The sequence below is a fragment of the Lethenteron reissneri genome, chromosome 33, assembly GCF_015708825.2.
Source record: "Lethenteron reissneri isolate LAM-NWPU_2019-01 chromosome 33, ASM1570882v1, whole genome shotgun sequence".
NCBI lineage: Eukaryota > Metazoa > Chordata > Hyperoartia > Petromyzontiformes > Petromyzontidae > Lethenteron > Lethenteron reissneri.
In genome coordinates, this window is record NC_083811.1 from 6,054,990 (window position 1) to 6,127,078 (window position 72,089).

At 46.6% G+C, this 72,089-nt stretch overlaps 1 protein-coding gene across 1 annotated transcript; it reads left to right on the forward strand.

Annotated features, from left to right (window-relative positions):
- Positions 1-2,993: 2,993 nt before the first annotated feature.
- Positions 2,994-55,038, forward strand: LOC133350425 (polyamine-modulated factor 1-binding protein 1-like). Its single transcript, XM_061564766.1, has 13 exons — positions 2,994-3,019; positions 34,083-34,254; positions 35,942-36,067; positions 37,717-37,851; positions 41,016-41,183; positions 41,779-41,850; positions 42,840-42,926; positions 43,660-43,748; positions 45,933-46,007; positions 47,596-47,689; positions 48,869-48,930; positions 50,690-50,792; positions 52,335-55,038. Exons 1-13 carry the CDS (start codon positions 2,994-2,996, stop codon positions 52,509-52,511), a joined length of 1,386 nt encoding a protein of 461 aa, XP_061420750.1. The 3' UTR covers positions 52,512-55,038.
- The last annotated feature ends 17,051 nt before the right edge of the window (positions 55,039-72,089 follow it).

A 72,089-nucleotide genomic window follows, 5' to 3' on the forward strand; every position in this document is an offset into this window, starting at 1 on the left:
AACCAGGAGATTGTTAATTGTGCTGAAGCTATGTGCAGAAAGCTGACGTGTTATTTTGGGGCGTTAATAATAAGAATGTAACGTGTGCTTCTGAACGCACCACGCAGCGTGAATGCAAAAATATGCATATTCAGTCCAAAGACCAGCATTTTTTCCCCCCATAGAAATGTAAAAAAAAACATTAGCAGTTTTTTTCTCCCGATACCAGGTGTGATCCTATATTTCATTAAGCCGAGTAAATGTACGATTAGTTGAGTACAACAGACAAAATGAATTGAGAAATAATATAATTCGTGAAACCCACGTGTATATTATCCAACGGTGCAATCTCTATGTACTGCTCTATTACAGAATTACTGTTCCTGTATGTGAGATCAAAATTTTGGTCCCCCCCCCCCCCAGAGGTCGCAACAGGGTACCCGATACCCGTACCCTACCCGATACCCGGCTACCTGTACCCGGCCAGGTACGGGTACGGGTACCCGTTTGCGACCCTGGTGCGGCCGGGTACGGATACGGGTGGGCCGTGAGTCACTGATGAGTAACCGTTTGTCACTCATTTCGGGTAGGGTACGGGTACGGGTAGGGAACGGGTACTCATTTGCGACCCTGGTGCGGCCGGGTACGAGTACGGGTAAGGAATCAAAACCCGTTTGCGACCTCTGCCCTCCCCCCACATTTATCATGTATTCAAAACATCGAGTTATATACGTATAGCACGTGTAAGGGAAGTTTTATAACTCGGAACTCTGCGCGTATGTAGTCGAAAACAAAAATCAGCAGGCATGATGTGCGACTTCTGCATACTTCATAACAGGTCTTCAACCAGTCCTTTTGAACTAAATTCAGGCCAACGATTTTTTGTGCTTTTCATTCATTAGGAATGGTTCTAGATTTGAAGCTTTCGTGACTGCAAGGATTCATACTCTTAGTTTTTTCGGTAAAGTCACGTAGGTAAAAAAATGAAATTAAAATTAATAAAAGAAAATAATAAAAATCACATTTTCATACAGCAAATCTGGCTGTGACGGTCCCACCTGATGACGGAGACTTGTGTTGCCTCCGAAACGTCGTGATTTTTATTATTTTATTTTATTAATTTTAATTTTTTTACCTACGTGACTTTACCGAAAAAACTAAGAGTATTAGGAATGGTGTTTAATATACCCCTTTTTCCATGCCTTGTCACCGCTGAAATGGAAATGGTTGATAAGCGTACAAATGAGGACCTTCAGTATGGAAGGAGTGTAACGAGACTATCCACTAAACTCGTATTGCATTACTTCCCTTAAAATTGACAACAATCTTCAGAACCTAACTTTTTGGTACATGTCATGCAGTGTAATGTAGTTCATTTTATTATAATCGTATTAAAGCCCACTACCAATTGAATAGAAGAGAAACGTTTACTGCATATGTTTTAGAAAGTGCATTGAAATTCTCTTCATGTACAGGGGACCCTTGCAGAGCTTTGGAAATTAAGGATTATGTTGAATTGTAAAATGTGGTTGTTTTTACCATATTTATTACCTGCAAATGTGGCCGTCATATTGACACGTTGGCTTATTTGTATTACTTTGGGAAATGTTTGTTGTCTAATGTATTCTGCTCCTGTGGCTATGTGGGCTATGCCTGTTATGCTCAGTGAACACATCTTGTCAAGGGCAACGGACAAAGCAACTTCCATTGCCCTGTATTAATACATCCACACATGGGCAGACATTTCCTACATCCCCCTATCTGCCTCCTGCAGCTTGCATGACCTGTCGCCATTAATAGACCACGCGGTTAAAGTACTCATGGGATTGTGGCATGCGATTTACGCCGGGGCAAAGATGCTGCATATTGTGTGCGGACTGTGTGTGAAGCAGGTGTTGGAAGGCTAACCGGAGTAAAAGTTTGTATTTGGGGTGGGTAGACCATGGCTTTCCGCAAAGACCACCAAACGCTACACAGCATAATCATGGATTTCCAGCGTTTGTGGTATTCCTGATAGTGCCGTTTTATGAACAGCGCGTCAGCGATGGCACTCAATAATAGCACGTGAATGTGTACAAACCAAATTGGGCAATGCTGCCCAATCCACTCACGCACCTTATGCACTCTTATCACCTTTACAATGTAAGGTGGAAAATAAAAACATTTTTTTACGTTCTAAGACTTTGTATTAACTGGTACCAACTAGCCATTCAGTGGCTGTGCGGGCTATCTTAACTATGAAGTTATTTTCACTCAGCTCAATTGAATCAGAAATTCATATTTATGGGTATTTCAAAGTTATTTTTAAAGAGCAATGTATATTTCTAATTCATGATGCAGCAGTAATAATTAAACCGATATTTTATTTCTAAGACGTTCCTATGTTTAATTGATGTGTATACCTTTTTACGCTATTAAAACCCGAAGGTATTCATGATAATTTTATAGAGTCAAAAATATTAACATTTGAAATATATATATTTAAAACTAAATGACATAGTGGGGGGGGGGGAGAATTGAATTTTCTCAATGCAAAGCAATACAACACAATTTTATTTACCGGGTAACGCCCACTGAGCCATTCGCTCTTTTTGCAGGTGACCTGGTCACACATGACAGCTCATCAAAGTGCCATAAATCACGTGGGGATTTCTCGTAGCCAATCATTTAAACGCATGCCTCTAAATGTGGGGGGGGGGACTGGGGAACCCGGAGAAAAATCCACGTGACCACGGGGAGAGAGGAAACGCGAGCTCCAAATATACAACAATTGTCGTCAGGGTTGGAAACGAACCTATGACTTCTTCGTTCCAGGCGAGGGAGATGTTTTTCGCCACTGCAGCGTGCCAGTGTGCAAATAAAAACGTCTAAATGTTAATATATCTCCAAATTTTTCCATAAAAAAAATAATGCTATAATTTGAATTAACTAATTCTACATGGAAATTATGTTTCTATCCTTTGCGTCATTTATGTTTAAACATAATTAAAGATGTGACGCTGAATGGTGTGGGGATGAAGGCCTCGGACATGGCCATTAGGTGAGCTCGTCAGGTTTTATACATGAAGGGGACACACTTTATCCACCCATCATTAGCTTTGATGGGCTGCCAGATATTGACTTCACTATTGTGCTCAAGAACAGGCCTATTTTTCTCTCGATATGTATTGTTGTCGATGTGATAGATGAGAGGCTCTGCATTTAGTGCTAGCCTAAGTGAACGTATACAATATCCATGCATGCATGTTGTTTTTATTTGTATCGCTTCATAATAAATACATACATTTGTAAGGACATGTATTTGAATATCCATTCATGTATATTGGTATACCTATGATATATTATCAAATATATTTTGAATTTGTTTAAAAAATATGTATGCAAAGAACTGCAAATTATAAGAAATGTGAAATTGCCCTTCAAATTCCATGTGCAGTCAACAGCTTAGGATCACGTAAAATGTAAAACATAACATTCTCAATATCCCCAATATTCATACATTACTGTTGTCCAGTTTATATTTATGAAACTGGTCCAGAAAATATCATTATTGTATTTAAAAAATATGTCTTTATTCACGTTTCCCACGCATGGGATATTTCCAACAAGAAACAATGATGCCCGATGTTACTGGTCACAGGCATGCTTATTTACAGCGCCTAGGGTTGGAATCTCACAGAGTTGGCTATTATAATAAACACAACAGTGGTGAGAGGGGGGGGCGAACATATGGGAGAGTAAAGAGCTGTGCATGTTGATTGGGGAGGGGGGGGGGGATCTCATACAATTAATAAGGCGTGTGTCCTGGTATTTTTTAAAAGCATATTATTATTCATCCAGGAATGCTGCACGATTGTCTTTCATTCGGATGTTGGGCCAAAACCGTTGATTAGTGAGAGGCACATGGATGACAAGGAGAAAATTCAAGCATGCAAGAGGACAACGCTCGGCCTTGCCATACTGACGGGCACTTTATAGCTCCACGCCTAAACAACACCTGGTAAGCCGTGGTGGGTCACGCATCCATGTATTAACTAGGCTCAAATGTGCTTATCTTCTGAGATCCGATGAGATTTGATGCATTCATGGTGATTTTATCGGAGGAAATGTGTTTAACAAAATTACTATTCGTCAACATGTCTAACGGGTATTGCATACATTTTGCCTAATAACCTTTCTCATATAACTAGCCTTTTGAGGACCATGCATTTTTTGTTGTTCGATAAATGGTGGAAAAATACTGCCAAGGTCCTGCATGCATAAGCTTCTCTTGTGTTTATACGGCTATTTCGCCCTTATTTTGTCACCTACAATAAACGTCTGTCATTCCATTGTGCCCAAATGTTCTTAGGTTGCAAATTAGATTGTCTTTGTGGAACCTGGTGATTTTGTCAAGCATACATTAGCCACCAGTACACAACGTCCTTGTGACCCAGAAAACACCAACGTGAGCAGCATTCATTTGCTCAGGACTCGGTGCACCTTCGATGTAAAACCACAGTATGCATGTGGCTGCTGTCGCTCGTCATATGCATGTCTCTGCTGAATGCAACCTGCTTTCACTTACGATGGCACCCAATGTTAAAGGCATTACCAGCTTGTACACTTTGGGCAGGCTGCCTGTAACCCTTTGGGCCTTTGGGGGAAGAGGGCAGCCACAGAAAGAAAAGCTGTAAACAAAGCTGAAGAGAAACCAAACACGTCTAAGGATGGGGGGTGGGGGGGGGAGATAGAAAAAACATGATTTTACCAAAAACTCTCCACTTGAATGCTTTTGGCTGAGACTTCCCTGTCATCTGCCAAGTGTTCTGGAAAAAGGGCAATGATGAAACCGGCCATGTTTTTTTTACATATCCCTAATACATAAAAATTAATATTAACATATTCAGCTGTGTAACGATTTAGAGAGTTCATAACACTTCCTTTGTATACATCCATGCGTTTATGCTGCCATACTCCGTATTTTATATTTATAAACATATATAAAACTATCCACATAATGTCAACTGCATAAATGGAACATTTTTGATATACAATATCACTCTTCTTCTTAGTACATCCTTAAACCTTCCATGATTCAGTTGAGGAATCCCGATAAGTATAATGGAAACTAGAACATGTCATCTTTATAACGATTGCATGTCAAAAGAGCTTTTATAGTAATATACATAGCTAGAATAAACTATCAGTAGGACTTATAAAATTACAATTGTAAAGAATACAAACAATTTATACATATTTCTTTTACATTTATTCGTTTTGTATGCACAGCTTTGTAATTAAAATTTTCAACATTGAACAGTTGCTCAGTCGTGATTTTCTTACAAATGAAAAAATAGAACATTGTACAAAATGCCTCTCCAATTTCTCTTTTCGCAGGATTGTCCAAAGGCATTTTGCACTAAGCCAAGGCACGACCCCTTTGTGTAGGCTGCGGATGATGTCGGAGAGTGCGCCATTTCAGGTGATCTGCGACTGCTCTCTGAATTTTAACCTCCCTTAAAGACATGTAAAGGTTATTTGTGGTTGCACCCAAGAGCAATGGTGTGTGAGCCAAGGGTGTTGTTTGCCGAGATACAAAAAAATTAACGTAGAAGGTTAAATGTTTATTGTTTACCGAAAGTTATGTTTGTGTTTCAGCATCCTCGTGAGCCATGATAAATCCACTGCTGGACGAAGGGGTCTCCCCATGTCATCGCCATCTGTCTTGGTCTTGTGATGTCGAAATCGATCTCGCTCCATTTCCTCGTGGACAGCATATTGGGCTTTTTCCCTCCTTTGGCAGCCGTTCTCCCACAAGTCTCGTCCATCCACTATCAATCTTTTCTATCTACGAGTTCTGCCCAAGTCCGCTTACTTTTCCGAACCGACAATATGTCCATCGTTTTTTGTCTCTCCGTGTAGCTTTTTACCATTCATCTCTCCATGCTCCTCTGCACACTGTTCAGTGTTTCTTTACTTTGTCAGTGTTCATGTTTCCCCATCCATATATCACAGCAGGCAGGACTAGAACTAACATCTGAACTGTCTCAGGACACCCATGAAATAAGGCCTCACAGCTGATTGGGTCCTTCCTGCTGAAATAAAATCTCAAATTTAATCAATGCGTTGACTGAGACATCCTTGTTAAGACCAGGATCACTTCTTGAAGTGTGACATCTGGAATATTTCCATCAAAAAAATGATCTTTCTCATGGGGTAATATTTTGCTATGATACTCTTAGGTTTAATATAAATGATTTCTATTATTTTTATTATTTATTTTTATTTTTACCTACGTGACTTTACCGAAAAAAACCTAAGAGTATGAATCCTTGCAGTCACGAAAGCTTCAAATCTAGAATTTTTGCTATGATGTTTGGTATTGAAATCTGGTTAGAGTTCCTGCATTCATGTAATTATTCTCGATCATGCACACATGGTTCCATCTTCACCAGGGCTACAGTTTGTGGTTCACCTATTACCAACTTACTTTTTGCTGCATTCACGCTCTCATAGCTTGACACCATTATTGGTTGTGTTGTTTTCTAAAATCAGTTTAAACCAATTCAAAACTAATTGAAAATACAATATAATTTTCTTCAAATGAAAACTACATTAACAGATTACATTTCGGGCAATAGATTAAGAGTTAGAGACTGCACTATACACTATTGGGCCTGATTAGACTTTCATATTTATTCCGATGAACAGTTTTAAATTGGCGTGCGAATAGTTACCTATTCGAAGATATTGAGTAACAGATTCTCATAGTGCGGTCAATATTTCACTTTTATAGATGAATGTTTCCACAGAGGAATGCTTTGTGTGAATGTTGAACTTCGTTCGCACCATATTCAGCGAACCGTGCTAATCGTAGGTGCTTGGGAAGGACGACAAAATTAAACACAAAAAGCATTTATTGATAAAGGAGTCTTCAATTTAGATTTAAAAGTGCATAGATGTGATTATGGTAATTGATGACAATTGAGAATAAGTGAAGGCATTCCTGGCAGTCATTTTGGCCAGGAATAGTGAAGGCATGATAAATATCACCAGTGACTAAAGCTGACACTATATTTATTGAAATTAGATAAGCTTGCTAAAATAAATTATACCCATTCCTTGAGAGTATTTTTTCGTTTGAAATAATTACTTTAAAGACATTTTTTTGGGGCAATCAAATACAAGCCAATCCCTGTTCGATGTCGACATGTATTCACTTTGTTGGGGGGCAGGTGAGGGGAAGACAAAGGAGAGGGACCTTAATCTGTATTGTGGGATTAGCTATATTAATTATCAGTAACCTGATTCAGGGCTAAATTCACAGAATGTTATGCAAGTCTATTTAACCTTTTCAGAAAAAAAAAATTGTCTTCGTATAAACCTAGATTTTGTGCTTCTGCACTTAATAGACTACACCATTCATACTCATTTCCACACATTGTGTTATAAAAAGGATTATCAGTGTTAACAACATGCCATAGAAAGAGCGTTTTTGCTGTTTGTGCAGTAAATGTCTACCGCTTCTGAGTCACTGGCACTGTGAAAGGATTTCTAAGCAGTGGGAATGTATACACCATGAATTAATTATTCATCCTGTCTGCTTTGTTAGAAAATTTGATTTTGCTTCATGGCCATGTACTCCACACAAAAGGCACTGGCAATATTCCCATGGCATAAATAAACATTTTAAATGTGAAGTCTCTTTTTCTGAAGGTTGCGGTTGAAACAGTATGGATGAAAGGCAGGGTTTGCAAAGTTGGTTCATTTGAAATTGGAAGTCACAAAAGGTGTCCCAGACAAAAAACCCCCCAACATTTTATACTTTGTAGAAGACAGCGTAATACCCTCATGGGGGCATGCTTTATAAAAGACTAGATTGTTTTGCCCATCCAAGGACGGGTGTATATTGCAGTAAATCTGAAATATTAAATAGAAAAAATGTGCAGCTCATGATTATTAATTCATTGCACAATGATCAGATCTGGTAATATTTTGTTGAAATTAAATTTATAATACGATCCTCTTTCAATTTGAACAATGCCTAAATGCAATCGCAAAAATGCATTTCAAGATTCTTCCAACAAATTAAAGGATATGCAGGTGAAGAGGATCTTAACATATATAAAAGCTGCAGTTGGGAAAAAAGAAACGATTTACATAGAAATAAAAATACAGAACGACCGTGTAAGATGTAGAAAGATGACTTACTGCAGATGGCAAGAGAAGTCATCGTCCTTTGGGGACGGACTGCATGACTGGTACGTTCAAAACAAAATCAACTTCATATAAATTCGTAACGAGGGGTGTGTGAGTTAACGTGCCACACACTCCTTTGTTAAGCGGGCATATCACAAGGCTGCTATTTACAGCAACGTTTTAACATACGTACTCTGTGATGCTTGAAACCGACGGCTTAATTTGCCTCAGCTGAGACTTCGAGGTTGGTTTATTTACCAACTCAATAAAAAGGGACGGAGGAACGCAAAGCCACAAAAAAGTGGTTACAATTACTGCGGGACATACCGCTTCAAGGTAAAAGGTGTATGAACTCCAAGTCTGCGTGGAAGTATGCATTCAGGGCAGCGTGATTTTCATATCAAGAAAGTTACGAGCAGTCTTGCTCAAATCTTTGTGAGAGCAGAAAAGCTTATTTTACGAGAAACAGCATTTGGAGCTTGCCTGATGCAAAGCTAATATGTGTGCTCTGGGTTGAAGCTTAAGATGTCCCAACGTACCATAGATATATACTGTGAAATACTCCCAACAGACAACCATCACAATAATAATTTACCGGAAAAAGGCATACCTGTTACAACAAGATATTGACACCATAACCAAATTCAGAACGGATTTTAAACTCTGTTGGTGTGACTTTCTATGTATTATTTTAGGTACTTCCAAATAGAACTAGGCAGGGGAAGTCAGAGCATCTGTAGATTTTTGTTATTGCAATTTGCAACAAGTGTCACGGAGGCCAGCCATGGTGCAGACGATGACCTTTAATTCTCTGCGTGCAGCTCCCCCCGAGGGGGGTGGGGGGGGGGTACAGCAGTGGGTGAGCTGCTTTGTTCATAATAGATCAGGTAATTTTAATTTGCTTAATGTATCAATGTCATTTAAAATCAATGCAATTATATTTGTTTGCCGCTGATACCTTATTTACATTGCATTTGCATCCCCATCGAGAGTTAGCCCCCCCCCCAGAAAAACAGTACAGAATCGGCTCGCATAACTTGTGTTGCATTCACTACGACAATGTTTTGATACATCCGTCTTGTTAATTTGCTTGTGTATTTTGATGTTAATATTTTGTAGCAGAAGAGCAACGGCTTTGCGCACTGCAATTTCGTTTGGTTTGGTTTCAATCACCGCCGGTGTTACTCTGTACGAACTTCAAAGTGGAGGAGGCTCGTGAAGGACGCTACTGGGCAGGTGGAGGCAGTCGCCCTCCAACAACAACGGAGGGCGGAGGAGCGACGCTCACAACAACGAGCGGAGCGCCGGGTGCCTAAAGCACAGCAAGTTGGCACAGTAGGGGGCACAGGTGGTGCATCAGCCAGTCATCTCGGTCATCTCGGTCAGTCGACCCGTGGCACCTGCTGGGTCTGCCCCGTGACCTCCTGCCAGCGGGCGTTCGACACTTCACGTGGTAGCCTCAAGGTGCACATGGCCTGGCACAAGCGTCGTGGTGACGTCACCGCCACTTTGTGGCGAATGGCGATTGTTGTTGTTGAACTTCAAAGTGAGGCATCTCCGATGCTGTACTTCAGTTTGAATACTCACTGATCAGTAAAATATACCAATATAGGCATTATAGCACAGCTTTTTATTTAAATCTGCCTTGGATTTGTCAATACGAGGTTAATTTATAACGCTTACTTTGGCTTCAATAATATTTTAGATTTGAAGTTTTCGTGACTGCAAGGATTCATACTCTTTGGTTTAATTATTTTTTCGGTAAAGTCGGTGTACTTTCGCTAAGTTGTCCCCACCTGAAGAAGGACGCTTGTGTTGCGCCCGAAACGTCGTGATTCAATAATATTACAGTACTCGTTCAGTGACCGATATGAAAAATGCACATTTGTATTTCGTTTGGGATTATATGACGTATGCATATACACTTACTTGTTTTGATGTATAAACCAGACATCTAAATGGAATTGAAATGGTATGGCTCACAATGAGGTTTTTAACATATAAAATCAAATACATTACATTCATGTTTTATGTACAATAATTATACGGATTGTAAACGTCTGAGCGAGCATTAACATCTTTAGCAAACTAGTTTATATTTGGATTTAATTCTGATAATCTCAATAATAGGCAATTTCTTGATATTCTTATGTAACATCGCGTCGTCAATGGCTTTGTTGATTTTATACTTGAAGGTTGTCGGCTCTGCATATATTAAGGCAGTATGTACAGCATTTCATCGATGCTCGCTATACAGTCACCTACAGACAAGGTGAAAGATGTTATAATCAATAGGTTTACTGCGTAGGCTTTAGTGGCAATGTTCTATAGCTCTCCGATTTATTTTGGGTTGTTTCGAGAACTGAACTGTACCTATCTTGATTTGAAGCTTTCGTGACTGCAGGAATCCATACGCTTTGGTTCTTTCGGTAAAGTCACGTGGTTATAAATAAAATAGTATAAATTAATATTTTATATAAAATAATATTATTTTATATTTAATATTATTTAAAAATATATTATTTTATATGATTTTATTTCTAACCACGTGACTTTACCGAAAGAACCAAAGAGTATGAACTGCACCTCTTGGTTTGACGTTTTGAGTTCCCGAAGACACACACGGAATGTGCGTTTGCTGTTGTTTGTTTATTGGATTCGTTTAATTTGCATTTTAGTGCAAGCTCTGGAGTCTAGTTATTTATATGGGAAGTATTACACCTCCATCTGCGATGCATTTCTCTGTTGTCCAATCTCACTGTGTGTGTGTGTGATATTTAGCATCTTGAGGTGTGTAACCTTTCCTCTCAACAACGACACATGCCTGCTAATCTGTTTTCTTTATCATCCGCATCTTTGACCCTGATTTGTAATTGGTGTGACCCGGTCCATTTAGCAAGAATTACTTTATCTGGAACTGAATATAGTGATAATTGTATAATGTATTTAATTACTGTACTGACCTACACACTTCCGCATTACACACGTTGCTGCATGACGGTTGTTGCTGTTAAAGACAATACAATTATTCCCAGCTCTTTGTCTATTCAATTCTGGATTCTGTATTATCCATGGGGGGGAGGGGGGGTATATCACATTCACAATGCGGGTCAATGCTCATGACCCGTTCTGATATTGGTGGCCATTGAGCTCAGCAGTGTTTGTCCTACCAATTGGGGCCCTAACCAGAAATGATGTTTGCCTCTGCCCTCCCCTCGCTCTTCTCGTGCGATGAAAGAAGCATGTACAGTCTCCGTCCTTAACCTCATCTCTTAAAGCTTCCCCTCTTTTCTATTGCCCATTTTATTCATTTTCCCTCTCCTCACCCCTCCACTCATTCCCATCCCCCCACTGCCCTTTTATGATCCCTTAAGTACCCTCGATCGCGGCCACTCATTCCTCAATCCTTTTAACATACCCATAATCTAAATAATTCTATTGCTATTTTTTTTTAACGATGTCAAAGGCCTTGAGTGAAGGCGCTTTATACATATGAAATAAGATATGTAAATGTAATGGATTGAGATGAGCATTGTGGACAAGCGATTAAAATTATACAAATATAGTGAGATAAGGGTGATGGTAGACGTGACAAAGATGTAGTGTGATGAAATAAGAGTACATCAAATCGGTGGCATTGTTACTACTGTAGTGACATCGGGGACGTCACCGTATGGTGCCGGCCCGAGAGGGCCATGGCATGCGATGTCCCTACGTCGCGGACAGCACCGGGTGGGTTGCTGTGTGAGCTTGGCTCTAGCACAGCACGGCGTGCAATGCACCGTCATCGCGTACACCCCGTGGGCGGGTGTAGTACCAGCCCTAGCGGGGCTTGGTGAGCGCTGGGATAGCGCTGGCACCACGCACAGCGTGTGGTGCGGGCTCCTACAAGGGGGAGCAGGAGAGTGTCAGCCCAGGGGCAGGGTTGCCCAGGGCCATGGCACTCTGGTTGACCCCGTAGACACGTGACCCGGAGTGTCCACAGAGAGGCCCCCAGGTGGGGAGGCTAGGGGGTGATCACGTGTCTGGGGAGAGCTCTCGAGAGGGAGCTAGAACGCTCGAGAAGGTGGGCGGGGCCAAGGGCGGAGCGGCCCCGACCCGGGAGGATATAAGGTGGGTCCCTGAGAGGGACCGGGGTCGCTGCATTCTACAAGCTGAAGCTCCACGTCCTGCAAGCTGGAAGCTTTACAGGCATCAACACGTGGCCGGGACCCGAGTGAGGGTCAGACCCTCCGTATAGGGTAGTTAGCTGGGTGGCCACCACCCTAGGCTGTATCTGGTGACGGGGCAGTTACCCCTTTGTGTTAACGGGTTGATGTTACAATGAAAGTGTTGCCTCGAAAGAACGTCTGCGACAGAGTTGGACTCACTACACTACTATAATGAGCCAAGAATTTTTGTTTGTGTGTAACGCACGTGACGTCACTTCACATTCCGCACCTCCCCCCCCCCCGTCATTAATATTCATGAGCGGGTGGATCTTACACTCACGCAGAAGAAGGTCGAGCGGAAATATTTTTTTTCGCAAATTCGTTTTAAGTTTGACGTTTCTTTATTCAAAGTTAATCTAATAAATAATTCTACGCAGCAATAAAGTGGATTTGGTGTCTTTATTTATTTCTTCAACACTTGAGACAAATGGTAAGTCTAATTTATGCTTCTACATTATGGTAAAACTAGCTTTTTTGCCCGTCCAAGGATGGGTGTATATTGCAGTAAATCTGAAATATTCAATAGAAAAATGTTCAGCTCATGATTATGAATGAGGGGGGGGGGGTTGCCCCATGTGGAGTGACGTCATTCGCTAATGATTATTGGGGAGGGGTACGGCATGTGGAGTGACGCCAGCCCCTCATGGTTATTGTGGAGGGGTGCGGCATGTGGAGTGACGTCACCCGCTCATGATTATTAATGAGGGGAGGGGTGCGGCATGTGGAGTGGGCGACCTTCTTGTGCGTTTGTGTAAATTTCCACGCGGGCATGAATATTAATGAAGGGGGGGGGGGGCCTCTTTTACAGTGACATCACGCACGGATGTAGCACTGTGCTGCGTAGATTTATTTTTACCGTCCCTTTCTGTAAAGAAACTTCATATTTGAAGCGATTTTGCGTAATAAATTATTTAATTAGGATCGACCTTCATCTGCGTTTGTGTAAAAATCTACCCACTCATGAATATTAATGAGGGCGGGGGGGTGGGCCTCATGTGGAGTGATGTCGCTCGTGGGACGGACAGACATTTCTGGGTGATTATAGTAGGTAATCGATATTTCTCGGTGATTTTCCAGATATTGTATCGAATTCCTATTTATTTCAACCCCAGCGACCGAAAGCAGAATAAAGTATCAGAGCAGTGAATTTGAACAAATTGAAGGTCAATTATATACAGTGCTACAGTGACATGAAGTGAGGTGTTTTATGTCTTCGTTTTGTGCAAGAATCACTGCCATTAATACAGTGCTACAGCGAAATGCAGTGAAGTGTTTGATGACATACTTTAGTGCAAGATTCACTGCCATTAAATTTACACAAGATACAATTATACTCTGCTCAATTTTTTCGTAAATATTACAGCTTCCGTCCTCGAACAGGCAAACAAGCTAGTTTATAATAAGCAAGTGATATTGGCAAGATAAATATTTAGTGAGATGAGATATGTGGCTAACAGATATCGATAGTATGCTATTATTCTGGCATAGACAATACATATTTTTTTAGACAAGGTATAAGATCAGATAAGGGAATTGCATTTAAACAAGGTATAATAGAGAAATCACAAGAGATCAATTCATATGAGGGAGAAGAGATAACAGCAATGTGCTATACAGAGTCAGGAGAGAGATGATCAGAGAAAGATGCAGTCAAATGAGATAGAAGGGAATAAGCGAGAAATGTATTCAATTGAGATAGAATATTTAGATATAGACATGTTTGTAAGAGACATAGGAAAGAAATAAGCGAAACGTATTTAGACAATATTCAAGTACAAGACGTATTCAGCTAGACGAGAATGCCTTCATAAGATAGACAGGAGAGAGATGCATTTCGATATGTAAGAGAAATTATGTATAAATACGTATATCCAAAAGCACATGCATACACTGATGTTATAATCTGCAGTGTTTTTAAAACTTAGGCTCCAATCCTCACAGTAGCTCACTTCCTGACTGAGGTTATATACTGAGGAAACTCGATAACTTATTTATTGTACAATAAAATACATTTACTGGAATATAGCACAAGATTCATAATAAATTGAGCCAGATAACTGCATTCCAGAGATGAATTTGAAGTTGATATTCAGTCCATCCTATGTTTTCCCATGAGCTGCCAGGGACCCAAAGCATTTTCTTATTTTTCTTAGGTCTCGCACCACCACTCCTGGGGAGTGTGCTATCACTGCGTAAGATAAGGGCCATACGTATATTTTCGACTACAATTAGTAATAATAAAATAGAATATTGGAATATACCGAACTTTCTACTTCAGTCAGAAAAAATAAGTTGGTTTTAAAGGTCAGTCGTTTGTATTTCATTATTTAACAATGTGCTAACATATCACACTACGAGCCTTTTGCCCTTCCAAGGACGGGTGTATTGCAGTAAATCTGGAACTTGCAAGCGAAAAGCGGACCGCGACGTGATATTCGTTGCATCTTCTTGGTTCTTTCGGTAAAGTCGCGTAGAATGGAAATAATAAAATAAGAAAAAGAAAACATAATAACATAATTCTCACGTTTCGGCCACAACGCAAGCAGCTGTCCTCAGGTGGAGAACAGGTCTGTCGAGAAGACAGCGTCTGACTCTGTCTTCTCCACCTGAGGACGGTTGCTTGCGTTGTGGCCGAAACGTCGTGAGAATTATTTTATTATGTTTTATTTTTATTATTTTATTATTTCCATTCTACGTGACTTTACCGAAAGAACCAAGAAGATGAATCCCTGCAGTCACGAAAGCTTTAAATCGAAATTCGTTGCATCATTTTATGTGCAATTTGTAAGTGCGCGGTGACACAGACCTATTTCATTTAAAAGTTATCATCGCTTGTTCATCGTGACGTCCTTTTTACTTCGATGTCTCAACAGCGTGACGGAGATCACGTGATGACGTGAGGGTTCTGCCTTTGTCGTGAGGGTTTTGAGTTGACGCCGAGGAGGAGGAGCCACGTCCCCCCATGTGGAGTGACGTCACCCGCTAATTATTATTAATGGAGGGGGGTTCCATTTGGAAGACGTCACCTCCTCATGATTATTAATGAGGGGGGCTGTTCGATGTGGAGTGACGTCACGTGCTTATGATTATTAATGAGGGGGAGAGTGCTCCATGTGGAGTGACGTCACTCACTCATGATTATTAATGAGGGGGGCCGTTCGATGTGGAGTGACGTCACCTGCTCATGATTATTAATGAGGGGGGCTGGTCGACGTGGAGTGACGTCACGAGCGTTGCACACAGACATTCTTGGCTTATTATAGTAGCTAATAATAATGGGGGGGGGGATCCATTTGGAAGACGTCACCTCCTCATTATTATTAATGAGAGGGGCTGTTCGATGTGGAGTGACGTCACTCGCTCATGATTATTAATGAGGGGGGCTGGCCGACGTGGAGTGACGTCACGCACGGGACACACAGACATTCTTGACTCATTATCGTAATGAATTCCTATGCCCGACTTCATGATCAGCATGCATTCGTTTTTGCAAATGTTTGCACCTTCAGTTAACCGGTGGTGTGCATTATATTATTTAATGAGGTCTAACCGTGTCTAAAGACAGCTGTTTGACATTTTTATGCAAGAGATAAAAAAACAAACCCTGAAATTTTACTTTGAAACTTCTAATTCTCTCTTTGTCCATTGCATGTGAATAGATATCTTTAGATATATATATTTTTTCTTGGATGTGGTACAAAACGTAGCAAATGCTTTTGTTGTCTGTAGGGGGAATTTCTTGAGAGTAAGCGTTCATCTTCTTGGTTCTTTCGGTAAAGTCACGTAGAAGGGAAGTAATAAAATAATAAAATAAAACATAATAAATAATTTTCACGACGTTTCGGCCACAACGCAAGCAGCCGTCTTCAGACGCTGTCGCCTCGACAGACCTGGTTTCACCTGAGGACGGCTACTTGCGTTGTGGCCGAAACGTCGTGAGAATTATTTTATTATGTTTTCTTTTATTATTTTATTACTTCCCTTCTACGTGACTTTATCGAAAGAACCAAGAAGATGAATCCCTGCAGTCACGAAAGCTTTAAATCGAAAAGTACAGCATTCACTTATCAAAAGATTTCGATGCAATGCAATTGCAGTTGTTTTTTTGTTAGTCATGTGGTGCACGTTGAGTCTTGACTTTGTTTACACATAGCAAAACAATGTTGAGCGACTGAGCATCATATTCTTGGTTTTTTCGGTAAAGTCACGTAGATAAAACATTAAACTTAATAAAAGTAAAATAAAATAAAAATCACGACGTTTCGGAGGCAACACAAGCTTCCGTCTTCAGGTGGAACCGTCACAGCCACGACAGCTGTATCAAGTAAATGAGAGATTGCAGGAGCTACCACTCCGTTTATATTTATTTTATTTTACTTTTATTAATTTTAATGTTTTACCTACGTGACTTTACCGAAAAAACCAAGAATATGAATCTTTGCAGTCACGAAAGCTTCAAATCTAGAACGACTGAGCCTCGTCATCCATGGCCAGTTCCATGCTGGATGAAAGCCTCTCCAAGCCGCTACCTGTTGTCACAATCCTGCAAAGGGAACAATCCACCCAGCTCCTGCATGCAAATCGGTATCATAAACACTCCAAAAACACACCACATATATATAGTGCAGTAATTAGCACAGTACTAGTACATCACATTCACAGTGGTCATTGTGATGTTTTATGTTAAAGGTATATGCTAAACGTTTGCAAAAGGCGAGCCTTAAATTAGTACTGTATGATGCTCACCCCCTGCCCGTGCCCTTAGGGGCCGTCCATAAATGACGTCACGCGATTTTTGACGATTTTTGACCCCCCCCCCTTCGTCACACGACGTCACAAAAAGTCAGACCACCCCCTCAAATATGACGTCACAAAGCTCTGCCCCCCCCCAAAAAATATTAAAACATGCTTCAAATAGCTTTAAACTATTGTCATTGTAGTGCGTATTTATTGTGGCGCTGCACTCTGATGTTGTAGGAGAAAACATTTATCAAAAAGTCAATTTAAGCAGAATGTGTTGTCTATATTTATTTAAAGTTTGCACATTTTGATGTGACGTCACATTTCTCACCCCCCCCCCCCTTGTCACACATCGTCACAAATGTCTGACCCCCCCCCCTCCCTTAGGTGCGTGACGTCATTTATGGACGGCCCCTTAATAGGTGCTCGCTAACATCACTTGCCCCAACAGCCTGGGCCATTGTGTGTATGCATGTGTTGGGTTAGCGGCGGTGTCGCTGTTCAGTGTCGCACTACGAACCCGGCGATCCAGAGTTCGATTCCCGTTCACGGCACAACACTGGTGACGATTAAACTGAACCGGTCCTGGGCCTCTCCTAGGTCGACTCAGCCTCAAATGAGTACCCTGGTGCGGTGTCTTAAAATAATCGCCATTGGGGGAGACAAAGGCGGGTGGGCGGGTGTTCGTGCTGCTTGGCCACCCACCCTCGTGTCGTTCCGGCCTTAATAGGTGCTCGCAAACAGCACTTGGCTCCTACGGTCTGTTAAAGGCTACGGCTACGGTGGGCGGGAGGGATGATCTTTGTCTTCGTGTGTTGGAACACGCCGGTGTGATGATTCCTGCTTGTAACTCTAAAACCAGTTCAAGGGATGGGCAATAATATCAATGCGCTGACATCGGTACCGCTCGCGTTTCGGCTCCGATACATCGATGTTTTCGGCGTCGATGATGAGCTCTCCAATAAACACGGAAATATCGATTTTTTTTTTTCCTTTTGATGTTTTGATTTCCACGTTGTTACTCGTGCCTAAATGTAAAACAAATATCCCGGCGTCCGTTGTTGGTAAGGGGCCGTCCATAAATGACGTCACGCGATTTTGGACGATTTTTGATTCCCCACCCCCCCCCCATGATCACACGGCGTCAAAAAAAGTCAGACCCCCCCCTCAAATATGACGTCACAAAGCTTTGCCCCCCCCCCCCCAAAAAAACATACTTCGAATCGCTTTAAACTATTGTCATTGTAGTGCGTATTTAATGTGCCGCTGCACTCTGATGTTGTAGGAGACAATTTATTAAAAAGTATATTTAATTAAGTAGAACGTGTTGTCTATATTTATTTAAAGTTGCGAATTTTGATGTGACGTCACATTTCTCAACCCCCACCCCTCGTCACATATCGTCACAAATGTCTGACCCCCCCCCCCCTCCCTAGGTGCGTGGCGTCATTTATGGACGGCCCCTAATCCTAATATTAAGCCGTTTCATACAAATACAACTAAATCGGTCTCCTTTGGAAAGGATGTTGGCGTGTGTGTAGTCCGGTTAGATACGTTTAAACTGAATACATTTTGAGAGTAGATGTAATTTGCTGAGTGTTGACCCTGAAACAGCCTTTGTATATTTTGTGTAAGATGTTATCGATATTTTTTCCATCCGACAATTTTCAAACGAAAACTGCGATTGAGTGTTGACCCTTCAGCAAATAGCCTTATACACATTGCTCTTTTTTCATGCTTTCATTCTATATTTTATAGTATATGTATCCTGGAAGTTTGTGTTGTTGTTGTTGTTGACCCTGCAAAAAAAAATACAGCCTCGTCTCCTCGTTGGGATTTTTCACAATGTTTTAAATTATTGTCTCGATATTAAACCATGCTTCTGAATATTCAAATTAAATTGCTCTTTCTCTCTCATTAAACAGTTCATAAAAAAAAAACATGTAAAAAATAGAAACAATCGTAGAAAATACATTTCGATGTTTTCATTGCAATATCTTCGTGTCAAAGTCGATGTTTTGATTTAAAACCATCGAGCGTTCATCTCCTAGGGCCTGCCGAGGGTTTGGGTGGGCCTCAGAGCTTCAATTCAAACCTATGAATTATAATTAGTCCAATCTAAATTACTCTAAGTAAGAAATGAATGGAATTATGTTTTTACATATATATATGAACACGTCATCACCATTATTAATGCTATAACATGTTACAAAACAGTTCCTGAGTGCTAGAAATTTACTTAAAAAAGAAAGACATTTACAAAAATAAATGTTAAAAGGATGTTGTTCTTACCTTGACCTTCTTCCGCCCTCTGCTTAAGTGACTTAACCTCTTGAAAATAAAACCCACTAGTTTCGCGGTAGGTAGAAACGTCGCCGTTCAAACGTGTTGTGAGTTGGGTCGTGAATTGAGTTTCTCTCTCGTCCTCGTAACATATACAATTTTCGTGGACTTTAAATCGTCGACATATTTACCTACTCACATTTAAACAACATAGAGTCAATGCTTAATTGAATATTAAGTGCTATGCGCGAAAAAATGGGTTTAAATAAACAAACTTCCGGACAAACAGAGTAACAGACAACCTCATACTTGCTCCATTATAGTAGGAGATGATGATGGTATCAATGTGTTTCTTTTGTTGATCACCCCTATCGAGTCCTACAAAACTATAATCTAATGGGGAGGTGGGGGGGTGATATTTGGATAGAGTTGGACTCGGAATGGTCGTTGGTGATTGGCCACGCTTTTGAATACTTTGTTAATTAAATGTCTTTACAAAAGCAGCTGCCACCATTGAAACAACATCAACAACTGATGCAGAAACGTAGAGGGAGCATGTATGTGGCCGTGGATTGACAGGGTGATATTTAATTTAATTATATTTAACGTCACATGTACGATATTTAGGCCACACAGGATCATGGGGTCATCATCATCAACAGCCATGATCAATCCACTTCTGGATGAAAGTATTCCCAGGTTTTTGCTGTCTCTCACGGTCACAGGATAAATGACCTATAGAACTGACGATATTTTATCCATGCTTTAATAAGTTTCTCTCATGATGCTCTGCTGCCTAAATGTTATTGTAACTTAGCCCGCAATTGTTTGATGATTTTCTTGGCCTGCACGCATTTTCCAGTGTTATGGGAATTGTCATTGATTGGAGAGGAAGTGATTTTTTTTCTTCCTTTGCGACCACACGGTAAAGCCAAATTAGCTACAAATGCCAATGTTTTTTTTCTTTATCCTGTAGCCATTATGATTGAAGCTGGAATGATCGAATTGACTGCAAATGAGATTTTTAGTTGATTGTTTTACTTTGCAGCAGTGCCACATAGAGGAGCAAATTATATATCTTTCTCAAGCATGCCATAAAAATAGGCCGTTTGCTTTTTAAATCCTTTATATTAAGTTCACTTGCTTGCTTGCTTGCTTAGGACCGTGCAAATCTTTCGGTTGTTTTTTAACCCACTTCCCGTGATCCAATCGAGCTGACATTTTCCACACAGACTCGTTGTGCGTGACAATTAATGTTCGTGAAAAATTGTTTCCAAAATTTTACACTTTTTAGGACAAAAATATTATATTTAATTACCAATTGCTTAATGCTGCCATGCAATCATGTGACCCATAGGTGGCAGCCATCTCAAGCCAGAGGACGAGAGGACTCGAGCCGCCATGCATATAAAGGATTTATAGTGAAAAACTTTGTTTTTACGGGTTATACTTGTTCACAAACCTTTTAATGTGGTGGTTTTGGGAGTAGGTATTAAATTGTTGCTTGTACTTACGCTTTGTACTTAATTAAGGCACCTGCGCACATATATTCCAAGTTTAGGCACTGGAATTTGTGCTATTTTACTTGTGATTTCACTTCATTAATGGCGTACGCTGCCCACCAAGCCTTTGAGCATTTTTCAAACAACATTCTCTGCTACTCTACTTTGTAGCACTCTTCTGTAACATTTAAAAGCACCAAGTTTATTCATTATGCAGTTTATTTTCACGTAAAAAAAAATAAACTAACGCAGGAGCATTTTGCAAGCTATGATATAGTACCTGCATTTTTATTTGAAAACTGAAATGCGTTTCCGGCTTTCATATCTCATTTTGAGGGATATATTGACACGATAAAATAAACATACTGAACCTAAATTATCCACGGAATAAAATATTACGTCTTTCACTTAAAGTAATACAGTACAGTTTAAACGCGAAACATTTCAATAAACGCAAAATATGTTTCAGTTAAACAAAACACAGGCATTTTAAATCATCCTGAGGTACAGCATGTTCAGAATGTAAGAGCCTAACCTAAGCTCTTTATGGTGACTGAGAAAACGGGTCACTTTTACAAATTGCATGTTAAAGATCCAAGGACACGTGACATGTTGTGTCCATCAACAGCAGATCGAAAAGTAAAAGATATGTTTGTAAAAAAAATGCACACCCCACCGTAGGAATGTGTAATTTCCACGACTGGCTATTTTTGCAAGTGGAAATATGTTCATGAGCGAAATCACAAAGTCAAGGGCTGCTCGTAATGAAAGGACTTCAGGATAAAGTTTGTGTAGTTTTGATATTCTTCCATTGAAGAAGTGCAGACTACAGTGGTTTCTTATATGGTCCATAGGTTTGGGTTGCGTGACCAGAGCCAGACTGCGGATTGTCTTTAAGTTTCCATTTATGAAGGAGATGTTTAGATTGGAATGTTGATGTTCTAATGCAATTGATGGTACACCAGTGCCTTTAACGAATGTCAAAGCCAGGATGTGTGATGTTCGGTCTCGAATGATGTTCACCAGCGTTTTCTGGATCTGGGTGAGATTCTAGGATAGTGGCACAATCCTAGAAGGAGAGATTGGGACTTGACTAGACGGTGAGGTCGATTGTTCAGGTATTGGTTGATGTATGTCTGCAGATATTTGGCGGCAGAATGTTTACCAGAACAGGGAGCCAGGGGGATTGGTGTCGGTTTCAGTGTTCCGCTTATCATGCGCATTACGTTATTTAATGGTGCATCTGGCAGTGTTGTGTACGAGCTCCTGCAGCAGGCTGGGGCACAATACTTTGCCACTGAATGGATCAGTGAGAGGGCGGCAGTTTGCAGCACATCAGCCGAGGTGCCACAGGTCAATCCTGCAAGTTTCTGTAGCAGGGTGATTCCTGATTTGGTCTTTTTACAGATATGTTTCATGTGGGGCTTGAAGGTCAGGTTTCTGTCCATGATAATCCCTAGATATCTTGGAGTGAGGTAATAACAAACTAGGTTACCACAGAAAGACACATCAAGGGTGGCATCTGCTACACTATTGGTCAAGTGCAATGTCCCTTGTTGTGTTTTGGAACGATTTGGTTCGAGTCTCCATCATCAATGGAAATGTCTCAATAACGTAAAATGAGCTTTCGATTTAAAGCTTTCGTGACTGCAGGGATTCATATTCTTGGTTCTTTCGGTAAAGTCACGTAGAAGGGAAATATTGTTATTATTATTTTATTATTTCCCTTCTACGTGACTTTAGCGAAAAAACAAGAATATGTTAAATGAGCTGTTAGTGTATTGGAAATGTTCTTAAGGTTTGTGGCCTGTGTAGGGCTGTCAGCATGGAATGAGCACCACCTAAATGCTCACATGAGCAAGAAATCATTTTGACTTGACTGACTTCTGCACTTGTTAAAATAGTTGAATCTCCGTGTACACTACCTCAATGTGGCAAAATTGAAAGATGCTTATGAAGGTTATATGTTTGGGATTGTTATTAGCTCTATACGATGTGTATGCCTGATATTTAGCATGCATAACACAAGTGGTGCATTTTTACTTGGATTACGGACAATTTGAGTTTCATAGCTTCCCTATAGGAGTGGTAAACTAATGTGGAAACGTAGCCCTTGCAACTAGCATTGCAGCTTTTTGTAGGTTTATTCTGCAGTGCTATATTTATTCATCATGATATACATCGTATTTTAACACTGGCTTAAAAATGTGAATTGTTTATTATTATTAAAGTGACTATATTATCTTTTATGAATATTAATTTAAAAAAATATCACGTTTAACATCTATTCCTGTGAGATTACCTCTAATCCGGTGTTTACAAATCTCAACCAAGAATCCTAAATGAATTGCGACAAAACATAATTCATGAACGTTCAAAGATTACACCAGTAATCTTTAAACGAAATCCTAAATTAATTCCAAAAAAATGCATGAATAAATATTAACGGAAGTCAGTTTGAGCATTTGTTAAATTAAATAGCCCGACGTGATTTTTTAAAATATCATAACCTTGTGTCCTGACTTTTGGGCCAGATATATTAATGGTCAACACACTTCATAAAATATATTTACAGTTCGTACCATGTTTACATTCAACATAGATTGTGAGGATAACATTCGAATTTTATTTGATAAAACCATAATTTCTCCCCATAACATTCATCGAGATGAATTCCCCACGTCACAAAAAATATAGAAAACAAAGTGACTCCTGCACTAATTAAATCATGCCCGTTTCTCAATACGGCTAATGCATTTTAATGTATTGCATGCCCCAAAAAAATATTTGGCCATAGTTATTTTTGTATCGATGTTTTTGGTGTTTATATTCAGTTGTTCACAATGAACCACTTAAGTTGCCATGTCAAATTAAGCTGAAGTGTGTATTTACATGTATTCATGCGTGCCAAAGGGAAATTGTATATCGACATTCATTTCAAGTCCTATACTACTTAAAACTGGCACAAATTGTGTTTAATCTTCGCCATTTCATCTCTTACCATTTACACACATTTTTGGTTTACATTTCAGTATGTGTAGCAAGAGAAAAATGTGGCCTTTTACAAACTAATGTATGTTTCTCCAGTCTTCTAATTGGGAGGAGAGCTGGAACGAGGGCATGCAAAGGTACCGAATGACTACATTACATTTCTACAGCAGCCATCACACGCCATTTGAAGCACTCTGTTGAGGATGTCTCTCTCGAGGGTTGTTGCCCGGTCATCTTCCTGTAAGTACAAATGTAAAGTTAATGGGCGAGGAACTGCGTTTTTTTTATTTTGAATAAATTGTTCGTTTGGAAGGGTCTGTGATTAATTGGTAACAGAACATTGACTTTGTGTGATTAGAATAAAATGTTAGTACTTTGTTTCGAAAATAGAAATGTCCATTTGTTATTTTCTTAAAACACATTCCTACAACTTATACTAACGTAGTTATTAGATTATGTCTATATTCTTGGTTCTTTCGGTAAAGTCAAGTAGAAAGGAAATAATAAAATAATAAAAATAATAAACAATACAATTCTCACGACGTTTCGATTGCAACACAAGCAATCATCATCAGGTGTGAAATCCACAGCAAGAAAGTTTGAAAAAAGTGGATTTCACACCTGATGATGATTGCTTGTGTTGCAGTCGAAACGTCGTGAGAATGTAATTGTTTAATATTTTTATTATTTTATTATTTCCATTCTACGTGAGTTTACCGAAAGAACCAAGAATATGAATCCCTGCAGTCACGAAAGCTTTAAATCAAAATTTATATTATGTCTGTTTAGTCATTAATTAAATCAAAACATATACGTGATGACTAAACTATCCGATATAGTGTACGGGTGGTAAACATTCCTGGAGGATATACGATTCAACGTTTGCACAGTCTCAGCTGTTTCATTCGTAATGATTAGTGTTTGTGAAGTGTTAAAATATCACAAACAGGCTGATACAACACCAGGTATATCGATTGTGGATGCACCTCTATGCAATATGATAGTTGTGTGCATGCCATTTCAAGTAGGTACAAAGTTAAATGAAATATACAATTATTAATAAGGCTTGAAAATGTTCATAAAAATATGAATGAAGAATACCTTTTCCAGGAAAAATACAGGTGTTAAGATGTTCTAACACAAAAACACACCTTTCACAAGTCATCAAGTCTGCATTAACCACACATGCTTTTGGTAAAATTATCATCTCCGATACTGACAAAAAGGGTCCCATAAATATTACTGGCCATACAAATGTAACTCATTTTTCAGTTTCCAGTAGGCATTTAAAATATAAAGAAGTGTAAAGTCTGACTCTCAAATAATATACTTAAAATGCACTGTTATTTGCAAGTTTAAACTATCCTAGCTTAATATAGTACATTGTACATTTATACGGCAGACAAATGCTATTTCAACTGAAGAAACTTGTTAAAAAATCAGGATGTGTATCGTGGGGACGAAAGAGATGCATTTTTTAAGTTTGGTATAATTGTTTTATATAACAATTATATGTGCGTGTAGTCAGCAGCACAGATGGCAGAGGGAAAAGGAAATCCAGATCTTCCCTTTCGAAAACCTAACAGAGAAGGAGAAATCTCCTACTGAGAGGGGGTTGGTTGAGAGTTTGGCCAGAAGGTCTTGATTGATGGAGCAGAGAGCACAGATAAACTTTTTCACGCGACGATTTAGAACTTGTATGAAGAATAAACCACATTTCTCACATCTATACTCAATAAACCCCATTGCCATGTACTATATAGTAATAAATAATACTATTGCAGTAGACCTATGTAAGCATTAACAATGCAGTCAACCGTGTTAACGTCAACCAATTTCTCTTTCATCCGAGCCTTGTGTTTTTAGATTGATTGCCCACATGTAAAGTTACTATGTTTATACATTTTCAATATTAAGGGAGTGCCTTTATTAGTGCAGTGTGTGGTTGGCAGGCAAATATAATTTGGCCTGACCTGCTACCTCCATGGCTGCCACATTCAGCAGCTCATTAATGAAGAGTAGTTGTGAAGGTGACACAAAGTTAGCAGAGAACTGGTGTTTGCTGAGCTAAGAGGTTTTATTTTGCATTGGCTGAGGGTTAATTAAATTACAGTAGTGTCTAATTAATTTGTGGAGATGGCTGCCAGTGCTGGCATTTTTGGCCCGTCTGACAAATAAGACTGATTAGCTGTAAATAACACCATCTGCCCTAAGTCAGCTTATGAACCTCTATGTCTCAGCATAGCTGAAAGTACTGGGAGCCATTCCACTAATATTCCCATGCAATGTTCAACATATCTATGGGACCTTTTTGCCAGTATCAAAATTACGAATAGAAGAATAGGCATTACCCACATCTGGCAATAAAACAAGTGTTAAGATGTTGAAACACCAAATAGATAGCTATCGCAAGGCATCAAGTGTGCATTGACCACACATGTGGAAAAAACATGCAAACAAACATTCTCTCATAATATTTGCATTGTCTTTAAAACTCATTGGCTTCCACCAGCCTTCTTTATGGTCTTGCCTCGACAGTGTTAGACCAGAGAACGCCAAAAGGCAAACAGGACAAAGGCAATGCAAGTATTAAAAGTATTAATAGTTTTAATAGCTCGGGTTAAGCAGTTAAATCTACGGGACATTTTGTTCAACAGTTTATGACGAAACTAAAAATGAAAGGTACTATGTCGTGTTTATGTAAATATCAAAAGTCGAAAGGAGTGGAGTAGTGGGCGTAGTGGTTGTCACACTGCGACCTGAATTCGATCCCCAGCCATGGCTAAACGTCAGTGGAATGTTATCTCATCTCGTCTTGGGCTCTCTTCACCTTCAACAACCTGCACTGACCAGCGTAGTGAAGTATGGTCAAACAACCCCATGACTGGCAGAGTGTGCAGAGGCCTTCATCCAGCAGTGGATTGATAAAGGGATGTAAATTGTTTTTATTCCTCATTAAAATAATAACATTTGTTTTGTGTTGCACGCAATATAGTAACGTATTTATTAATGTCTGGACGTTGTACTATGGTATTTTGTACAATATAGTGTTATACAAAGGCAATACTTAAACTAGTCTTGAATTATAATCTAGTGTGCTGTAATGCTCTGTTTTCTCTTCTCATAACATTCAGGTCCTTGATGAAATGGAGAAATATGTTTCAGAAATGGGTTTTATATGTAACTAAAATGTTAATTTAAGATCACTCGTCTAGATATGCACTAATAGAACATTCTGTAAAGAAACACATTTTCGTAATTTACTTACACATCAAGATGACAATTTCTTTTTATCGTTTTTCCAGCCTGCTTAGGGGTATGATGTATGTATAATTCCCAGTATCTTAGATATCGAGCAATGTTTACACGCTTCAATACAAGCCCGATTAACAAATGAAAACCACATTGCGATGGGCACATGTGTCCCTTTACCTTGAGCTAAAGCACGAACGCCATATGGCTGTTGTGGTCTTTAATCTGCTTGAGTGCTGTTATGGATCACAATCTACAGTACTTTCTGATAAATAGGACATTTTCACTAATCTAGCAATTTTATTGCACTATTGATCTGGGAACGGTACAGATGTGTAAATCTGCACTGAACTGCGCAGATAAACAGTCGCTCCAGTTCTGGGCTCGCAGATAATGTCAGCGCTGGCTGCAGCAGCAGCTGTAGCAGCCGTCTCGTGCGCTGGTGTTACACGGCTTGCGCGGAGATGTGCAATAGACGAGCCTTGCTACAAAGAAGCGCTTTGGAATCTCAAACGGCCGGCATTTGGTCACGTAAAACGAGGGGACTCACGAGAGTACAAATGAAGTAGCTTGCGTGGGCAAGCCTAGACAAATCATCTAAATTAATAAATCGAGGCATGTTAGTAACGCGCATCAGCGTTATGAGGCTCATGTTTCTATTCAAGCTATTACTATGACATGTGTTCCTTTAAAAAATAATAATAGAGTCGTGGAATCAACATATTATTCTTTGGTTCTTTTGGTTAAGTCACGTCTAAAGATAAAATAATAAATTAAAATAATAGCAAATTACGACGTTTCGATTGCAACACAAGCAATCATCATCAGGCATAAAAGAAATAGCAACAAAAATCTAACTAGAAAACTATAGTTTCTATTTTAATTTATTATTTTATCTTTAGACGTGACTTAACCGAAATAACCAAAGAATAATTCCTGCAGTCACGAAAGCTCCAAAATTAAGAATCAACATATTTTTGCTAAATGTACATTTATTGTTCGATTAAAATTTGAAATCTTTTAATTCTATTTTTCATGACTGCATCGTGTCCATCGTTATATTACTGTTGAAATCATATTTTTTTGGTGACAGAAGCATAACACATGACATATTAGTTATTACATACATGTAAATATATATGCAGTGTAATGTTTAAGCAGTGCCCAGATTGGCCTATTTGTTGTTATGAAATGCTTATTTTGCTCTGCAAAGTTTTCCACGTGAAAAAATATACCCATTGAAAGTACATGCGATGCATATTGAACCTCAGGAAGTCATTTGTCAATAGTGTTTTTGACATAAGCTCATTGGCATTCACAGGCATTAGCAGTCAGTCCATGTTGATGCATTACTCAGAGAGTAAATCAAGTTGAGGAGTCATTCAGCATTCACTACTAATTAGGCAGCCAGCGTTTGAGAAGATAATATGTTGCAAACTACCCTCTCTGCTGAGCGGTTGAGTCACAAAAAATATGGCAGGAAGGATTTCATCTGGGCGTATTCTGTGCATGATAGAAAAGAGATTCCTTAAAAAAACAGCAGGTATTATTCTGACCACTTACAATTCCATGCTCCTTCCAAAACATTCACGTGTGGTCTGCCAGTATATAAATAGCACTGGAGCGTTGTTATTCTAAAGCACATCATTTAAGATAGAAGGATTGTATAGTAAGATTGAAATGTAACCTAAAATCTGAATTATATTAATATAGAATTTCTGTATTAATCAAAGAAAACTTTGATAACTATTGCGATCCATGAAAATAATAGCGTGTCTTTTAAAATAAATCTATGGGATAAATGGCTTTTAAAAATTGTAACAGAAATTACATTAGATCATGACCCATGTCATAAAATGGTGGATTGTGGAAAATTATACAGAGCCTTTAAATGTGTGCGTGGGATTTTTTTTTGTTAAAACGTTTGTTACAAATTTAGAAGATCATTCGTCACTTTCACGGAAAACATCCACATGGCGTTGTATTGTAAAATCATATTTCTGTATAACTACAAAAATATCTTTATTCACACATCATAGTGAAACCTCTGTGTTGTATAACTCCTGTAAAATTACATTTATGGCAGCCAATAGAAATAGGAAATGTGGATTGGAAAATGTTTTAAGATCAGACATTTCTGTGGCAATGAAATAAAATTGTATTTTACATACACCTTGATGACCTTGCTAAGGGTTTCTAGTCATGTTAAATTATTATTGTCTTTTTTAGATTGTATTTTTTACAAATATACAGCGTGTTTCAAAAAGATGGACCCAATTTCAAAAATATAGCGATTTCAAATCTGGTCCATCTTTTTAGAACACCCTGTATATTCACTAAATACTATTACATTGTGGACGCATCCCACATATTCAATCTCCGGTAGTTCAAGCAGTAGGAAAGCTTTTTTTAAATACCCCCCCACCACCTTACCCAGCAGTATATGTTGGTAGACCACAGTTGCTCGGTTGGTCACATGATGTGGTGGGGATAAGTGTGGGTATTCTCACCTCTTCAAAGACATCTGGCCGGGCATGGAAGAGTTTGGCCAAATACCCTGTAGAGCTTCCTTCTGTGAGCCCCTTCTAGGAGCAGTCACGTGGGCAAATCAATGTAGAGCTTCACCTTTTCGCATATTTTGACATTTCACAATGAATGGTACTGTATAAAGGTGTATTCATGGCGAAACCCTCATGTTCGTAAACTTTGTTAGAGAAAAAATGTCAACATTAATACATATGCATAATTTTTTAAATACATTTTACATCATCGTTGAAAATCACTGTGCTACATATCAAGAACAAAATGTTTGATATCCTGTTTAACTCGTGCACAGTTAATTTGTAACGTAAATAAATAATTGTCCTTCAAAAATGCTTTTTAGTACGAACACTCTTTGAAAACATTACATTGACCACATACATTATAATTCTCAAACGGTATTGGAATCCTGACAATTAATTAGTCTTCCATGCTGAAAGCAACACACAAATCTAGCAACATCTTAATATAGTTGCGATGAATTCAAGCAATGCATACCTCCTGCACTATATAGCTCACTTTTAAATGAATAGATTCATTACATATGTAGTGGTGGTATTGACGTGCGCCGGGAGTGATGGATCACGGGGCGCGGGGTTGGGCACGCGGTGTGGGCGTGGCATGGGACGCGCGCGCCGGTGGTGAGGCGCGCTCACACAAGCTGGGAAAAGAGGATCGTAGCGAGTGCGCAGTGATTGGTCAGATAAGTGAGTACTCTCAGCGACGTCCGCAGGAGGGGTATAAAGGGGGACGCGCGAGAGCACTCGTGGTCAGTGTTAACCAGTTGAAGACCGAAGACGGGGTGGAGGAGGTAGGGGCCCTGTGTGGCTCGGAGCCGAGACTGGGGGGACCGTAGTCCGACGCCCGTGTGGGTCGGGACGGTGGTACCCAGAGCCGAGACGGGCACCCCGGCTGGGTGTGTCCCGGAAGGCTACAGGGCGTAAGAGCCCGTGTCAGTACAGCTGAGTGGGTGTGGGTCACCCGTGTAGCTGAGTGGGTGTGGGTCACCCGTGTAGCTGAGTGGGTGTTGGTCACCCGTGTAGCTGAGTGGGTGTTGGTCACCCGTGTAACGAAGTGTAGCTGAGTGGGTGTTGGTCACCCGTGTAGCTGAGTGGGTGTTGGTCACCCGTGTAGCTAAGTGGGTGTTGGTCACCCGTGTAACGAAGTTGGAGCTGAGTGGGTGTCCGTCACCCGTGTAGCTAAGTGGGTGTTGGTCACCCGTGTAACGAAGTAGGGTGTTAGTCATCCGTGTAACTACAAGTTGGTGAAAATAAAGAGTGTGCTACCCGTGAAGTCGTCTCCTGCCGAGTTACTACTTTACAACTGGCGTCAGAAGTAAACCTGTCTTCAAGGAGAATGGACACAAGGAAGACTTCTCGTTCCCACGTGCAAGACCGGGGAGACGACGACGTACCGGTGACACCACCCTCGGGAGGAGAAGACGAGGAGTTGCCGCCGATGCAGCACTTCGCGGAAATGGCCGATGCTCCGCCCGCCTCCGACACCAGCCTGCAGGACGCACACTCCCGCCTGGCGGAGTTGCTGCTCGCCGCCGCTGCGATCTTGGCGGAGATCTCCGTTCCAGCGGCCGGTGGAACGCCTGCGGGGTTGGAAGAGGCGGCGCGGCTGGAGGGTTCCCGCCATAAGGCGTTTCGCGCCAAAAGTTTGGGAGTTGGCGCCATTTTTGAGGGTCCGCCTCCGGGTTGGCGGGAAACGCGGACACCACGTGGCCAGAGGTCTCCACACAGCGCAGCCCGCGTCATCGGCGAGCGCCGGAGCTCTCCATTTTGCGCCTGCAGAGGGAGCCGACATTTTTCTACAACCACAGCAGCGAGCGGGAAAATCCGTTCCAACGACGACGACGACGATCGAGTTCTCCAGCAACGATTGCCCGCGCTGTCGGTGTTCAAGGCGGACGGGGCGACTGGGGAGCCTTCCAGCGACGGTTCATCGCGCATCAAGAAATGTCGGGGTGGTCCGACACCACGGCCCTGCGCGCGCTGCCAGCGATGCTCGACGACGACGCGCTTGCGGCCTTCACGTCTGCCCCGAGGTCGTCCCGCTCAACGCTCCAAGGCCGCGCTGCACCTGTTGGCCAAGGTGTTCGGGCCGCCCTCGACCTGTCGCCACCAGTTCTACGATCGGCGGAAGGTGGTTGGAGAACAACGCTGCGCCTATCGCACGCGCTGCTCGCCCTAGGCGGATTCAGCTTTTCCTCGCATGGGACAAGGAGGGAAAGGGACGGCCATGGTGACGGAGCAACGGCTGGGCGCTGGCTCACGGATTGGGAGTTCCCATTAATACGGCGGACGAGATGGACATCTGCTCCCTGGGGATTGCCACGAGTATCCACGCTTACGAGGTCCTACAGCGGAAGCCGACGGTCGTCTGCGCATCGGTGGAGAACGGGGCACCGGCCGCCACGATCAGCGGACCTCAGCCTGCTGTGCCTCGGGAGGAGGCCTTCGCTGGTTCGAGGCCGGGGGAGTGGAGAACGGGAGGTCGTTCGCCACACGCTCCTCCCGCAAGCTGGAGCAACCGAAACCTACGACGTCCCTCGTCGTCTGCTACAACTGCGGCCTTCGGGGCCACGTCGCGGCCGGGTGCCTGGCCCCGCGTCAACGCACCGCGGGACCCACGTCCGGACGACGACCAGGGACTCAAGACATCCAACTGAAACCCGGTGTCTCGGACCTGACGGCTGTTGACCGTCGGGAACCGGAACCCAGCGGCTCGCACGGAGCCCCGATGCCTGGCCCATGCCTTCCTGAACTGCCGGCGCCGCCGGATGGCCAACTGCGTCCTGTGCCGTACGACGGTCCGGCAAGGCGGACTCGGTCAAGGACGCAACACTTTTCATGAAAAAAAAAAAAAATTTCTTTTTTTGTTAAGCCCGACTTCGTTGCCGGCTTCCCCCTCTGCCGGGGTAATGTCCCGTTCAAGGGACGCTCGGACATCGGGACGCTGCATGAGTCGGAGAGAAAAGAAGAGAAAATGATTAAAGAAATTTTTTTATTGTTACTCTTTCCGCATACACAGTATCGTTGCCATTCGCCGGATTGTGCATGTTGTTCTTGTTGCGGGTGTGGCGGTTGCTGGGTTTTGCGGATTGCGGTGTTCATGTTGTGTTGTTAGGGTTTGTGTTATGTTACGGGGCACACGTGGGGGTGAAGGGGTGTTGTATGTTTTATTAGCAGCCGGGTCGGCTGCGAGCTATGTGGTAGGGGGTGATGTAGTGGTGGTATTGACGTGCGCCGGGAGTGATGGATCACGGGGCGCGGGGTTTGGGCACGCGGTGGTGGGCGTGGCATGGACGCGCGCGCCGGTGGTGAGGCGCGCTCACACAAGCTGGGAAAAGAGGATCGTAGCGAGTGCGCAGTGATTGGTCAGATAGTGAGTACTCTCAGCGACGTCCGCAGGAGGGGTATAAAGGGGGACCGCGAGAGCACTCGTGGTCAGTGTTACCAGTTTGAAGACCGAAGACGGGGTGGAGGAGGTAGGGGCCCTGTGTGGCTCGGAGCCGAGACTGGGGGGACCGTAGTCCGACGCCCGTGTGGGTCGGGACGGTGGTACCCAGAGCCGAGACGGGCACCCCGGCTGGGTGTGTCCCGGAAGGCTACAGGGCGTAAGAGCCCGTGTCAGTACAGCTGAGTGGGTGTTGGTCACCCCGTGTAGCTGAGTGGGTGTTAGCACCCGTGTAGCTGAGTGGGTGTTGGTCACCCGTGTAGCTGAGTGGGTGTTGGTCACCCGTGTAGCTGAGTGGGTGTTGGTCACCCGTGTAGCTAATGGGTGTTGGTCACCCGTGTAACGAAGTTGTAGTTGAGTGGGTGTCCGTCACCCGTGTAGCTAAGTGGGTGTTGGTCACCCGTGTAACGAGTAGGGTGTTAGTCATCCGTGTAACTACAAGTTGGTGAAAATAAAGAGTGTGCTACCCGTGAAGTCGTCTCCTGCCGAGTTACCTACTTTACACAGTCATTGGTGACTGCGCTAAGACCATTAACTTCTCCACTTGAGAACCCAGTTTAAACACAGGCAGCTACCTGGATTCAAACCCAGAATCTCAGCGTACGCCAAGATCAGCGCTCTGATCTCCAATGTGAGTGCCAAGAGCACTTAGCACGGGCGTCTATAACATCGGTCATTCATCTAGGGAAGTTTCAGTCCTGCCCAAGCACACTAACTTTTCACAACAATCAATATGTCTCTAGTTTGGGTCCTCTGATTCATGTGCTCTTCCCACTATCGCCACCATCAACACACTCGGCAGCGGCGGGTCCGTGGCTGGCTACGTACGGTGCAAAAGAATTTAAACATACGTACGTGCATAGTACATCCGGCCTCCTCGGCAAACCGTGACCCTTCACGGCCACCGTCCGTGCGCTTTCGTTCCTCCAACCTTCAGCTGGCGGCGGAGGGCGGAGGCGACCGCGTCCCTTCGGGAGGAGCTGGAGCGGGCAGCGCGAGCGCAGCTCCGGCCTCCAGGCGGAGCTGGGGGTCGCGCGGGAGAGACGGCGGCGCGGCACGAGGGCGACGCGCAGGCGCTCGCGGCCCGCCTGCAGGACGCCGGCAAGCAGGTGCCACCGTCGCCGCCACCCGCCGAAACAAAGACAAAGATCTCCCCGTGTAGCCTAAAAGGACTTTTTTGGGGCAAGTGCCGTCAGCGAGTGTCACCTAATGAAGGCCGGCACGGCACGTGAAGGGATTGGTGGCCAGCGCCGGGCCCGGCCGCCTTTGACTCCCGAGTGGCGGTGTTTTTTCACACCGCACCAGGTACTCATTTGAGACTGAGTCGACCTAGGGGAGGCCCAGCACCGGTTCAGATAATTGACACTGGTGTTGGCTGTGAGCGGGAATCGAATCCGGGGGACAGGATTCGTAGCGCAGCAACACCACCACCACACCTGGCACCTCCACTACCACCACCACACCTTCTACCATCACCACTTGGACCGCCACCACCACACCCATTGCTGCCACCACTTCCATATCTGCCACTACCACACCAATTACTGCCACGACCATGGTATCTGCCATCACCACCACTACTGCCACCAGCAAAAGAGCCAATGCCACCTTCCCTGCACCACTGCCACCACCGCCACCACCACCATGCCTTTCCCCATCATCACCACCGCCACCATAACCACCATCACCACTGCCGCCACCACCATCACCACCATCACAGCCAACACCATCACCAGGCCCGCTGCGACCACTACCACCACTGCTGAGAGTAGTGATGGTGGGGATAGTGAGAGGAGAACATGGATCGGAGGACCCCCAAACTAGAGACACATAGACTGTTGGTAAAAGTTAGCGTGCTTGGGCAAGACTGAAACTTCCCTGGATAAATAAATGATATGACAGACGCTCGTACTCGGTGTCGTTGTCGCTCACAAGCGCACCAACACGTCTGGCCAGACCTGCCCGAAGGTTCTTGCCGAGGCCCTCTGACAAATAACAACTCCTGACCCCTTGCGCGCCATGAAATTTCAGGTCATGTTTCCACGAACTAACAGCCCCCACGAAGCCATTTTCCCACGAACAACTTTACCGATTTCCCAGGTCACTTCGAGTGCTGTAGAGTGTCGCGGGATTGGGACTCGCTTCAAAAATATGCCAGCGTTTCCAATTTACAAGCAACATTATCGCGTCGTCTGCGAAGGCCTCCCTGGGGAAATCACAAAGTGGTACCCCCAGTGGAATTAAGCGCCCCAGGAAGTTCTGAAGAAGTCGGGCGGAGAGAGACCATGGCTGCCGAGATGCTGGAATATTTTAAACACGTAGGTTGTGAAGATGAATTGTCCATCATTTTACCGGGGTTGATAAAATAGGTACCGCTTTGTGGGAAGTCCACAGTGATTGAACTCCGCACAGACTCGTGTTGTTTGGTGAAATTGTGTTTGTTCAGTAATGATCGTGATATTTTTTGAGTCCAAATTTGCTTTTAGGTTCGGTCACGTAGTGGTAGATTTATGGAAAAATCATGAAACATATTTGCACGTGCACATGTATTGATCACATTCGGACCGAGAAAGCTCATGACGAGTGGCTTAAGACTTTTCGTGATTGAACGTAACATCACGTGTATGTTGATGTGAACATGCTGTTACGTTGATAAGTTATAAGTTACGATTGTGCCGATCAGTAATGATAAGCAACGATCCCGCTGATCCGTAACGACCGTTACGATCGTTTGAAACACGGTGCCGTGTAATGACGGCCGCGTTCTCGTCCCCTGCCCGTCCCGCGCCGCCCCAGCTGGAGAGGGCCCAAGGCGAGGGGCGAGATGCGCGTCGGGCGCTGGACGGCTCCCAGACGGAGCTCCGACGAGCTCGGTCCCGCGTCGACGAGGCCCAGGCGCTGGCCGAGCGGCGGCTGCACGAGGTCAGCGCCGCGACGAACCTCTCCCCTCTCTCTTTCCGCACAAACCCTCGTCCCGGTTGCGCGCCACCGGTGTCCGTAAGAGCGGGGGGCGCCACTTCGTGTTAAGAGGACGGCATGCAGAAGCGGGCGGGGTATGACAGAGCGACCTCTGAGATCACTACACGTGACGCTGTTTCGCACGGTAGGGGGCAGCACTGTCCCACCTGTTCTGCCACTGTTAAAGTAGGGTCCACAGAAGTGGATTTCACAGAGCTGTTTCTTAAAAGTTGGAAAGAAGTTTTTTTTGCAGATTTTTTTTTCCACAAATTGCTCATCCTTGCACTACGTTTTGTTGTTGAGGTGTAAGCATAGTGACGGAGTGACACAATCTTTTAATACATCTAGAATGGAGAGGATGTCCGCTGCAGAGATGGAGCGATGAAATCAGCTTGGGAGCAGGTGATTGTGAAGTCGCATGACCGCGAGAGATGATGATGGCTTATGGAACAATCATGGCTGATGCTGATGATGACGATGATAAGATTATGAATTTGTATGATTGTCATGATGCTCTGTTAAATGTAAGTATATTACTTTATAAATAACACAATCCGTGCACAACTGGTGGTGACATTCAAATAGCATTTTGCGGTGCTAACCCATTGGGGCTCCGAAGCAGAAGTTATTTTTGGGGCCCCCCTCCTTCAGTTGATAAAATCCTAGCGAGATGACGGAATGGGTAAGCGACATGTTAACAAAACAGAGATGTGGTGAGAACAAGAGACGTTGAATGCAGACAACGTGTACAGAAGAGAGAAGTTAATTGTCTTTTTTTTTTATTTTAACGATCTTGCTCCGTTCATTAGGATTTCAATTTGAGCTGACATTTGAAAGAATCCAATTTTTGGTAATGAATCCTGAGGGGCCTTCAAGCTTCTTTGGGGGCCCTAAGCTCTTTGCTCCGTTTGTTTATTTCCCGCGCCACCGCTGCCCGGCCGCCAGCCAAGTGGCTCGGCGATAGAGCGAGCGGCTCGCAATCGGAGCGAGCGGCTCGCAATCGGGGGGGGGGGGGGGTGTCGACTCAGCCTGCCGACCCTCCCTTCAGGCATGGGCACAGCACCCCACCGCTTCGTGGGGGACCTCAACAGCATTTGTCCTGATAATTGTTTTCTTACCCTTCTATCTGGCAACAAAACTGACACCTTTTTTACAAGGAGTCATGTTTGCATAGACCACAATACCTGCAGTCATAATGCAAACAAAAAACATGATAATGTATGCACTGTCCTTGAAGTTGATTGGTCCACACCCGAGACAGCTTTCCTTAGAGCCTAGTCCTCACATGGGTTGGACCAGATGACACCAAAAGGCGTAAAAAAGGTGTCAGTTTTGTTGCCAGATAGAAGGGTAAAAAACCAATTTTCACATTTTTACTGGCAAATGAGGTTCCAATGGAGCATTTGTCCTGTCGAGGGCCCCGTCCCTGCCATGGGAATGTGGAATTTTCCCAGCACTGGCTGAGGGCTGCAAGACAGGAGATGAGCAACCCTCCTCAACGGCCGCCGGAGGAAGAAATCGCTTTTGACGTTTTGACCTTTTTGACCCTTTGGGGGGGGGGGGGGCCGGGACAGCGTATGAACCCCGCGCGCGTCGTTGCTGTCCACTCGCAGGTCACGCGGCTGGAGCTGGAGCTGGCGGCCGAGCGGGACAGGAGCCGGGAGCTGCAAGCGGGCGAGGGGCAGCTCCAGCGGCTGCTGAGCGAGCTCTCCGGCGTGCGCGGCGTGCAGCGTGACACACAGCAGCAGGTGGGGGGTGGGGGGGGGGGAGAGATGAGATCTAATAATTTGTTATTATTCATTCGCTTATTTACGGGTGGTTCCAAGTTTTCCCAGTCGGGAGCGATGATCGATTTCGGCAAAAACATTTCGGGGCTCGGGGTTTTTCGATCCTTGCCTATGAGATTTGGACCGCTCTATGCCGGAAGAACTCTGCCCGATCGCTATTAAGCTTTTTTTATTCCAGCACCGTGCTCTGTAGCCCTTTGTTGGATCTGCCGAGCCTAGATTCCAATTGAGTAATTTGCGGAAGAATATTTCAAATTTGGACAACAATGCCAGCACACCAAGAGGCGACTCTTGCGTGAACGACGTCGCGTGATCTTCAACGTCCACCGTGAAGACGGCCACTGTAAGGCAGGCGGCGTGTCGTATTATAACGGCTGGTGCACCCGCGGTATTAACCAGGGCGGCCGCTGGAATTGAACTTCGAACCTCTGCAACGAGCGGCCAACGCGCTGCCGCCAGGCCGCGTCACCTCCACGCGTACGGTGGCTAGGAGATGTTAACCACCTCGCCTGGTATGCAGGAGGTCGTGGATTCGATCCTGACCCTGAGTTTGCGTGTCTCTCTCCCCGTGGCCGCGTGGAATTTTCTCCGGGTCCTCCGGTTTTTTCCCTCCACATTTAGAATCAACGTGCGTTCGGACTATTTCGCTGCTATAAATTTCCACGTGATGATAAGCCACTGCGTTGAGCTATCATTTGTGATGCCCAGGTCACTTCTGAGAAAGAGCAGTACAGCTCAGTGGGCCTTACCTGATGAAATAAAACTAGTTATTTTTTTCTAGAATGCCCACGTAGCTTTTTCGCGGTTGTGCTGTTGCACGGCTCTCCGATGTGTTGTCGTGTTGCGCCCCCCCCCCCCTCCCGCTGTCTGACACAACGCGCGACGCTTCTCGACCGAACTGAATTGCGGAGAAGCTGCCCGGCGTGTGTGCGGCGAAACGTCAGCCGTCGTGCCGACAGCTCGTCGTGCCAACAGCTCGCGGTGTTGCAACCCCCCCTGGATGCGCTCAACCTCACCAGAGCTTAGAAGCCGAGCAGGGTTTAGCCTGGATCGTGCTTGAGTGGACGGACGGTCACGGTGTAGAATAGGTTTCATTGAGGCCGCAAAATCCATTGTTGTACGGTACTTCTATGCCCCCCAGTGTATGCTCCCCGCCTTGACCACCCCACGATGGCCAGCATGGTGAATAACGATCTCATCACCCACATAACCCGCATGGCGTGGGTAGGCCCTCATCCAGCAGTGGATTGGCAAAGGGCTGTACATGCACAATATTGCCATTTGTCTATCCAGACGAGTCTCACCGAGCCTCAAGACTTGTTTTCAGGAGAGTCCTAAGTTTGGATATTTTGCCATTTCCATTATAAAAAGTATCTTTGCATGTGGGAGGAAATCCGAGTACAGCAAGCATACCAAGGGGGTATAACACAGGTCTGCACAGAGGGGTACATTAACTCGCTTGTACTGCTCGGTCACCTCGCATCCACGCTGGTTTTTGAGAGGGCCCGCAAATCTTGACGCGATCTGCCAAACGTCGTCTCTCTAAAAGCGCCGCGTTTGCCCGCATCCCCCGATTAGCACGGTCGGCTGCGTACGGCGCGAAAGAAGTTCAACGTGTACCGTACACGCGCGGGTTTACTCCACCCCGCCCGGACTTTTTCATTTCACGGGGGCCTCCGTTCAATAACGCACGCGCTTTGATCCTTGTTGATATAATTTCTGCGGATTGATTTGTCTTCATGAACACAGCTTAAAGTCTTAATCTATACGCCCTTCCTTTCTGTGCCTCTTAATTTGTTTTCCCACCTCGTGTTGACCTTGCTGCACCCGTCCTGCCCTTACTCCTCCTCCCCCCGTCCAGTTGGGCTCTCTCCCTTCTTCCTCCCGTCTTTCCCCCCCCCCACCACCGCCCACTTCTGTCCACCTCCCCTCTCCACGCCTCCCCGTGTCCCCTCCGCTCTTCCTTGTGCTCCTTCACGGAGCGGCGTGCCCTGGCGTCACGTGTCTCTCCCAGGTCACCAGGTACCACGTGAAGCACGCACGCATGCCGACTTAGCGGCACCGGTTCTTGATGTTGCCCTTCTGTTTGTCTCCAAATTAAGGGTACGTTTGTGCTCGCTGGGATAAATTCGAGCTCTGAGACTGAAAGATATTGGATTGACTGTCTTTAGCTGAGCACTGCTTCAGCCAATGCAATGTCTCTCACCTGGGTAGCTTCTCCCATCAACGTGCTCCTTTCTGTATCCGTGCATTTGTAACTACAGCTCGGCTCTCCCATTATTCCAGAATCCGAGTATTTAATTGTACTGGAGGAATCCGATGAGCTATCAAGCGCCTTTTCACAGATGCCCAGTGTGGTAGGGGGCGTTGTTGGAAAGTGGCGGAGGTGATGTCCGCCTCATCAGTGTGGACCAGACGTCACGTGCAGGCATCTCGGAGGTAGCTCTGTGATGTAACAAGCGGACGTTTCTGGGAAAACCAAGGCAGGCATGCTGCCCAGCGCGCAGATGACTTCGCTGTCAATCGCCACCGACTCCAGTATGATGCTCGATTAGGGTCACAAAAACTAGGACAGGTGGCAAGCCTATTCTCGGTGACCTCTCTCTCTGGTTTTTATCTAATTATTGAAGGGGCACCACGCCGGCGTGATGTCATCTTCCTCGCCTGCTATGCAGGAGGTCGTGGGTTTGATCCCGAGCCTGATGCCTGCTGTATAATTGAAGTTTGCTTGTTCTCCCCGTGGTTGCGTGGATTTTTTTCTCCCGGTCCTCCGTTTTTCTTTCCGCCACATTTATAAGCATGCATTTAGAATGTTTAGATTATTTGGCCGCGATAAATTTACGTGCGATAAGCCACTTCGTTGAGCTATCGTTTGTAGCCAGGCCCGTGGGCTTTACGTGGTAAAATAAAAAAAAATGTTTAACTTTATTTGTATTTTTTTTGTGATTTGCTTACGTATACTTTGCAATTCCTATTGGCTTTTTTATACCGTTTGCCGTGGTAACGTTCTGACCCCGTGCCCCTACTGGACACCTGTGAAGAAAGAGCTTTACGGCTCATCGGATTCCTCTCCGGTATAAAGATTTCTATTGCGGTGCCCCCCTCCCCCTCTCTCTCTCCCGCAGCTCGAGCGCAAGGAGGCGGAGGCGGAGTCGACTCGTGCCGAGCTGTGTCAGGCCGTCGAGAGGCTCGTGCAGCTGGAGACGGAGGTGGTGGCGCACGACAAGAAGGTGAAGCGCTACAAGGTGGAGCTCAAGAAGTGCCGCTCGCAGGCGCAGCAGCAGCAGGAGGAGGTGCGCGCCCACACACTCGCAAGACAAAGATCCCCCTCCATCCCGTGTAGCCTTGAAATGATTCTTGTTGGGACAAGTGCTGTTGGCGAGCGCCAGTTGTGACCGGTACGGCGCGCCGCGAGGTGGTGTGTGACCAGCGCCACGCCTGGCCGCCTCAGTCTCCCACAATGCCGGTGTTTACATATCGCTCGTTTGAGGTTGAGCCGAATTTGGGGAGGGCCCGGGACCGGCTCATACATTCGGCACCGATGTTGGTCGTGAGCTCGGGGTCGCAAGGTTTGCAGTGCAGTGCGCTAGCCACTATACTATCGCTCCCCACACATGCATACACACACCGACATGCAAGTTATACCAGATTGCTGGCGCGTTGAATCATTATGCGGTTTGCTATCCACTGCTGGATTAAGGCCTTCCCACGATGTCACCATCATTCCCGGTCGTGCGATTCCACAATCCACCTAGTCCCTGGGCATGAACTATGGCAGTGTTCTCTCCGAGCTTCACGGAGGCGCTTCACGTTGACGAATGCAGCGATTCCAATTAGCCGCTTTCTTTTTTTTCCCCTTATGTTTTCCCTTCCCGCGACCCTACGCAGGTGTCCAGCTGTAAAGAGCAAATATCAGCGCTGGAAAGTCAACTGGAAAAGGCAAAGCAAGGAAGCTTGCAGGTGAGGGCTCTCCAAACAGCAATCGCCTTCTCGCCCTCACCCACACAGGCGTAGAGTTCGGAGTTCGTCCCTGCTCCCTTTGCCGAACCGATATCGAACGAGCTGCGGTTAACCCCGATTTATCCGTGGCCCGGTTATCTGGATTGAGGGTTTTACCGTCCTTGGTGAATATTGGCGAGTGTTTTTTCTCGCACGCCGCTTTCATTTTTATTCGTTGCTCCTCGCTCACCGCCGCACAGCGGTCGGCAGGCAGATTACTTTAAGAAGCAATGAAAACAGACGACACGTTCCACGTTTGCGCCCCGATTCTTCATCGGTAAACAGTAAATACGTTTTTAAAGCCTGATTTTTGTATTGCATCACCCGTGTTTCCTTTTTATCTGAGCCCCCCCATCCGTTACCACGGGTAACCAAGAGTTGATTTTGTTACATCTTTTATTCGGACTTCATGAATAAGCATTTTTGAGTTGCGTTGTGAATGCCTGCCTGTGACGAATTGGCATGTTCTGTTTTAGGTGACAACCCTTACTAGTTGGCTGTGTCCGGGTGGTGACTGGTTTTTAACGACACATTTATATATTTACGCGATCTAACCCAAAACAAAACTCTATTATGAATTTCTGCCTCTTAGGATTTTTCATCCCTGAATCGATTATTTCGTCTTAAGCCAGGTTCACACCTGAGCGACCAGTCGCGCAACAGAGTTGTGTGCAACCAGATCACTTGCAACTTATACGTCTCCTCAACCGTTTGAGAGCAGCCGAGACGTCCGCCACTTTCAAGCGTCGACCCGCCCAGCGATTTGTAGCGAGCTGCATCGTCACGATCCTGACCACGCTTGCGTCATTTCCCCGTCGCGCTACGGCTCGTTGGGACGCAGCAGCCGCAGGCTGTCCACCGCATTGCACGATGCGGTCGTGCCAAACGACCGCTCGGCCCGCGGTGGAACCCGGCCTCAGGCCACTCTCGCCCTCGCTTGAGTCGCGCAGGAGCTGGCGAGCAGGGAAGGCCGCCTGGAGGCGTCAAGGGCCGAACTGGAGGCGGCCCGGGAGCAGCTCCGCGTGCAGGAGGTGGAGGTGACCACCCCACGCTACCCCCCCCCCCCATGCTGCTACCCTCCCCCTCCATCCCCCACGCTCTTCCCCTCTCACGCCCCCCCCCCACCCCCCCCCCCCCCGATGGGAGACAGAGCTTTTTGCAGCCAGGCTCCGCGATTGTGGAATTTCCTTCCTCCTCGTTGCGTTAGGGAAATCTCCGAGTCTGTTACACTTTTTAAATCACGTCCTAAAACTCACCTGTCTTCACAACAGGCTTTTTCTGTCACTTAAGCTTTGCGTAAAATGCTTTGGGGCTTTGTGAATTGCGCTATCGTGTAAAACCGAGTTTATTATCATTGTTTTTATTTGGCGCAACCCAATTTCTCCGCGCCCTCTACGTTTAGACAAACGTGTCAAGCCGACACTGACGAGGGCGCAAATTTTGTTTTGACAAATATCCGACGGTCGTCTTCTGGGTGTCACCGCCGTCACCGAAAAAAAAAATTAACGCTGACGAATTAACTCAAGGGTGGGCGACAGTGAAAATAACGGCCGGCGGTCGATGATGATTGATGCTCGTTGCGAAGGCGATGGATGCGCGCTGAAGGATGATGGGGATAATGACGTTCGATTGACGGCACCGCATTGGCTCGTGCTGATTGATTGATTGATTGACGGTGGGGGGGGTGAAAGTGAAGGTGGGTAGCAGTAATTGACCGGTGCCCGTGAAGGTTGACCGCCGGGTGCCTGCGATGCGTGCGGACGCTTGCAGCTGTTGGCGGCACGGAGCGACGGGTCTCGGCTCCACCAGGAGAGCGAGCAGGTCATCTCGAGCGTGCAGGGCTGGCTGTCGCAGCAGAGGTGAGCGCGTCGCTCGGCGCTCTCTCGGCGTCGCATCACGTGCCCCCACCCCAACCCCCCCCCCCCACCAAACTTCCCTGCACGCACACACGCAAGGTACGCGCGCACCGACGCGGACACCCGACGGCAAGACGCCGTGCCCGCCGCGCCCGAGCTGTCGGTCGTGCAAAGCGAGTGTCTGTTGAATGTCGCACGACGCGGCCGCCTCCAAAATCTGTGTCCATGTCCGGACGAGTGGCGCGTTCGGGGTCGCAACGGCGCTGCAGATCGCCGAGCAGGATCGACGCTTGGAAGTAGCCTCCATCTCTTGCCGTGGGCAAACGGTCGCGCGCCTGCTCGCGACTGGATGGCAGATACGCGTCCACTTTGTGGGCCCATCTGTTGCGAGCATCCAGCACCGGCCAAATGCCGTGTCTGCTCACTTGTGCTATCCACTGCTGGGTGAAGGCCTCCCCACACTGTCGCCGGCCTTCATGGTATCGAGAACGGCTGACGGGGCGGTGAATAGATGCACGCCTATTAAACGCCACCCTCGGTTCAGCGTATTCATATGTACGGAGTGTTGTGCACTCGAACTGCCAGGCGATCGCAGTGTGGAGCGAAGCCAGCAGAGGTCAGCACTAACTCGCCACGCTTAGCGCATCACTCGGTCAGCACTAACTCGCCATACGTGGCGAACATTGAAACTGGTCCGGGCCTCCCCTAGGCAGACTCAGCCTAAAGTGAGTACCTGGTGCGATTTGTTAGCATCGCTACCGATGAGACAAAGGCGGCCGGACGTATTGCTGGCCAGCCGCCACCTTCATAGGTGCTCGCTAACATCACTTGCCCCACCAATCTGTTAAGGCTATACGGGGGATATTTGTCTTTGTGTGCATGTGTCCAAGATGCGCAGGAGACTATTAATCACTTGATGATTCGCTTTGGCCACGCCGGACGCTGGCATGCCTCGCAAATCCGATTTGGCCATTTTCCCCAGTGTGTGTGTGTGTGCATAAGCGCGCCTTTGTGAGCCAGTCTTACGGACACGTTAGCGACCTGCCACGTGACTCGTCCAATTGGGGGGACATTGAGAATCGTGATCTCGCCTTCGTACACTCCCACCCAGGTAGATTAAAGCTTCCGATAGATGGGTGTGCGGCGTTATTGCGTAACGATCCTCGGGAGATGGAGAGATAACCAGGTGGCTGCATGTGAACCTTATGGCGGGACCCCGGGGTCCCGAATAAACGGAAGTCAAAATCGCAATTAATTTATTTTTGGTGACTCCGTGCCACCGCGCACACAAACGCCGCGACCCACCTGGCGCGGATCATTCTGTCGTAGTGTCGTCCAGCCGCAGCGGCGAGGGCGAATGCGCAGAAGAAAGAAAACTTTGATTAGCGCGTCGTGTAGAGCTCGTCGAGAGGAATAGATTGCCTTGTCGTTCGCCTTCAACAGACACAAAATGATGTCGCAACGCAGTTTATGCGAGAGCCGGGGGCTGATGGAAACCCTGGGGTCCCGCCTTCAGGTTCACTTGTCTCTCTGAAGTATTCTGGGGGTGCACCTCGCCTGCTGCGTCAGCACCATGTGCCACGTTTCTTCCCATGTGCTGGGAGCTTTGGTTGATTATTGGGCAACTGAGTTGGTTCCTTAAGAGGCTCCCGGCACGAGGAGCGAAACGTCGGACATGCCGAACAACGCGCGGTATGACCCGAACACACATCGGACAGCTATAGAGCACGATCTTGAACACTGACGCAGCATTAGTATTGCGTGCATGCTTGCATGGTTAGGTTGGGGTAGAGACACAGTGCGATTGTACGTGTCATTGCCGATATGTCAATGTCACCCTCGATCCACCCAATCTTCTCAGATCACATAAGCAGGGTTGTGCCTGGACGGTGCTTTGACGGGCGATCGCCGTGCCCACCAGATGTTGCCAGGCGCTACCGAACAGAGGCCAGTCACAGCTAAATCAATCGCCCTAACCGACCAGCGTGGCGAAACGTGCTCAAGTTAATCTACGCGACTCTGTGGCGAGCCTCATCCAGCAGTGGATTGATCGACGGGCTATGCGAGTACACATCGGTGCATTGTGATGATGCGTAGGCCAGGCACTTGTGTGGCACCGGATGCTTTGCGAGAAGGGGTTGCCCATCCTGGTGTGGCCTGCGCCGGGCTTTGCGCGTGTCTCCCTAGGAGCGCTCACGAGCAACTGTGCGGCCAAGTCAAGCAGCAGGGCCGCGAGATCTCTGCGCTGACGGCACAGAGGGAGTAAGAAGCCCCCCCCCCCCCCCCCCCCCCCGCCGCTCGGCGCCACGCGGTCAACCCGCGGTTATCTCTCACCGCAGCGTGGGTCCGTGGCAGCCATGCATCCACCGCCGCCACCGCCACCGCCACCACCGTACCGCTCGGTGACCTTCGCCAATGTCAACGGCATCAATCAGGAGCGGTGTCCCCTGCACCTCCCCCGCCGCTCCCCCCCCCCACCCCCCTGCCTCTGTGCCATCGGATGTCATAGTCGGCCACCCTAATCGTGCTCAATCAGTGTCATCGTTAATGGGCATCATCGTTATTATTGCCGCCCGCCGTTATTAACCGTTATCGTCGCAGGCCTGGGCGGCCGTTGGGTTGCAATTGAAGCTCGTGGGCCACCTCAAATCGACACGTGTTCTTTCTGCTCTATCTTTAAAAAAAGGGCCAAGACTGCTGCACTGACAGATTCGAGACAGGAAAAGCCTAACACTCTACCTAACCCCTAACCCCGAACACCTTAACCCTGCAGGAAAACTAAAGTAGCAAAGCTCCTTAGAATTTCATCAACTGAAACTTAAAGAAGCTCTGTGATTGAACAACAATCTGGTCCACGATTGTATAGATAGATAATAAATAGGTCAAAATAAACTCTTATTTTCCCATACATATGTGGTGGACTGTAGAACTGACAAATCGTATTTTTCACTCACGCCCGCTCACAACGGGACGGAACTAAATACACAACAGGCTCACGTTTATGGGCAAAAGCTCTTCTTGCTAACAATTCATTCATTGAGCCCTGTCAGCCTATTACATAATATTCACTCTATGGTAGAGTTAACGAAAAAACATGGTGAGTTAAATTTTCAGTTATGCTTGAACACCATCGCTAACTCCGTCGCTGAACAATTAATGCTCCTGTCCCACGGGTGGGGGGACTAGAGCGGGCCTGTTTAAATTTCACGGCAAACGTTTAAACGTTGATGTTATACATGCACGTTGAACTTCTTTCGCACCGTACGTAGCCAACCATGCTACTTGGAGGTGCGGGGGGGGGAAGGACAACAAACGAAACATAAAAAACTGTTCTAAAGAAATGAGTTTTCGATCTAGATTTAAAAGTGCATAGCTGCAGTGGCTTCCTAATATCAGAAGGAAGAGCGTTCCAGACGGCCGCAGACGCATGTGAAAGCGCGCGATGCTCTGACCGTCTTTGTTCGATGGCTAGCCATGGTCGTATGTTGAACTTTTTTCGCATCGTACGTTCGCCAACCATGCTAACCGGAGCTGCGGGGGAAGGACAACAAACTAAACCAAAAAGCAGTTCCAAAGAAATTAGTTTCCATTCTAGATGATTTAAAAGTGCACAGCTCCAGTGGCAATATCGGAAAGAAGAGCATTTCAGACGGCCACAGAAGCGTATCTATTAAGCGATTTCCTTATCGCAGCGCCCACAACTTTACAAAAACCCGCCAAAGTGTGCTTCGCCAACTCCGCGCGTGTGTTCCCGTACGCTCACAACACCTGCTTGCACATTCTCACTTCTGCCTCCTATTCTCCCCTCACCCCCCCCCCCCTTGCGACCCTCTCTCCGTCCCGACCACAGCCACCTGCAGGACACCGTGCAGTTGCTGGCGCAGAAGAACGCCGCTCTGAGTGGCGAGCTGGAGAGCTGTAGGGCCGACCTGGAGCGAGCAAAGGTGGTGGCAGTGGTGACGCATCGCTAATGGGCACTACCGTTTTGACACAGAGGCCCAGAGGTCATTGTGATTATGACAATCACGAATTTGAATAAAGTTACTGGATAAAACCAGATCGGATATGGCCGTAGAAATGCACTACATTAGGTGCTTGCTTTATTTTCATCTTTAAAATTTCAAATGTACATAACATTACTTCATTAGCTCCTGCTTTAAATTATTTGTCTTGGACTCTTAAAGGGTTATTTGAACGGTTTTTAAAATATATTTACGTAGTTTATGTATATGTAAGGTAGTTTTTTGGTGGTGGCACCAACCGCGTCTTATTCCACGATCTTTCCGTTGAAATATATTTTCTTCCCTTGCTCAAAACGTTACCGTGCCACAGCCGTAGCCTTGCATGTTTACCCACAATCCACCGCCACGGCCCGTCTCACCGCGGCCCGGTTCCCAAGGCAAAAAACGCATCCCCCTCTCCTCTGGCGCCCGTCCGCTCGCCAGACAATAAATCACATCGGTGGGTTGGCAAAACGTAACGATTCACGACGTTGACACATCGCGGGCCGTTTGAACAACGCGCTGGCGGGTGACCGGGAAATTAATTGAGTTTGATTAAATTGGGAGAAATAGCAAACCCGAGTTGCGAAAGAACAGTCGATGGGTTTGTTGACCGCAGAGGTACAACAACGACGACAACAAAAAGTTTCTTTGTGTCCTTTAATCACTGCACGAGTGCTGTGCCATTGATTGCAATTGTCCCCGGGTTCTTATTGACCTTCATTATTAGGGAACATTTTGTTCTTGGCGAGCCATATCCAGACTGGCCGATGCTTTCATATTTTTGCTGCGTTTGTGAGTGCGGCACTTTGTTTTTTTTTGTATGCGAGATTTCCCACGAAGAGGCTCTCTATAAATAAATGCTTTTTTTGATTGATCGATCGATTGCCAATGATGCCGCCCGGCTGAAAGATTTGTCGATACCGGCTGCCCCTCCACCGCCGGGGAGAGCGGCGAGCCCGACGCAATCCGTGCGTTTCAAATCGCTGGAACGCTTCACCCTCAGATCCTGATAAACGGCCGATTTCGCCGAAGCAAGAGGGCAAACAATGGCCAGGTGACTACTTCCGAGTCTGACATGCGTGCGCGCGCGCGTCCGTCCGTCCGTCCGTGCGTCCGCAGGCCGAGGTGGAGCGGCAGGAGACCGTGGTGACGCAGCTTCGCTCGCGACTTCACAAACAAGAGTGGGTCCTTTTCGCAGCGCCCTGGTGCCGTCTCTCATCGAGCTCGGCCCACCAAAGCCAAATCCTATTAAGTGTGGCCGCAGGCCACGTATGTCTATGCAGCCCTTTGCCGATCCACTGCTGGATAAGGGCCTCCCCTACCGCCATGCGGGTCGTGGGGGTTGTTTGACCATTACGGCGCGCCTTCGTTTGGCAGGGTTGGCTATGTACGCTGCGAAAGAAGTTCAACATACATACATACGCCACGGGCAGTGCAGGTTGGTGAAGGCGGAGAGCGTAGACGTACAGGACAACGATAGATTTTTGCCACACTATCCGCTGCTGCCCGCAACATGGCCCAGCAGGTGACAGGCTGTTGCCGACTGTGCATGGAGGTCACCCATCCAAGCACTAACCGGACTCAAAATCCTGCTTAGCTTCAAAGATCTCACGAGGTCACACATAGGCTGCCGCACATATAAGCAGAACTCCATTGTGTGTCTCCTTGTAAAGATATGTTCATCGGTCTCTTTCGCTTTCCAGAACAGTATCATCAAGCGGCATTTGTTTACGAGATCACACTCTGGATGGGTTTCAACCTCCCGTGTCTCGTCAGCAGAGTCAGGCTTGTTAAACAAAGGCTGCTGGATTACCAGATGTTATTGGCAAGAGCACTCCGTGCAAATTCCGGGGGTGCGTTCAATGCAAAAGAGACACGCAGATCGGCCAAATGCGAAAGACGAAAGCACAGAGTCTGACAGGTTCAACGGCACGCCCAGTGTGCCACATGGGGACGCGCAAAAAAAAACCGAAAGACATAAGGCCATCACATAGCAGCACAGCTCTGCAAGTCAGCCCTTGAAGGCACAAATTACCCTAAGTGTGCAAACTGAAGATTTGCCCTGAAACAATTGCCGCTCTAAAGTGCCCAGTCGTCTAGCAAATGAGCCTATTAGCTGTTGAACGCTGCGTTCTTTTTGACAGGCGTTGTAAAAATAATGATGATGAATTTGATGATACGCGGTGAGCATAAAATCTGAAATGCAATGAGTAGCCCGCTCGTTAAAATGCCCCCTTTTTACAGGCAAACAATATCGTCGTCAAATCCTACCATTGGAAACTTCGTTTTACCGCTGCGACACGCGCGCGTTTGGAACGTGCGTTGACGTGGCGTGCAAGCGCCGCGTCCGTCCCAAGCGGCTGGCGGGCGGCTGCCGTACGGCGGCGCAGGCTGGCGGTGCGTCGTCACTCCAGTCGACAGACGTCGCAGCTGGCGGTGATTTCGGAGAGTCCGTTCCAGTGTCCCGCACGAGTCGAGGGGTGGATTTTGTCCCCTCGACTCATGATGCAAAGCAAAGGTCGGAGAGGTCCCTGGGTAGTGGGCGGGGCTACCTGGGTAGTGGGTGTGGCTACCTGGGTAGTGGGTGGGGCTACCTGGGTAGTGGGCGGAGTCAGTGCCAGAGGTGGCTTTGCAACAGCAGGTGCAGCTGACAGCTCACTCCGCCGTGTGCCGGGTTGAGCCTCTCATAAGTTTATTAAGCTTTGGTGTTGAGCCGTGCCGTGCCCTGGGCCAGCAATCCTATTGCGCTTTTGTATCGTTTGTTGTAACCCAAAAGAAACCAATTATAAATCGGGTTCGCGGTTGTTGCGAGTTGTTGATCTGAGCCCCGCCGCCATCTGTGAAACTACTAGACGTCTGTGAAAAAGAGCTTTATAGCTCATTAATGTCGTAACAATATTCTGATTCTGTGCGGTGCGGTGCTACGGTGTCTCTGCTCAGGCACGAGCAGGAGCTGGAGTTGGCCGAGAAGGCAGCCGTAGCGACGGACATGCACGGGCGGCTGAGGTCTCACATCCAGGTCACCCAGCAGCTCAACGAGCAGGTGCGTGTGGGGGCAGCTGAGAGGCACGTGACGTTTGTATACCTAACCATGTTGATATCGACATCTTTAAAATAAATGCGCGGATCTTTGTCAACCCACTGCCGGGTGAAGGTCTCGCACCGTGACAGTCATCAGACTTGTTTTGACTATACTTCACCACGGTGGTCGAGTGTGTGTTAGCAAAGGGAGGGACCCATAACCTCTCTTCATATATCGCTCCACCGATGTTAGCCCTGTCTTCGAATTTAACTCTGGTTCACCAGGCTCCTCGTGCAGTGCGCTATCCACTGCGCCACCCAGCCCTACGCCCGGTATTTACGTAATCATCAGCCATGGTCGATCCACTGCCGGATGGAAGCCACCCCCAGCCGTCGCCACCCCCCCCCCTCCCTTTTGAGGGTCACGCGACATAACGGACCACATGGGGCGAGCCCATCGCTCCGTCTCCGCGTTGGATGCTTTAGGTCAGGGACACTTGATTCAGCTTGTTGAGTGCCTTTTGGGAGGTGAGTGGGAGAGATGGCTGGGCGTGAATTATGGGGGTGTTTCGGCGCATTGAGCCCACGATTCAGTGGGGTTCACAAGCGTCGCGAGTTGACGGTCTCGGCAGCCCGATCACCGATGACTGCTGGAAAGAAAAAAAACCTGCTGTCTTATTTTGTCACTTCATACAGATTGTCCCGGTTATGGAATGAAACGAAACCTGCGTTGAAATCGCACACTTACTAACACACACGCATATGTACACTCACAAAGACAGCCACAACAAAGGTCTCCCTTAGAGCTGTACTTTAATACAATGTTGAGATGAGGGCTGTTAGCGAGCACCTAATAAAGGATGGGTGGGTGGGTGACCAACACCACGCCTGGCTGCCCTTGTCTCTCCAGTGCTAATGTTTACACACAGCAGCACCAGGTACTCATTGAAGACTTCGTTCAACCGTGGGGAAGCCCTGGACCAGTTTATATATTTACCATTGACATTGGTTGTGAGCGGTAATCGAACTCGGCTTGCCGGGTACAAAGCACAGTGCGCTAACTACTGCGTCACCGCTCCCCAAACACGTACGAACATACTCGCGTAGACTCACAAAGACAGCAAAGACACAACATCCCCCTATCGCCTTCAGATGTGTTGGCTGCGAGTTGGTTTTCAACTCGGGTTATTGGGTTCGTAGCGCTATACATTGGCACACACTCACATAAATATTGATGGCAAAAAAATCTAATTGTGGCCAATGAAAACAGATACATCATTCCGTTTCTTTGATGAATTTTCACAATCAGGGTTGGACATTTGATTCAAGAATGCATTTATTGTTGTGCGATTTTACCTTCTCATTTGTATTTTCTCACACACACACTCGCACAAAATCACACACCCTCGTACATATGTACGCACGCACGCATACGCGAACACCCACGCAATCGTACTCGCGCACACACACACACTCTCTCACGCATATGCACTCGCGCTCGCACGATCTCACACTCTTACACGTAACCACCTCCATGCAAACACACGCACGCTCCCACGTACAGCTGAGCACAATGAGCAAGGAAAACCTGGAACTGCGTCAGAGCCTGCGGAGGCAGGAGATGACGAGGGGAGACCTGGGTCTGGCCCATGCTCCACTGCCCTACAGTCGAACCACGATGCCCTTGCGGGGATCCCCCAGAAACCCCTACGCCGCCGAGACCATGCAGGCGAGTCTCTGAGCGCTCGCCGGGCCGAGGTGTGGATGGGCACGGTCATCGTCGTCGTCGTCGTCGTCATAAGCCATGATCTATCCACTGTTGGATGGAGGCCTCTCTGTCGCGGCCTCGCGATGATCGGGCGGAGTCCGGCTCGTGCACGCACGTGGTCGATTCCCATCGCTACCTTCATCACTGCGGTGGACTTCCTCTCGTTAGGATTGCCACGTGTCCTTGGTGTCCCAGGATCATCCTCTTCATGAGGTGGCCATCCTGGGAGATCTGTAAAGTCTTCCCACGACGTTAAATGTCCTGGTTACATCAGCACTTAAGTAAACCCGCTAACATTAAGTTATCCCCTTCCCTGCCAGTGATGTGAGATATTCTTCTTATTCCCGTGGTAACGTTTGCTTTTGTACTTCAAAAGATTGCAACCCTACCTCTTGATCAGGTTTCCTCCCCCCCCCTCCTCCCCTTTGGCTGCCACTCTAGAATCGCTCTCGACCGCCGGTCATCATTCCCCTCCGGCGAACACGTCCTGCTCACACTCGCTTAACGCTTAAGTCGATGCGATGTCTCTAACCTGGCTTATCTTCTCTCATCCACGATGTGCTCCTCTTTCTGTCCCGGTCCATTTGCAGGTAGAGCTCGACTCTCCCATTATTTCAGAATCGTCAGAATCTGTATTTTCAGACTGCAGGAGATGGAGGAATCCGATAATCTTATGAAGCTCTTGTCCACAGATGTCCAGTATGGGCACGGGGTCCGATAGATACAACAGCAAATCGATTCCTCTACCAAATATTCGACCAAGCGGACACTACGAAATGGTTGGGGGGGAAACAAAAAGTCTCGTCTCTTGTTCCCACATGTGCCGCTGGACGGTAGGTGATGGGTCGGAGCTTAGTGGTGAAGGCGATGTCGGCATTATCAGCCTTGGGGGGCGGGGGATGTCTGGGTGACCGCCAATTTTAAAGGGGGGGGCCCCCAAAAGAATTGACCATTCTAATTTTAATTCATTCATGGACTCAATTGGCTCATCATCCCAGCTCTAATTCCAAGCTTTCACAAGCTCCCGAGGTCATTGTTCCATAATGAGGGCGGTGGTGGTGTCTGGGCATTTGAGCCGCAGCCTTTGGGGGGCCTTGTCCCTTTATTGTTGAAAATTGCAGAACCTGACACCAATAAAGTTTCCACCCTCCCCCACTCCACCCCCGTGTGTCTCTGACAACTATATGTAGTGTGTATATTTTAACCAAGAGGCAGAGATGCATGCATTATTGACCATTAGGTTATTATACAACGTGTGATTTGTGTGCTTATAAATGACCATAAATGTGTTTTACGTTGGTGTACGGGCACAATTTCTGTGTGTAATGATCGTAAATTCTTCTGGTATCCCAGCGGAAAGAAAGCGCCACGTAAAAACAAGACTTGATTTATCGCAGAAGTGTCTGTATCTAACGTGCATTCGTTTATCCGTGGTGGGTGTCTTTGTTTAATGCTTTACCGCAAGCCGTCAAATTCTGTAAATACAGCACGTGATTTTAAAATATACTTTGTCTACAAAACTATTTTTCTGATTTTTCTTTTTTAAAGTCATCACTCACGCGTTTTGATTTGCATATATCGCCCTCACTCGGCTTGAAATGAGCGCACAGCGCCAGCTATATAACAGGTACTCCGAAATCATCTATATCATCTTTTTGCCTATGATGACCAAGTAGAAGTAATAATCTGTCCGATCTCGGAATATCTCGAGCGCGGTTGAGCCTGCTTACTAATTGGAACAGGAAGACTGTCTGGGAATAATTGGGTTTTGTTGCGATGGCCTGGAAGGTTGCAATAGAATATTCAATCTATCTGTTGCGGAGTTTTGAGCGTTACTACCTCAAATGCACGGGTTGTATTCTGGACACTCCAGTTTCCTCCCACACGAAGCCAAAACGCTCCTTCATGGATTTGACCAAACATCCAAACGTGGAACGACGCTCCTGACAAAAGTCTAAGAGACTCGGGATTTAGTTGAAAAATAAATGGCAACCCTTTATCAATGTGCTGATGGATGACGGCCTCCACATATGGAATATTTTCTTGCCAGTATCAAAGAATGAAAAATCTGAATAGATTTGACCCTTTGTGGCAATAAAACAGGTGGTGTTAAGATGTTCAAACACCAAATAGAAACCTTTTGCCAGGAATCAAGTCTGCATGTTCACCACAATGTATGCATTGTCTTTGCAACTGATTGGCCCACACCAGAGACAGCTTTCTTTATGGCCTAGAGCACCTTGACACCTCGTGCTTTAATGCCAGAAAGGGTAAAACCGATTCTTAGTTTTCCTTCTTTGATACTGAAAAAAAAGGTCCCATGATATAGCTGCTCACCCCGAGCTAGAAATGCTCTGATTTGTGCATTGGTATTGTGCTGTTGACCTTTTGGCGTTCTCTGGCTTCCACATGCTGCGTGGACCATTGGGGGTTATGAGACCACACTTCATCGCGCTGGACATTGAGGTTTGGAAAAAGTTGAAGGGGCGAGGACTCGCACGTAATAAAGGGCATTATTTCGATTGAAAGCTTTCGTGACTGCAGGGATTCATATTTTTGGTTCTTTCGGTAAAGTCACGTAGAAGGGAAACAATAAAATAATAAAATTTAAAACAATTTAATTCTCGCGACGTTTCGACTGCAACACAAGCAATCACCATCAGGTGTGAAAAACACACCTGATGACGATTGCTTGTTTTTCACACCTGATGATGATTGCTTGTGTTGCAGTCGAAACGTCGTGAGAATTGTATTTATTTTTACTTTTTGTTTCCCTTCTACGTGACTTTCCCGAAAGAACCAAGCATATAAGGGCATTATTGTTCTGACTATATTTTTGGTGTGCAGGTGGTCCCATTTCACTCGACTGTGGAATTGACATATTTTATAGGGAGTATAAGCGCCTTGTGTGAATCTCAGCACCAGCTCGCTCTCAGCAGGAGCCGCCTGCTTGATCTAAAGAGGTAACTGTTTAGCGATTCTCTACCCTGATGCTTTCATTTGGTAAAGGTCATCCCTGAATGGAAATATAATGCAATGCTCGCTTCTCGTAATAATAATAGGAACGTGGCATCTTAAATCTTTATAATAAGGTTATGGGGTAAGTGGTAAAAAGGGTGGCCGTATTTATATTCATTCGCCGACTTTCCTCATTAGCCCGGTTTGACTTCAGAGATGGTGTCGTCAGGCCGCCACGGTGGCGAGGAGATGTTAACTACCTCGCCTGGTATACAGGAGGTCGTGGGCTCGATCCCGACCCTGACACCTGCTGTATATTTGTAGTTTGCGGTGTCATCATCGCAGTGGCTAGGAGATGTTAACTACCTCGCCTGGTATACAGGAGGTCGTGGGCTCGATCCCGACCCTGACACCTGCTGTATATTTGTAGTTTGCGGTGTCATCATCATCGCAGTCATTTGTGGCCAAGTCGCTTCTGAAAAAGAGCTACGTAGCTCAGCGGGCCTTACCTGGTAAAATAAAATTAAATGTTTATAGAGCTCTGTTGACTGGTGTGTAAATGAATACCGGTCCGCTCCAAGATTTGTTCACCCCAAGAAATTTTCAGAAAATATTTGTCGCCAACAGTGACGTCTGTACCCTCGTGGTCGGGGTCAATGCTTAGGACTAAGTTAAGACCAGCATTCATAATATAAGAAGACTCCCACATGTGATAGAATATATTTTATTCCATTAGCCCATTGGTATTCCAAACCAATATTGTTATCCAGCAGCATGTTTAAGGAAAAACTGTTGACGGGTTTCAACCTTCTGGGTTAAACAAATGCTGTTGGATTTCCAGGTTGTTATTGGCAAATGCCACACCATGACGGGAATAAAAAAATAAAATTTTACTGAACCTGGACTAAGCAACTATTTCCCAATAACTGCGGAAAGTGGTCGTAACACTCAGGTTTGAGTTGAACTTAACATGGGTTAGAGACTTTCTATTCTCTAAAAGAAAAATGAGAGTTATACAAAAAAATTAACAGGCTCCAATGTTCAGAAGGGGAATCAACATACACACGCACCTCCGATCAGCACGGTTGGCTATGTACGGTGCGAAAGAAGTTCAACATACATACAGATATCGACGATTGTTGGCTTTTGGTGGGGAAGAATAATCATGCCTGGGGATCAATTTGGTCGTAGTTTGTGGTCTCTGACGCCGGCACGGCGAGGCACCATGGTGAGGCCAGAACCATGCTAGGGCCACTTCACCATCCCGGTTGCCGGTGGTAAAATATACACCGGGAGTGGTGGTGTGTTGATAACCACCGACCCACGCCGCGACTCGCGTATAAAGGTGCTCGATCTAAATGCGTATAATAGGTTGAGAATGACTAATATACCAATGTAATGCGATAATTTTGTGGTGGTGGTTGGTGATGACGATGGTGATGGTGGCAGTTGGTGGACCAGCCTGTGGAGGTGATGATGGTAGCGGTATTGCGTTGTGGGGAGCGGTGGTGTAGCGGTTAGCATGCTGCGCTACGAACCCGGCGACCCGGGTTCGATTAGCGCTCGTGGCCAACACCAGTGACGTTTATCTTAACCGGTCCTGGATTTCCCCTAGGTCGACTCGGTCTCAAATGAGTGCCGAGTACGATGTCTAAAAACATTTCCACTCGGGAGACAAAGGCGGCCGGGCGTGGTGTTGGCCACCCACCCCCTCGTGTGCCGTGCCGGCCTTCATAGGCGCTCGCTAACAGCACTTGCCCCAACAGCCTGTTAAGGCTACACGGGGGATCTCTGTTCTTTGTTCATTATTGGTGGAGGTCGTGGTGATGGCGGCGATGGTGGCAGAGGTGGTCACGCCCCAGAGGTCACCTAAATATCGCCCTTGGGTTCGAACGCACAAAAAAAAACCTCGAGCCTCTGTAAAGTCGTCCTCTGGTAATAACGCCGCAATTCGTCATCGTGTGTTACCCACCACGTGACTCAATCACGTGTGCGCGCTTTATGATGCAAATCGGGTAACGTCTGTTTAACACGTGGTAGGCTTTCATAACCGATATTATCCATAATAAAGGTATTTGGGTTAGATCGCGTAAATATGAATGTGTCGTAACCCTCCACCACCCGACACAGCCAATTCGTAAGGGATTTGTCAAATCGCCCGATGATGCTGGATATAATTACCGGCGAAACGCCGTGCTACTCAAATTGTAAATGTTGTGAATTTGCTCTCCCAACACACCGGTGGGCTAAAGTTAGTATCTAACTTACTAATCGGCTGTGTCGGGTGGTGGAGGGTTACGACGCATTCATATTTGCGCGATCTAACGCCAAAAAACCCCCTTTATTATGAACGGGTAACGTCTTTTCACCGCTCTCAACCCAACCAGCGCGCGGCAGAGGTCGCAAACGGGTTTTGATTCCTTACCCGTACCCGGCCGCACCAGGGTCGCAAACGGGTACCCGTACCCGGCCGGGTACGGGTAGCCGGGTATCGGGTAGGGTACGGGTATCGGGTACCCGGTTGCGACCTCTGGCGCGCGGTGCTTCCCCGCGGCTTTGCATCCTAGCGGCGTCCCCCGTTTGCCCACCCCTACGGTGCCGCCGCCGCCGCAGCCGCTGCTGCTGGTGTGGTGGTGCTGGTGGTATGTTCGGGGTTAAGCGGAGTCCAGGCGAGTAGGCGGCCGCGCCGTGCCTGGCCAGCACCACCGTCATAATTGATGGCGCTGCTCTGGCTCCCTGATCTCCGGGCTCCCAATCGGGCTCCCCCATCCTCCGGGGTAACGGAGCCAACAAAAATAGGGTCAGTCACCTCCACCCCCCGGGTCGCTGCCTTCACCGCTCCCCAGCGCTCTGTGCTTCTCCTCCCCCCACTAAGCCACCTCACACGACCACCTCTCTTCACCTCCCCCTGCCTTTGTCAACAGCTGTTTATCGGTTTCCTTGCCCCTCTGTGAACTCCAATACCTCCCCCTCTTTCATCGCCTCCTATCAGACGTCCACACGTCTGTTGGCCCGTATTCCTTACTTCAACCAATTTCCGCATCCGTCTTGTTTCCTCCACTCTCCCCTTATCCTCTCTCGCTTTCCCCTTTTCCTCCCTCCCCCTCCCTCCCCCTCCTCTCGTCAGTCATTCCTCCCTCAATCGTTCACATCGTCTCCCTCCGCCGACTGCCCCACCGCCATCCCCGTATCTCCACTCCACGTGTACCCCTTTTTCAAGATCCTCCCCCAGTGTTTTGCCAAACTGTCGTCGATGCCCCCATGATCGTCCCGTCCCCGCCGCCGCCGTGGGTAGCTGTCCCGAGGACATCTGCGAGTCTCCGGCTGTGACGGTGACGCTCCCAAATTGGTCGGGAGTGTAAAGTGATGCGGAGCGCCTCTCAAGACGATGCTTTTTGCACGTAGCTCTCCCCTCTTCCACCATCGTAGGATCGTCGTCTGTCTTCAGAGGTAGATATGTAGAAGACTTCCCGGGCGGGGGGGGGGTGGTGGAAGTGCGGGGGGGGGTGGGGGGGTCGTCGTCCCCAAAGTTAATTTCAAGCTCTCAAACAGGGCCCTTACTTAACAATAAAAATAAAGAAACGTTATAATGAATTTTCCGTGGTAAATATCAGCAACAACATTTTTTTTTTATGGGAAATCAACTCCATCCCTCCCCCCTTGTATCTGCCACTGTTATTTGTCCAATATCTCCCGGTTCGTTATGTACCTTCGAGGTGACAACCCAAATCCTTCCAGCACCTCCAACTCCCCCCCCCCCCACTGCCCCCCACTCCCCTACCACAAACCCGATCACCCCCCCCCCCCCGCCCGTCACACAGCTTCCCATCGAAAGAGTAATTCCGCCGTCGTCTGCTCCGGGCTGTCAAAGTTAAGCTGCGCGCAGCGCCTGCTCGGGCCGGAGCGAACGGGATCACGTTCGCAGCGGCGCGGAACGCAGCGGCGGCAACGCAGCGAGTGGCCGTCTCCACCGGGGGGGGGGGGGGGAGGGGGGGGGCGTCACGTTGGCCAGGAGGCTCCAGGGGTCAGGCGACGCCGCCGAGTTCCTGGGATCGAATCCGAGCTGCAGCCGTGACCTGGCGTTTAACCGGCGTTATCGCACTTGTCTCGAGTTGCCGGACTCGGCACGGTCACCAACGGCTGCGCGCGAGGAGGAAAAAAAAAACCTCGTGACAGTAAATGTACTTCTGCACTTAATTTGGATACATTCCGCCTTTGAGAATTAAAACAACTTTCGGTGTGTCACGAGACATTAACATTGTATGGGCGAAACACCTCCTGAAGACATTTTATTGGTCGCTTTGTGACATCTTCCATGGGCATTCTCTGACACAGTGTGCTGCACCTCTCACTGCAAGAGTTCCAAGTGGAAATGTATACTCTTAGTTTTTTCGGTAAAGTCACGTAGGTAAAAAATGAAAATTAAATTAATAAAAAATCACGACGTTTCGGAGGCAACACAAGTCTCCGTCATCAGGTGGGACCGTCACAGCCAGATTTGCTGTATCAAGTGAGGCAGGGATTCCAAGATGCAAGTTCTTAAATACAAGTTAAGGGGGAGGAGAGGGGGGGAGCTTATCAGAATGTGGTAGCCAATGAATGGAACGTATCGGGAGGGGGGGGGGGGCTAAAAGAGAGCACGAGGTGCATGTAGACGTGGACGTGTTTGTGCGCGAGTCAATGTTGGTCCGCATGATAACGTTTTGGAAGGGAGGGGGGGCTAAAAGAGTGGAAATGTCTTCCTGTCATCTGAATTATCCGCTTGTCAGTAATGCAACGAACGTTACCGTCGTATGGCGGAGTGGGCGGCAGAGAGCTGTGTGGACCCAGGGTCGATTTGAAGGTATCTCAGAAGTAGGTCTGTGACATCTATGTCCGTGAGCTGTCCCCGAACAAAAGAGTTGTACTATTCTTGGGTTTTTTCAGTAAAGTCACGTAGGTAAAAAATAAAAATTTATAAAAATAAAATAAAAATCACGACGTTTCGGAGGCAACACAAGCTTCCGTCTTCAGGTGGAACCGTCACAGCACGCTTGCTGTGACGTTTTATTTTTTACTTGATACAGCAAGCGTGCTGTGACGGTTGCATCTGAAGACGGAAGCTTGTGTTGCCTCCGAAACGTCGTGATTTTTATTTTATTTAACTTTTATTAATTTTTATTTACATTTTTTACCTACGTGACTTTACCGAAAAAACCTAAGAATATGAATCCTTGCAGTCACGAAAGCTTCAAATCTAGAACCACGATGACCATTGGTTTTGGAGGCACGTGACGATTTCTGGGACGTGTTGGAGGTTCGAGTAATCCCCCCCCCCCCCCTCCTATTGTTATGGTCACCACTGTGTTGCGAGGTTGTGCGTCACGTGCCCCATTTGCTTTATAATCGTTTAGGAAAATGCGCGCCGGTGTTTGTCCAGGATTGCTTGAACGGGCCGGCTGTCTACTCTTTGTCGCCCTCGACATTGTTTCTGATTTGTAGCATGTTTGCATTTTAACCCCCTCTTGAATATTACCCATTTTGGGAAGGTAACCGGTAACCGAAGTGGTCCCGGAGGGCTACCACTGTCACGTCAAGTGACCGAGCCGTAACTGCCGAGGCCCGTGGTTCGAATCCATGCAGCCACCCCATGGTGAAACCGGCTTCTCAATTTCATCGTAGGCTTTCACGACCTATATTATGCTTCATAATCAGTAGCTTATTTTGGATTAGATCGCGTCGGTATGTTGTCAAAACAATTAAAACTATGACCCTCCGCCACCTGACGGAGCCAATGACAACAATGCGTCACGTGAAAGCTTTGCTTCGCCAACACCCGATGACCCTCGTGGTTGTAAATGTCCAGCGAAACGTGTACAAAATTGTCAAAATGTACCTTTGCTTTTCGATGTAACCGGTTTGCAAAAAAAACATCAGGTGGCACAATCGCCCAACGTGATTTGATTGGCTCTGTCGGGTGGTGGAGGGTTATTGTAAAACAAATACAGAAAGAAGCTGTCGGCACGCGCAGTAAAACGTCACAGACATCGCGTGCCGAGCAGCCACGCGGTACGACCCTATCAATAAACATCGGGGGAGCTGCGAAACGAAGCTGCCGTATAGCTCATCGGACATGCCAAACATCGCCAGAAGGAGTTAATTTCTATATAATTGAGGAAAAAACCGTGGTTATCGTGGGACTCTAACACCACAGCGGAGCTCTGTCAGGGTGAATAAGCCTTAGCACGGTCCGCTCGCATGTTAAAGTAGTCGCGTCATGTGCCTCTAGGATTAATATTGAATGTGTACCAAACCTACGGTTCACTGCCCTTAAAATACATATCGGGTTTCGAGGGTGGTTTAAATACGACCGCAAAATTCTGTACAGAAACAGCGGGCATGTGTATTGTTTATATGATAGAAAAAAAGAAAGGCAGTCATATGCAGATGGCAAATGGAAACTATTGGTTCTGGATCTAAACTGGGGCAGGGAACTGACAGCACAGATGGCTGGGGAAGGAGTTCAGGCAATTAGGGGGGCAGCGGAGGAGAATGAGCGACTGCGCAAAGGTTGACTGGGAGCGTTAATAGAAACCTCTGGTTGTTGGAGCGGGGAAAGTATGGAGGGGAGTAGAGTGAGATGAGAGGGGAGAGGCAGGAGAGTGCGTGGAGGGGAGTAGAGTGATATGAGAGGGGAGAGGCAGGAGAGTGTGTGGAGGGGAGTAGAGTGAGATGAGAGGGGAGAGGCAGGAGAGTGCGTGGACGGGAGTAGAGTGAGATGAGAGGGGAGAGGCAGGAGAGTGTGTGGAGGGGAGTACAGTGAGATGAGAGGGGAGAGGTAGGAGAGTACGTGGAGGGGAGTAGAGTGAGATGAGAGGGGAGAGGCAGGAGAGTGCGTGGAGGGGAGTAGAGTGAGATGAGAGAGGCAGGAGAGTGCGTGGAGGGGAGTAGAGTGAGATGAGAGGGGAGAGGCAGGAGAGTGCGTGGAGGGGAGTGGAGTGAGATGAGAGGGGAGAGGTAGGAGAGTGCGTGGAGGGGAGTGGAGTGAGATGAGAGGGGAGAGGCAGGAGAGTGCGTGGAGGGGAGTAGAGTGAGATGAGATGGGAGAGGTAGGAGAGTGCGTGGAGGGGAGTAGAGTGAGATGAGAGGGGAGAGGCAGGAGAGTGCGTGGAGGGGAGTAGAGCGAGATGAGAGGGGAGAGGTAGGAGGGTGGGTGGAGGGAAGTCGAGTGAGATGAGAGGGGGACGAGGTAGGGGAGTGCGTGGAGGGAGGTAGAGTGAGATGAGAGGGGAGAGGTAGGAGAGTGCGTGGAGGGGAGTAGAGTGAGATGAGAGGGGAGAGGTAGGAGAGTGCTTGGAGGGGAGTAGAGTGAGAATGAGAGGGGAGAGGTAGGAGAGTGCGTGGAGGGGAAGTAGAGTGAGATGAGAGGGGGAGAGGTAGGAGACGTGCGTGGAGGGGGGAGTAGAGTGAGATGAGAGAGGCAGGAGAGTGCGTGGAGGGGAGTAGAGTGAGATGAGAGGGGAGAGCAGGAGAGTGCGTGGAGGGGAAGTGGAGTGAGATGAGAGGGGAGAGGTAGGAGAGTGCGTGGAGGGGAGTGGAGTGAGATGAGAGGGGAGAGGCAGGAGAGTGCGTGGAGGGGAGTAGAGTGAGATGAGATGTGGAGAGGGTAGGAGAGTGCGTGGAGGGGAGTAGAGTGAGATGAGAGGGAGAGGCAGGAGAGTGCGTGGAGGGAGTAGAGCGAGATGAGAGGGCGAGGTAGGAGGGTGGGTGGAGGGAAGTCGAGTGAGATGAGAGGGGAGAGGTAGGGGAGTGCGTGGAGGGGAGTAGAGTGAGATGAGAGGGGAGAGGTAGGAGAGTGCGTTGGAGGGGAGTAGAGTGAGATGAGAGGGAGAGGTAGGAGAGTGCTTGGAGGGGAGTAGAGTGAGATGAGAGGGGAGAGGTAGGAGAGTGCGTGGAGGGGGAGTAGAGTGGAGATGAGAGGGGAGAGGTAGGAGAGTGCGTGGAGGGGAGTAGAGTGAGATGAGAGGAGAGAGGCAGGAGAGTGCGTGGAGGGGCGTTGAAGTGAGATGAGAGGGGAGAGGCAGGAGAGGCGTGGAGGGAGTGGAGTGAGATGAGAGGGGAGAGGCAGGAGAGTGCCGTGGAGGGGAGTGGAGTGAGATGAGAGGGGAGAGGCAGGAGAGTGCGTGAGGGAGTCGAGCGAGATGAGAGGGGAGAGGTAGGAGAGTGCGTGGAGGAGAGTCGAGAGAGATGAGAGGGGAGATGCAGGCAGGTGCAAGACCGTGGATGATTTTGAAGACGGTGAGAAGTAGCCCGATCTTGAAATTGGAAAATATGGATCTAAGGAGTCACTCCCTTGGTGATCAATGAATCAATTCGCTTCTGTGTCTCTGCGGTGCGCGTGGAGTCTACACGGATGTGTGAGAATGTAAAATATGCATTTACATACATGCAATGAATATATAATCCACATTGGTATAATCTGTATCGATGTATATGAGGCACACATTATCTATTCTCACATGCACGCGTGTGACAGATGCAGTGCATATATCATGAGCCCTAAGGGTCAAGTAAGTATACGAATTACAACATAACACGTGGGTTCAAGGACAAACATCAAGTTGGAAACATCATATTGACTGGCAAATGTGTGTGTTGTATTTGGAACTTCGTTCGCACCGTACGTAGCCAACCGTGCTGATCGGATGTGCGGGGAGGGGGGGGACAGATAGCAGTGGGATTGGGCAGGGCACGTCACTGGATGAGATTGCCCGTGGTGGAGAGTAGTGAAGGAGTGCAAGCCAAAGGAGGGAAGACGCCTGCCCCCCACGCTGCGCGATTAAATCAGTGTACGCTGACGGATCGCTGCATCGCACGACCCTAAGGGATGGCGACGGCTTGGAGAGGCCTCTATCCAGCAGTGGAATGATCATGGCTAACGATGTGAATGTTGGTGAACACCACAATCCAGCAACAGAATCAACGAAGGGCTACATTGCTCTTAGAAAGAGAGAGAGATAACAAGTATAACCCGTAAAAACAAAGTTTTTCACTATCAATCATTTATATGCGTGGCGGCTAGAGTCTTCTCGTCCTCTGGCTTGAGATGGCTGCCACCTATGGGTCAGATGATTGCATTGCACCATTAAGCAATTGGTAATTAAATATAATATTTTTTGTCCTAAAAAGTGTAAAATTTTGGAATTAAAATTAATAAAAATACAGCAAATCTGGCTGTGATGGTCCCACCTGATGACAGAGACTTGTGTTGCCTCCGAAACGTCGTGATTTTTATTATTTTATTTTATTAATTTTTATTTAATTTTCTTACCTACGTGACTTTACCGAAAAAACTAAGAGTATAGGATGATATTATGAACTCGCTACACTTTAGAACCCAGTCTAATGCAGGTTGCAGAAGCACACAGATTCGAACTCAACAGCATATCAGTGGTCACCGTCTCTACTCTCTGATCCCTGAGCCACCAGGTGGCCACTTTTGAATTTTTTGTTTATTTTAAACATTATCTGCCCGCGAATAAACAGACCACTCGAATGATTAAACAACTCTCAGATAAACCACTCGTGTGCTACGGACAAGGACCATTGCCTGAAACGTCACCTAGTTTTGTTTTAAGGCGACAACTATTCATCTTCTTGGTTCTTTCGGTAAAGTCACGTAGAAGGGAAGTAATAAAATAATAAAAATAAAACAGACCTGGTCTTAACCTGATGACGACTGCTTGCGTTGTGGCCGAAACGTCGTGAGAATTATTTTATTATGTTTTATTTTTATTATTTTATTACTTCCCTTCTACGTGATGACTTTACCGAAAGAACCAAGAAGATGAATCCCTGCACTCACGAAAGCTTTAAAGCGACAACTATTATTGACGAACGAGTCGAGGTTTGTGTGTTGGTAATTGTGCTGGAGTGATAGGTCTGGATGGAGGTGCCACGGCTAAGGAAGCGTTTCTCCGTTTCAGCCGAAATAAGGAAAACAAAAGTGGTGGGGCAGATCCTTTGACGTCGGTGTAAATTGCTCCCAACAGCTCGCCCGACAGAGTAAAGAGAGGGATATTATTATTTTACTCGCCGCACTTCATAATTACGTCTGCCACCCACAGCGCTAAATAGAAATGTTTCTGCGACGGTTCGGAGGCAACTCGTGGTGCCCAGACACCGAATGCAACACAACAAAACCGAACTGCAGCGTCCATTCGGCGTCACATCCCCGTTGAAAACGGCGACTGAAAGCGCCGCTGCCGGCGGTCTAAACTGGCCTCGCAATACCCGTGCATCTTCTTATTCATATTCCATGGTTCTTTCGGTAAAGTCACGTAGATAGAAGAAGAAAAAAATATAACAATAAAATAATATAGGTAAAAATGAAAATAAAGTGAATAACAAAATAGTTAAAATATAATTAAAAAATATATATATTGTCCTGGCAGGGTCCCTACTAAAATAATAAAAATAAAAAACTATAGTATTTAACCGGTAAGGCCACGCATGGTAACTCGTCAAAGTGTATTGTAACAAATGTGGGAATTCATAGCGGAAGCCCAATATTCAAGTCGCATTTTTTCTAAATGTGGAGGGCAAAAAACAGGAGAAAAATCCACGGGATAACGGGGGAGAGAACATACAAACTCCAAATATACAGGCACAGTCAGGGTTCGGATCGAACCCATGGCCTCATGCGTAATAGGCAATGGATATAGTAAAAGGATATCCATACATGTCCTTTGAAACTTCTATGAGCACGTGACCTACGAAGAAACTCACCCTACAAGCGCCCAATCTCATCAGCTCTTGGGAAGCTCAAGCACAGTGAACGCCGAACTGTGGTCGAGTGCCATGCACACAGTCGGTGCTTGTAGGCTGCTGCTGCTGGGCTGAGTGGTTCGCAAAATAATCCGTTGTAATGTACTTCTACGCTCCCAGGTCTATGCTTTGCATTTTTCGCCAACCCGCACTGACCAGAGCAAGCGTGGTGAAGTAACCCCCCACGACCCGCACGGCGTTGGGGGGGGGGGGCTTTTCATCCAGCAGTGGATCGATTAAACGAGCTGGGCATATCGTGCCTAGCGCGTGCGTGTGCATGTGTGCGTGCGTGTGTGCGTGCATGTGTGCGTGTGTGCGTGCATGTGTGCGTGCGTGTGTGCGTGTGTGCATGTGTGCGTGCGTGTGTGTGTGCGTGCGTGTGTGCGTGTGTGCGTGCGTGCGTGTGTGCGTGTGTGCGTGTGTTCATGTGTGCGTGCGTGTGTGCATGTGTGTGTGCGTCCGTGTGTGTGTGCGTGTGTGTGTGCATGTGTGCGTGCGTGTGTGCGTGCATGTGTGCGTGCGTGCGTGTGTGCGTGCATGTGTGCGTGCGTGTGTGCGTGCGTGCGTGCGTGTGTGCGCGGGCATTAATTGGTCATTGGCGATGAAACCATGAAGTCACTGCACGTAAGAACGTCGATTAAATCACAGGCAGCTGCAGCCTGGATATGAACCCAGGTTTTTGTTGTTGTTTTGTTTTAGCGTTGGCGACTCGCCGCTCTGAGCCTCCCGGTCACCTCTATGAACGAGGACGGAGCGTGATTTCGGTGTGCGCTCGTACGTGTTCCATGTGCCCTTCCAAAACTGTCCATTCCAAAATAAAAACATCGTCAAGATAGAATGCGTTGTTCGTGGATCTTGCTAATGAATGTAATTAGCGGGCTTGGACTCGTCAAAGGTTAACCAGGAGTTTATACCTCCACTGTGCATACATTCACGCAGCCTGCATCGCTTCTAAGTCTCAGCCGTTCATAAAATATGAAATTCCTCGTACAGCTAATTAACTATTTATAAACATTAATGAGCATGTGTGTTCTGTGCGATGTGTTGGGATGTTTTAATAGGCGATGGGTTTAGATAGTACGATGATAATGGAATGAAAATATCCACCGTGTGTGTGGGTACAATCGTGTAGTTGTCCTTGCACTAACCACAGCGCCACCCCAACTAAAAATATACCGCATCATATAAACAAATGACGTGCACGCGCACACACACACACACACGCTCGCGCGCGCACCAGCCATTACCGCTCACCTGAATCTATCTCGACCCACACTCGTTAGGCTGACAAGCCAAGGTCAAAATTTCCGCATTTCCATAATCGCACGGGTGAAGATGCATGACAAACGGCCCTCGCTGTTGTTGCAGTGGCTCAACCTGCCGGGCGAGATAGGCCGGGCCCGCTCTTCTCGTGGTGGCCTCGCGTAACACATACACAGTCACACACAAAGATAAAGACAAAGATCCCCCGTATAGGCTTAACAGACTGTAGGGGCAAGTGCGGTTACCGAGCACCTATGAAAGCCAGCGAGGGGATGGGTGGCCAACACCACGCTCGGCTGCCTTTGTCTCCCAGTGGCGATGTAATACACATCGCATCAGGTTATCATTTGAGGCTGAGTCGACCTAGGGGAGGCCCAGGACCGGTTCAGATAATCGCCACTGATGTTGACCGTGAGCAGGAATCGAACCCGGGTCGCCAGTTTCATAGCGCAGCGCGCTAACCTCTACACTACCGCTCCCCACACACAGCCACACACACAGCACACACACAGCCACACACACAGCCACACCACACACAGCCACACACACACAGCCACACACACACAGCCACACACACAGCCACACACACAGCCATACACACACAGCCACACACAGCCACACACACAGCCACACACACAGCCACACACACACAGCACACACACACAGCCACACACACACACAGCCACACACACACACAGCCACATACACACAGCCACACACACACACACACACACAGACACACACACATATCCACCAACGCGCGCCACCCGCTTTGTTGATGTCCGTCCCTCTCTTAGCGGGCACGGTGCGATCAACGTGGCGTGACCCCCCCCCTCCCCCTTGCGTTATGGGCACGATATATTTTAAAATATATTATATTTTTTCGCGCGCGCGAGCGATAAGCACAATGTTCGCGAATTCACCCACACGGCGGCGACGATAAACGCTTGGCGAGCTGGCGTCCGAAACGGGCGACAGATATTCGTCCTAAATTTGTAGTATATGAGACAAGAGTCACATAAAAAAACAGATGATTTCAAGAGGGTGATTGTTTCTGGACAAAGGGATAAACAAAAACTACGGAGAACTCTCTGCGGCACAGGCTCCGATTGTACCGCGTGAATGGCAAACGCCAAACGCCGTGTCGAATAACTCCAATCCAAGATAACTTTTGAACGATATTGGGAAACAGTTGCACAGTTTGCTCTCAGTAGACGGAGTTTCACTTTTCATTTTCATCAGTTTGTTCGTTACGATGGACCAAGGGCAACGGGACATCGAACTCTAAAGCTCTAAAACAAATGTGTGCCGGTGGGAACAAGCGTCAATTAATCGAGGGTACAACCAAGCCATCAGCAACGGCTCTTGTTTGTTGTTTACTAAGAACGGGCGTCTCGCATGCACATGCATTGCCGCTCTTGAAATATTGAGTTGTTATTTTGGTTTACCGAATAATAATAAAAAAAGAAAAGAAAATGAAGCATCGCCTTCCGGCATCGCCACTCTTCCCCCAAACGCCGAACGAACATCCTTGCCACGGTACGCGGGAGGTCAATGGGCAACAGACATTGCTCGCTGTATGCTTGAAGTTCGCGTGACCTCTCCCCGCGTGAGGTCCGTGTGGATTTGTTTTTATGCGGGTGGAGGGGGGGGGGTTCTCCACACTTAGAAACGTGCGTTTGGATAAGGGTCTCGGCAACCTGCGGATCTGTAACCGCATGCGGTGGCTCTGTAAGGACTTGCTTCCCGACGTTATTTTTTGAAGGACCCGCACCGTCTCGTGTATTCACCACGTGACATTGCGGCTCTTGAAATATTGAGGTTTTTTTTTGTTTTTGTTTTACCGAATTCGTAACAAAAATGGCTCTTCTTGTTATTTTAGTGGCCGACCCCCTGGGTTTAAACGATGTATGCCACCTGCGCGCGTTCCCTGATCCAGGCGCCTCTCTCTCTGTTTCTCGGCGTAATTCCACGCGTGCACTTTCGGCGAGGACGAAACGGGCCTGCCTGTTCTATTCTCGTCTTGCTTATGCTGCTAATAAGTTCGGGGGCTAAATGCCACCGTCGAAGGCTGCCGGTTCACGAGAGGGTTTCAGGAAAGAGTTGCTGTAAGTTTTGCTACTCGTCCTCCTCCTGGGTCGCATCAATCACCACAGTCGAGCTACCGTGCGTGGCTCGTGTTTAATTTGACATTCATGAAGGAGATGTGCGCACCGGCCCGGTGGTGTTCTCATGCGGTTGCGCCGGTGGTTTTAGGGGAATGTGAAAGTGCAGGGTGTGTGCGATGTTTGGGTCTCGAACACACATCTTTTATTTCCATGGCGGACGCGGGAGGGTGTGCATTTTCGGTGAATATGATATATATTTATGTTATGTTAATCATTATTAATATGATCAACATTAATTAAATATTAAATCTCCCGGGGGAACAAAAACTATATTCGGTGAGAACCATTATTCAACGCAGGGCCCCCGAAATATCCACGGCTTCATCATGTTTTATGATGGTGGAAATGCAACACTGTGGCACAGTAATAAGCCCTGTGGATAATTTGGAACTTAAATCCATAATGTCAATCCGTGCATTGCTACCACTTACGTAGGTATAGGGTTAAGGTGCTCGTTCACTCCACTTCTGCTAGGAGGGCCTCCACGAGAGGGAGCCCCTCTAGAGGGTATTTGGCCTACTCTTCCACGTTGACCAGGCGTCTTGGAAGAGGCACCGGTTGTGTACCGAAATGTAAAAGTGTCGCCCGTTTCAACTTTAAATGTAACTTCACAATTCGTTAAGACCTACATAAAAATACAAATAAACTAAAACCGAAATAATCAAAGCCAGCGGAGTAGCTTGGCATGGAGGTGCGTGTAAGACAGTCGACTTCTACTTCTGTTACGTATCTCCTGTGCACGGTAGTCGTTTACCCAATATTCTGCACAGGCCACCGCTTCTGGCGTTGGCACTGCCAAATCTTGAGTGAGTGCCACTGCGCTGCTGCTGCAGGACATCTCAGGAGATGATCCATGTGGGTTGTTTCTCCTGACAAGCGCATTGTTGGGTTGTTGTGTAGAAGCTCCCCACTCCCATAATTTCAGGAGAGAGTTACATCTGCCGAAACTCACTTTCTCCAGTCTCGATTTAAAGCTTTCGTGACTGCCGGGATTCATCTTCTTGGTTCTTTCGGTAAAGTCACGTAGAATGGAAATAATAAAATAATGAAAATAAAACATAATAAATAATTAAATTTCGATTTAAAGCTTTCGTGACTGCAGGGATTCATCTTCTTGGTTCTTTCGGTAAGTCACGTAGAATGGAAATAATACAATAATAAAATAAAACATGATAAAATAATTCTCACGACGTTTCGGCCACAGCGCAAGCAGCCGTCTTCAGGTGTAGAACAGGTCTGTCGAGGCTCTGCCTTTTCGACAGACCTGTTCTAGAACAGGTCTGTCGAGGCTCTGCCTTTTCGACAGACCTGTTCTACACCTGAAGACGGCTGCTTGCGTTGTGGCCGAAACGTCGTGAGAATTATTTTATTATGTTTTATTTATTATTTCCATTCTACGTGACTTTACCGAAAGAACCAAGAACATTTCTCCAGTCTGTTTAGACTCCGCCATGTTTATTATTTCCATTCTACGTGACTTTACCGAAAGAACCAAGAAGATTTCTCCAGTCTGTTTAGACTCTGCCATGTGAGGCATTTGGAATAGGAGCCAGACGCGAGTTCCTCACTCGGGATGATTCCTCGCCAGCTCCATTCCGCAGTCTTGTCGCTTGATTTTTTTTCTACATTCTTTTTGCCAGAGAGAAGTCTTGGCATATCCATCCTTCCACTTGCGAGCTGCCCGTTACCTTGGTCGGTTTAATTGTCCAACCACATTTAGTTGTTTCGGCAGATCTCGTGTGTCAGGGTAAAGTGTGGGTACTCTCATCTCTTCCAAGACTCTTGGCCAACGTGGAAGAGTAGGCCAAATACACCCCCCCCCAGAGCGGGTTTCAAAGAGCCAACTTTAACGGAGGCCTTTCCACCAGCAGTGCCGTGAGAAGATTGCTGCAGGGCTGCACCTGTACAATTCATCACCAGCCCTAGCGATGTGCAGTCATTACTTGACTCCTCAAAATCAATAAAATTAATATCGTTTGTTTATCATCTGGTTTACGTTGTTTCTTTGTTTTTTTTTGTGCTAGCTTTGTACAATTTTGCCCACATCACTGGCACTTAATATAGCATGTACTAATAATTGTCTTAAAATCGCAAATATAATTAATTCACACACACACACACACGATTCTACGCATGTCACCATCAGCAGAACGAATGACGTATTATCCAGGAATCGATGCATCACTTCATGCTTGCTTATCAGCAGCTCCAGGAATCAGATTTGGGCTCACCGTTGGGGGAGCAAACAGTAAAGGCCGATTTAAAGGCCGAAGAGAACAGAGAACTGTGAAGAGTCCACCCGTGCGTTCTGCGTTATAAATAATGCACCAGTGGATTCATAATTAACGGGGCACAA

Excerpts from the sequence above, each read along its gene's own strand:
- LOC133350425 (XM_061564766.1), top strand. The coding sequence starts at position 2,994 with ATGAAGGCCTCGGACATGGCCATTAG. Across the intron at positions 3,020-34,082 it reads GCCTCGGACATGGCCATTAG|CTGGCGGCGGAGGGCGGAGG; the intron begins GTGAGCTCGTCA and ends TCCAACCTTCAG. Across the intron at positions 50,793-52,334 it reads CCCAGCAGCTCAACGAGCAG|CTGAGCACAATGAGCAAGGA; the intron begins GTGCGTGTGGGG and ends TCCCACGTACAG.